Source organism: Arachis ipaensis, chromosome B10, assembly GCF_059453495.1.
Source record: "Arachis ipaensis isolate K30076 ecotype BB chromosome B10, ASM5945349v1, whole genome shotgun sequence".
Lineage (NCBI taxonomy): Eukaryota > Viridiplantae > Streptophyta > Magnoliopsida > Fabales > Fabaceae > Arachis > Arachis ipaensis.
In genome coordinates, this window is record NC_142435.1 from 17,515,736 (window position 1) to 17,587,824 (window position 72,089).

Sequence of the window (72,089 nt, forward strand, 5' to 3'; positions counted from 1 at the left end):
GTCCAACAAATTCTTCATAGGACCCAATACAAAACACTAAATAATTCATGACCCAATTCCAAAAGAAAAAAACAAATTTACCAAAACATATAGTCACACACGTTCATACAAAATAGAAAATGCTAAAGTGAAATTGGCTTACTGCATCTCGACTCCAAACAAAAAAATTTATCTTTAATGTATCAAAAATATCAAAAAATTTATAGTTAACCCTAACCATAAACCAAGTCTCGTTGAATATAAGACTAATAACTTCAAAAATCAACATAGCCTATCATTCTAGCTAACCTTTTTAGGTACCATTTCAAGTTCTCAAAATCTAACCACCTAATAGCTTACTATTTTTAACAGGCACTTATTAAAAAAAATTAATTTTCTAATTCCTAATTAACGACTCTAAACAACTACCACACAAACTATGTTAATATTACTAGAATGACTAATTTATATTCAAAACAAAAATTTTTGTTCACTAAAACGGCACCAGCAATATGCACGACTCCATCTAGCTGATAGAGACAATTCAGATCGTCCTCCATGTGGTCAGATTCGATTTTTCTGGGGTTGCTTTCTAAGATTTCATTTCTGGGTGGTGGGGTTCGTTGTGGGGTTTGTGTGTTTTGTAATTTGAATGAACTGGTTTCGATTTGTTTATATAGGCACATTCACACTAAATCGAACCCGTTTGATTCGATTTAGTATGGAACCTTCTTGCATGTAAATCGAATCTGTGAAGTCAATTTACCAATATCATCAAATCAAAACTATTGGCTTCGATTTACCGTGGGCGTGTTCAGTTCCTTCTAAATCGAATCATATTCATTCAATTTACTATGATGGGTGTAAATCGAGTCTCATTTATTCGATTTAATATTGGAGATATTATGCAAGTAATTCGAATCTTATATATTCGATTTACTATTCAAAAGTCTAATTCGAATTTATTAAATTCGATTTACATAGATTTGTGAATTGAGACATACACGTAAATTTAAGGTGGGTTTGATTTATTAGGGTGTTTTACCCAAAAAATTACATATATATTTATGCAAAATATACATAAATAAAGAATTTTTCAGTTACATGTTTATTGGTGTCTAATTTCTATAAATTGATACAAATAATCTTCATCATATATATGATTCAATAGTTGAATCTATCAGATATACAACCTTTAAGAAGTTATAAATAGTATAATTTCGTTTAAATTGATATTGATATCACTTATTCATAACTTATATATATTGTTGATGATATATATAATGGACATATAGAGTAATAAGTTGGTGAAAAAGGTGAAAATATTTGTATAGATATTTTGAAAAATATGGTGTAAGATTGTGATTGCGGTGAATTCGTTAGAATATAGTTTGTTAGCTAATTTTTTTATTATTCTTTTTGTAGGTGGTAAAATAAATGTGTAAGTGTATATAAAGTAAGCATCAATAATAGATTGAATGAGATTTTATCAGTCTTAAAAATCAACTTTTATTTTTTAATTTTTCTCCTTTTCATGGAGTAAGCTCCATTGTTTCACCACCATTCTTTGCTAGCTGAACAGAAATTTAATATGGTGCGATGAGCGTGGACAGGTGTCAAAAGAGTGACTTTATCAACTCATGAGAGAATCTATTTCTTGAGGATTCGTGAAAACTAATGCTGTCAATTTGACTATCAATGATGTCAAATGACCATGAGGGAGTGGTGAATTCAGATAATTCACAAAGTGAAAATTTTACAGGGGATGATTTACAAAATTTCGCACAAATGATGGCTCTATTTTTTTCATTCCAGTCTCAGACAGTAGGGATTAATTCATTGCAAGACAAGACCAACTGCTATTACATTCATCCAAGTGAGATTCCAAAAATGTCTCTCACCACCTCACCACCTCACCATTGATCACACTATATTAAATTATCATTCTTGATCAAGGTCGGTGTGGATTTATCTGAAATCCAAGCACAAATCAAAGTTTATTGATGGTACTCTTCCTAAACCAGAGTAGAATGATCCAACTTTTAAAGTTTGGGATCGTTGTAACACCTTCGTGTTGTCTTGGCTGCATGGATTGTTAAGCCCAAAGATTCTTCAAAATGTGGTATATATGGTGTGACAATGCTTTTGATTTATGGATGGATCTGAAACATCGTTTTATGAAGGTGATTTGTTCAGGATTGCTGAATTGGAGATAGGTATATTCTCAACCAAGCTAGGTAAGCTTTCTATCACTTCCTATTATACAAAACTGAAAAACATATGGGAAGAACTTGATGAATTTAAACCAATTCCTACATGCTCTTGCGTCAATAATTGTAGTTGTGGTTTAGAAACTATGAGACAATATAGATATCAATGTTGAATAAATTCTCATTTTGGTCGCTGAGATTTAAAATTTTTCATAATGAGATTTACGCAATTATCCATTTTGATTCTCAAAATTTAAAATTTTTCATAATAGTTCCTAGATTCAGGTCTGGGTACCAATTTGGTCTCTCAACCATTTTCGACGATGAGTCAACAAATGGAGTGCTGAGGTGGCAAAATCTTGTCACACCGGACGCTCTAACAATGAGGTGACATGGCAACATTTGATTTTGGACTCCATTTGGTCCCCGAGGAACCCTAACTTTTTCTTCTTCGTCTTCTTCTCTTCTTCTGAAATTTGAATTGTAACAAAATTCATAAAATTCTAAGAAAAAAAAAACTATTGAGAGAAACTAAAATGTAACAGTAATGCAAGTCAAAAGGAGAACCAATTTGTGAGAACCAATGGCAGAACCAATCTACATTAAAGAAATTAAAATAAATAATAAAAACCATCTAGATTCTAGAATAATGATCAAACTGCAAAATCCATGGGGACAAAAATCATGGCAGTCTTGGATCCAATTCTCAGCATAAAAAAAAATCAAAATGGATTTAAAAGCTTGAATTTTGAGAAGAAAAAAGAAGTATGGTGTGAAGAAACTAACCATAGAAAAGCTATTCTTGAAGAGGAGAGGAATGGTCCAACTACTGGTTTCCTACAACAAATTGAGACCAAAGCGAAAAATAACAAAATTGAGAGAAAATTTGAAGTGGGAAAATAGAAAAACTTGAATAAAAAAAATTACCATGTGCTTAGAAAGTGGGCCTGCACAGTGATTGCAGCAAAGGTTTGTAGTGTTGTTGCCGCCATTGGCTTTGTTCTTGTTGCTATTGCTGTTGGGGTGTGCTGCCATGTTTGTGGATACCAAACTAACAAATTATGGTTTTAAGAAGATCTAATTCATGGACCAAATGGTGTCCAAAATCAAATGTTGTCATGTCACCTCACTGTTGAAGCGTCCAGCGTGGCAAGATTTTTCCACCTTAGTATTCCGTTTGCTGACTTATCACCAAAAATGGTCGAGAGACCAAATTGATGCCCAGACTTGAATTCCAAACCTGAATCTAGGGGACTATTATGGAGAATTTTGAATTTCGAAGACCAAAATGGATAATTACGTGAATCTTAGGGACCAAAATGGGGATTTATTCTGTCAATCTTATGTGATTAGATTTCTTCGTGGCTTGAACATTAATATGCTAGTGTTAGATCGCATATCATGTTGCTCAAACCAATTCCAGATTTGAACACAACGTTTTCTTTACTTCTGCAAAAAAGAAAGGCAAATGATGCATAATTCTAAATCGGATCCTAAGGTTTTGATTAATCCTGTAAACACTAACAACTTTGTCTCATATAACAAGAATGCTGGGATAATTCTAAGACCACCAATGCATCATTGCTCAATAGTCGTGGTAGAGGAAAAGAACATGGTGGGAGAGGTCGAGAAAATGGAAGAAATTCACCTTGATTATATTTATTCTATGTTAAGTCAGGACATCTTATTGATACATGCTACCAGAAGCATGGGCATCTACCGCATATGCAACAAAGTCAGTCGAGACAGAATGAAAAATCCATCAACAACCTTATAACTGCGAGTAATGATGAATGCTTTCCATCAGCTGCTCCTTCTTTAAGGATGTGAAAGTTACACTTGATGGCTTGTTCTCTGATAAGCAAAAAGGAGGCATTGATTTCTTTATTCTAGTAGCATAGAGACCTTTCTCATGATGGACCATTGGCAACTCTATTTGCCTCTTCTGCAAGTATACATTAGATTCTTTCTTTTTCAAATCATATTTTCAACTCGAATGATTGGACTTTAGATACAGGAGCCACTGTTCATGTATCCTTTTAACTAACATTTTTTCAATCTATTAAACATATATTAGTCCAGTAAAAGCAAATGGTTTAATAGCTATTACAACTATTTGTGGAACATTTTTTTTTTTCAGCAAGTTTTTACTTTAAGTTATGTACTTGCCTACTTTGAATTGCAATCTAATTTCTATTTCCAAGGCAACTAAAGTTTTATCTTGCTGTTTTATATTTGGCGCACATGGCTGTGAGATACAGGAGCAACCTACCTTGAAAATGATTGGAATTGCTGATCAAAAGGGAGGATTGTACATAGTGAGAAATCAAGCCAAGTTAGCTGCTGCAATCACTATACCAAAAAAAAAAAAAAAGCATTTTGCATACCATAGCTCAAAACCAACACTCACACTTCACAAGGTGCCTTATGGCATCACAGATTAGGACTTATATCCTTTGATAGGTTGCATTAATTGAGAAAAACTCATTCATTCACATCTTTACCAAAGCAATGATATACCATGTGTCTCTTATTACTATGCTAACTAAAAGAGACTTCTTTTTACACACAGTTCTACTGAAATAAAAAATTTATTTAATTTACTCCATGTTGACATCTCGGATCCTATAAGTACTCCTTTTACATCTGGACACAAGTATTTTCTTACTATTATTGTAGATAAGGGCATATTTACATGGTTGTTTTGGGGAAAAATATATCAGAAACCAAAAAACTCTTCCAAACTTTTATTCAAATAATTTTTACACAAAAGGGAGTTCTAATTAAGGAGGTAAGATGAGATAACAGGCCAAAATTCTTGATACATGATTTTTACCAATCAATAGGCATTTTACATTAAACAAATTGTGTAGAAACTCCACAACAAAATGGAGTAATAGAAAGAAAGCATCAAGAAATCCTTAACGTGGCTAGAGCAATCATTTTTACCTCAAATTTACCAAGTTGTTTCTAGCATTATGCAGTAGCACATGCCATTAATATTATAAATAGACTTCCTTACTTAACTCTAGCGAATTGCAGTCCATATCAGATTTTTGAATAATATCATTCCTAATTTAACTCACTTGAAGGTTTTTGGATCTTTGGCTTATGCTTCTATAATACAATCATATAGAACGAAACTTGATCATAGAGCAAGGAAATGCGTTTTTCTTAGCTATAAAACTGGAATAAAAGACTATATTCTTCTAGACATTAAAACTTTTATCCATGAATGTAATTTTCTATGAAAATTATTTTTCATTTCAAAAATGCAAATTTGTCATGCTTGATTCGAATGTAGATAGAAATGCAGGGTCCATCATAGATGTTCACAATTTTTAGATGTTTTTCATCCTCATGACACACGATTTTAATGAGCATTTAATCACACATACTTCTTATTCTAATTTACCAAATCTGCATGAACTCGGGCATCATGATGAGTAGGGGTGTACATTAAAAAACTAAAATATGGTTAACCGGTTAAAAAATTATAACCACCTTTTGGTTAACTAATTTAACAAAATAATTTTAAAACTATATCCATATTTTTTAAAATTGGTTAACCAAAACCAAAATTTAATTTTAACTTTTTAGAGTAAAAATTCAATTTTAAAAAATGGTTTTTTTAAACTGGTTTTTTGGTCCAAAAACCAATTTTTTATCCAAAAACCGGTTTTATTTTTCCAAAAACCAATTATTTTTTTAAAATCATTTTTTATTTTTATAACCGATTAAAATCGATTTTTAAATTTTATAACTAGTTAATAACCAATTTTATCATATAAAAATAAAACTAATTTGATTAATTAACTAAATTTAAATTTTTGGTTAACCAAAAAAGAGATTTGATTTTTGGATTAACCAAACCATGTACATCCCAAACGATGAGAATTAGATTTTTGAATCAAATTCAGTGTCATTCCCTAATTCTCAATCTCATTCTGCTGATAGTCCATTGCATTCACAAGTTGCGCCTCATAATTCTCAGCAACAAAGGGATGTTGCATTGAGAAGGTCTAATAGAGTTAAAAGGCAGCTAGCTCACTTACAAGACTATCATTATTTGCATTTAATCACTTCTGATAAGCAACATCTGTCATCTTCATATATTAAGTATCCTATCTCGAGATATGTGGATTATAGCTCATTATCAGTAAATTATAAAGCCTTCTCAATTGTTATATCCTCCACCATAGAAGCTAAAAGTTATGAGGAGACTTATGTCTGCTGGAGACAAGTAATCCATGATAAATTGAGAGCTCTTGAAGAGAATAGGACATGGAGTGTAGCTACTCTACCTTTTGGGAAGAAGGCTATCAGCTGTAAGTGGGTCTTCAAGACCAAATTCAAGTCAAATGGAGAGGTTTAACTTCATAAAGCAAGGTTGGTTGCTAGAGGGTTCACTCAACAATCCGGTTTTAGTTATTTTGACACTTTTAGCCCAGTGATCAAATTAACTACTCTTCAAATTCTTTTGGCCTTGGTAACAAACTAGTGCATTCATCAATTAGATGTTAATACAGCTTTTCTTCATGGGGATTTACTTGAAAAAGTGTATATATAACCTCCTTTAGGCTTGAAGGTTCCTTTTGGTATAGTTTGCAAGCCACGACGATCTTTGTATGGCTTGAAACAAGTCAGTAGACAATAGCACCAGAAGCTCTGTTGTGTTCTTATTGAGGATGGTATGCTCAATCAAAGGTTGATAGCTGTTTGTTACTAAACATCCTACTTCAAGTTTCACTTGCATCCTTGTATATGTTGATGATCTGGTAATAGCAAGGAGTGACTGGACTGAAATAGTTAGAATAAAAAAGTCCCTTGATCATAAATTCAAGATTAAAGACTTAGAGAGTATTAAAATTTTTTCTTGGTCTTGAGATTGCTCATAGCATCCATGGGATTGTTATGTATCAGCAAAAATACACTTTGGAGTTTCTTGGTGGATTTGGTCTCAGTAATGCTAAACCAACTTCTACTCCCATGGATTACACCATCAAACTCACTAAAGATTTAGGTTCTCCTTTGGATGATAGGTAGTAAAATAAACGTGCATGTAAGTGTATATAAGGCAAGCATCAATAATAGATTGAGTGAGATTTCATCACTCTTAAAAACTAGCTTTCATTTTTATGGAGTAAACTCCATTGTCTAACCACCATATTTGCAAGCTGAACAGAGATTCAACACACACACACTAAAGTGTATACTTATATGTAAAAAATAAAGTGAGTATTAACACTGCCATTTCCTTTGCAGAAGATTGATACATAAAAGGTAAAGTTTTGTACATAAAGACGTATGTGCTCGTGACCCTCAAAGAAGAACTCTGCATGTTAACAAATAGGATTAGTCTAACCAGGTGAGAGTTTTACCCTTTATTGATAGCCTGTAATTATTCGCGAGAGAAATACTTTTTTTCTTTAAATTAGTTATTACAATTTTTTAATTAAAATCAGAAATAATTAAAACATGTATATCTTTTTTTTTTTTTTTTTACCAAAGATAGGAGACTCGAACCCGCAATCTCTTAATTAAGTATGGGGAGACTATGCCATTTGAGCTATTACTCATTGGCTTTTTCAAATTTGGAAAGATAGGAGACTCGAACCCGCAACCTCTTAATTGAGTATGGGGAGTCTATGCCATTTGAGCTATAACTCATTGGCAAAAATTTGGAAAGATAGGAGACTCGAACCCGCAACCTCTTACTTGAGTATGGGGAGTCTATGCCATTTGAGCTATTACTCATTGGCTAAAAATTTGGAAAGATAGGAGATTCGAACCCGCAACCTCTTACTTGAGTATGGGGAGTCTATGCCATTTGAGCTATTACTCATTGGCTTTTTGGCTAAAATTTGGAAAGATAGGAGACTCGAACCCGCAACCTCTTAATTGAGTATGGGGAGTCTATGCCATTTGAGCTATTACTCATTGGCTAAAAAATTTGGAAAGATAGGAGACTCGAACCCACAACCTCTTAATTGAGTATGGGGAGTCTATGCCATTTGTGCTATTACTCATTGACTCCAAATTTTTAAAACATGTATGTTGAGCCTAGTTTGATTTTGGGTTATGTTATGATGACAAACATTATTTTGGGTGAAAAGCCCAATATTGTTTAATGTGTGTTTTATACTTGTTCCCTTTATGCTCCAAGTAAATGCACAAGCCCAAATCCTTTTCGCACCATTCAGCAAGAATGAAAGGCTATGCATTTGGCAAAAGAAAAAGGGCAGCTGTCTACATCACAAGCAAAATATGACAGCTGAAAAAATAAGGAAGCAACAACACAGCAAGAACAGGTGTGGCTCTGCAAAAGCAAGAAAGGACACAAAGGCACAACCACTAACCCAAGGACATCAGCTGGGCAATACTGGGATCGTGGTTATGCAAAACACAAACTTGCATAGAGCAGCAGCAAGGAAATGGAGCAGAATGGAAAAGAGGAACATGCCAAGGAAGAAAGAAACACCAAGGACAGCAGAGGTAGTGGTGGAGCTCCTCGGACAGCAGGAGAGGTGGAGCAGGATGAAGAAAGGACTGCATGCCATCAAGGACCACTCCAACGGGCAGCAAGAAAAAGCAAAGAGGATGAAGCTACAATGAAGCCTAGCTGAAGATATATAACAAGCCTCACTCCAACATTTGAAGTTAAGAAAGAGAGCACACACATTCAGAGCACCATCTCTAACACAGAGCTGGAATCTCTTTCTTCTACTCAAGCTTAATTCTGATTTTTTGTTATGGCTGTCTTGCGTTATTTTCTGTTTTGAAAAAGGCAATTATGTGAGGATCAAAAGTTAAGAGAGAAAAGGCAAGAGTGATGCAAAATAGCCACTGTTTATTTTCTGATGTAATTTGGGTTTATGAACTAGGATTAGTTCCCCTTGCCAAGTTGGGTTAGCACTTGGTGAGAATCGAATCTGTGTAGATTCTCCTTCCAAGTTGGGTTAGCACTTTGGGGTTGCTAAGCTTTGGTGAAAAAAGCTTAGGGGTAGATACTAGTTGAATTAGGGAGTAATTCAGTAAGTATTGGTGTATGTAATCTGAGAATTATAGTGAAAATTCCACCATGATTTGTGGTGGAGACTGGACGTAGGATTCATGGTACTGAGAATCCGAACCAGGATACATGTTGGCCCCTTTCTCTTCTTCTCTGCTCTTTTAGTGTTCTGCGTATGAGATAATTTCAAATAATCTCCTGCAACTTAAGCTTCCACTGCGACAGAGTTTGAAACTCTAAATTTTAAGCTAACTTGATTCAACCCCCCCTTCTCAAGTTCATCTAGAACCATCAATTGGTATCAGAACAAGGTCTCAAGGAGTCAAGCTTCACAGCTTGGAGCAAAGATCCATGGCCAACAACATGAATCTCAACATCGTGGCTTTCACTCTCACTGAAGGGCAGTCCAATAATAGACCTCCCTACTTCAATGGCAGCAACTACTCTTACTGGAAAGAGAGAATGAGAATATTCGTGCAGTCGATCGACTACAACATCTGGAAGATCATTCTCAATGGTCCAGACGTTCCCACCAAACAGAATGCTGATGGAGAAGTTGTGGCAAAGGAGGACAGCGAATGGACAGATGAAGAAAAGAAGAAGGTTGAACTCAATGCCAAGGCAATCAACCTGATGCATTGTGCAATCAGTTTTGAAGAGTTCAGAAAAGTGTCAAGGTGCAAAACGGCTAAAGAAATCTGGGATAAGCTCAAACTCACTCATGAAGGCACTAAGCAAGTGAGGGAGACTAGAATTGACATGCTGATGAAGGAGTATGAAATGTTCAGTATGAAGGAGGATGAGAGCATCGATCAAATGTTCGAAAGGTTCTCAATAATCATCAACAATCTGGACGCCATGGGAAGAAACTACTCTGAAGAAACCTTGGTAAGAAAGATTCTGAGAAGTCTTACTAAGAAATGGGAAGTGAAAAGCACAGCCATCTCTGAAAGGAATGATTTGATCAAAATCACCTATAATGAGCTGAGAGGCAAGCTGCTGGCTTATGAAACCACTCACATGTCTCAAGACAAAGATGACAAAAAGAAAAGTATAGCACTAAAATCAAGAATGACAGCCCAAGGAGAAGAATCTGATGACAGTTTCTCAGATGAAGAAATGGTGCTCTTTGCAAGAAAAATGAGAAGACTACTGAGATACAAAAACAAAGGCAAAGAAAGCTCCTCATCCAAAGATGTCAAGAAAGATCAAGTCAAGTTCACATGCCATCACTGCAAGGAGCCTGGTCACTTCAAGTCAGATTGCCCTCAACTTAAGAAAGGAGAAAAATCCAAGAAAGACAAAAAGAAGGTGATGATGGCAACATGGGAGGACTTGGAGAATGACACCAGCTCAGAGAGCTCAGATCAAGAAGCTCAATTATGTCTGATGGCAGATCATAATGATGAAGATGAGGTAGATCTCTCTGACTTATCTATTGATGAACTGCACTACATTATCAAAGACATTTCTGTGAACTCTAAGAAACTCTTGGATAAGTATGCTAAATGTAAGAAAGAAAATAAGGCTTTGAGGACAGAAAATGATCTTCTTTTGAAAAAGGTTAAGGCAAATGAAACTAGCAATGAAAAGTTTTTAAAAGAAGAAAACATTGCCTTGCGAGCTGAATTAGAAAAATACAAACTCAAGCATGAAGTTACTGCTTCCACTGATTTGATTTCTGAAAACAAAAAGCTGAATGAACAAATAAAAAATTTGAATGAAGACTTAGCAAAGTTTGTTCAAGGTTCTCAAAATCTGAACAAACTACTTGCTAGTCAAAGGTTTGGATCTGAAAAATCTGGACTTAGATTCATAGAGGAAAACAAGGCTGTTTTCAAACAAAACTTTAAAAAATTTGAAGCCTCCTCTTCCAAGCTTTTCAAACCAAAAGGATTCAGCAAACCTCAAAAATCAGTAAGCAAGAATCATTGCTACAAGTGCAATAGAAATGGTCATGATCCTCCTCAATGTTTCATCTTTCTTAAGTCTTTTGGTAATGATAATAAATTATATAAAGTTGTTCATGATTATAATGCTCTTGGGCAACCAAGAAGATTTCACATCAAAGGATCCAAATGGATTTGGATACCTAAGGTTAGTTGAAGAACATGCAGGTTTGCCTTGCATCCAAGAAGAAAATGGACATGTGGTATCTTGATAGTGGATGTTCAAGGCATATGACCGGAAGGGATACTTTCTTCATTAAACTCAACAAGTATAATGGAGGATTTGTCACTTTTGGAGATAATAGTAAAGGTAAAATAATTGCCATTGGTAAGGTTGGCAAAGATTTTTCAACTTGCATTGATAGTGTCTTTTTAGTTGATGGGTTAAAGCATAATCTATTGAGCATAAGTCAATTGTGTGATCTTGGATATGCTGTAACCTTTAGAAAATCTGATTGTAGAGTCATAAATGAGAAAACAGGGGCTGTTTTATTTGTTGCCAAAAGAAGTGACAATGTTTATGGTATCACTCTAGATGATCTAAAAGTTCAAAATGTAACTTGTTTCTCTTCAATGGAATCTGAAAAATGGATGTGGCATAAGAGGTTAGGACATGCTAGCATGTTCCAAATCTCTAAGCTTATAAAGAGAGGCTTAGTTAGAGGTCTTCCTAATATAAAATTTGATAAGGACATTATTTGCGATGCTTGTCAAATGGGTAAACAAATTAAAACCTCTTTCAAACCCAAGGAAGATGTCTCTACTAAGAAACCATTGGAGTTGTTGCATCTTGATCTGTTTGGACCTACTAGAACTCAAAGTCTTGGAGGAAAGAGTTATGGCATGGTAATTGTGGATGACTATACTAGATTTGGCTGGGTGTTCTTTCTTGCTCATAAACATGAGGCCTTTTCAGTTTTTGAAAAATTCAGCAAAAAGATTCAAAATAAAAAAGGTTCAAAAATTATTTCAATAAGAAGTGATCATGGTAAAGAATTTGAAAATCAATACTTTGAATCTTTTTGTGATGAACAAGGCATATCACATAACTTCTTTTGTCCAAGAACACCTCAACAAAATGGTGTTGTTGAGAGAAGAAATAGAAGTTTACAAGAAATGGCTAGAGCTATGTTATGTGAATATGAAATCCCTAAGTTCTTATGGGCTGAAGCTGTGAATACAGCTTGCTATGTTTTAAATAGAATCATCATTAGGAAGTTTTTGAAGAAAACCCCATATGAACTTTGGAAAGGACATCCTCCTAATCTTAGTTATTTTCATGTGTTTGGCTGCAAGTGTTTCATTTTGAACATCAAAGAAAATTTAGGAAAATTTGATCCCAAAACACATGAAGAAATTTTTCTTGGTTATTCCACTAATAGCAAGGCCTATAGAGTTTATAACAAGAACTCCAAAACTGTTGAGGAAACCATGCATGTCACATTCTGTGAATTTAACTCTGCTCCTAGTGTTTGCATTGATGATAGTCCAGGTTTTGAAGTTGAAGTACCAAAGAACAGTGAACCAGTTCCACAAAATCCAAGTTCTCATGAAGCTGCACCTGCTAGCAACGAAAATCCCAATTCTGCAGGAGACAATTTGGAATTATCTCCTGTTTCTGCAGAAAATACTGATGCAGAGACCATTGTTGATCAAGAGGAACCTGAATCCTCAAACCAGTCAAGAAGACCAAGAGAATGGAGGTTTCTGAAAAACTATCCTGAGGAGTTCATAATAGGAAATCCATCCACTGGTAGGACTACTCGTTCATCTTTGAAAAGAGTTGAATCCAACAGCATTGCTCTTTTATCAAAGATTGAACCTCAGAACATTCAAGAAGCTCTTGCTGATCCTTCATGGGTGTTAGTTATGAAGGAAGAATTGCAGCAATTTGAGAAGAATCAGGTCTGGTCATTAGTGCCTTATCCAAATGGAAAGAAAGTCACTGGTGCTAAATGGATTTTCAGAAACAAACTGGGTGAAGATGGATCCATAGTCCGAAACAAAGCTAGATTGGTTGCTCAAGGATATGATCAAGAGGAAGGGATCGACTTCGATGAGTCCTTTGCGCCTGTAGCTAGAATGGAAGCCATCAGATTGCTACTTGCTTATGCTGCTCATTGTGGTTTCAAGCTATTCTAAATGGACGTAAAGTGTGCTTTTCTCAATGGCATAATAGATAGGGAGGTTTATGTGGCTCAACCACCTGGGTTTGAAAACAAATCTTTTCCTAACCATGTTTTTAAACTAGCTAAGGCCTTATATGGTTTGAGACAAGCTCCTAGAGCTTGGTATGAGAGGCTTAGCTCATTTTTATTGAAAAATAATTTTCAAAGAGGAGCCACTGACACCACTCTATTTATTAGGAACTATCTTGATCATTTTATTCTTGTGCAAGTTTATGTTGATGATATTATATTTGGTTCGGCTAATGAGGATTTGTGTGCAGATTTTGCTAAGCTTATGACCAATGAATTTAATATGAGCATGATGGGAGAGCTCAACTTCTTTCTAGGCTTGCAAATCAAGCAAACTGCAGAAGGCATATTCATCCATCAAGAAAAATATGCAAAGGAACTTGTCAAGAAGTTTGGGCTGGACTGTGCTAAGCCAATGGGAACCCCATGCATCCCAATATCAAACTTGACAAGGATGAACATGGTAGAGATGTTGATGAGACACGCTATAGAGAAATGATTGGATCTTTGATGTATCTAACCTCCTCAAGGCCTGATATCATCCAAAGTGTTGGAGTTTGCTCAAGGTTTCAATCAAAGCCTAAGGAGTCCCATCTCTCAGCTGTCAAGAGAATCATCCGATATGTGCTTGGTACCACTAACTATGGTTTATGGTTTCCTAAAACTGATTCATTTCAATTAGTGGGTTTCTGTGATGCAGATTTTGCTGGGGATAGGATTGATAGAAGAAGCACAAGTGGCATGTGCTGCTTTCTTGGGAAATCTCTCATTGTTTGGTCTAGTAAAAAGCAAGCTACATTAGCTCTTTCAACAGCCGAAGCTGAGTATATTGCAGCCTCCTCTTGTTGTTCTCAATTATTATGGCTGAAAACTCAACTAGCTGACTATAAACTGAATGTCTCAAATATTCCATTATTTTATGACAACATGAGTGCTATTAATATTTCCAAAAACTCTGTTTTGCACTCAAGAACAAAGCACATTGAAGTTCGTTTTCATTCTATAAGAGAACATGTGCAAAATGGAAATTTAGATATTCAGTTTGTTAATTCTGAAGGTCAGCTAGCTGATATATTCACCAAACCATTGATAGAGCAGAGGTTCTGCAAGTTGAGAACTGAACTGGGCATTCTTACTTCATCTTTGTTTTCTTAATGATTCTGATCATGAGATTTTTTTTATGTTTTATCTCATAAATCGCGGTGAGATTTTTTTTGGCAGATGATGAGCAGACTTCTTTAAAATCACCATGAAGCCAATGGATTCAAATCTGAACACAATACATGATGGACGTCTAGTGCTGAAGCAGTCTCTGCACTCATGGGCTTTTCTTTATTGAACACTTTGGGGCTTTTTCAATTTTTTACTGAAAGTGGGCTTTCTATTCTTTTGGGCTTAAATTCATTTTCAAATTTTGAAGAAACTGGACTTACTTCAATTTTTTTGGGAAGTCTAAAATTTTTTTGGCATCTGTGCTTAGTGTTAATTGGGCTTTATTTCAATTGCATCCTTTTATCAAATTTCCATCTTTTGGTTGGCTTTTATCCTCATTTTCAAACGTACAAAGGTTACAGCTGTAACTTTCAAAACGCTTTCAAAGTTTGGATTTTTATCTTTTCAAGGTGCAACCTTTACACTTCTCTAAAGCCTATAATAACTTCCCACTGCATGCATCCATTCACACCACACTCTCCACTCTCCACTCTCCACTCTTTCATCTTCTTCGAACCAGTGCTCTATAAAATGGCACGAAAGAAAAGAGCAGTTCGCAGAGGTTCACATAGTGGCCACCACTGTTCTGATCATACACACTCTTCTCCCTCTCAGTCACCTACTCATTCTTCACCTCCATCACCACTAAACCCTTCTCCTGACATGGCCCGCACTAAGACCACTGCTCGCCGCCCTGGCGTTGCGCCTTGCCCTTCTCCTCCTCCTCCTCCTCCAAACACCTCTCAGCCTAGTTCTTCCAAACCCAGTTCTTCCAGAGGAAAGAGGCCTCTTCACGAAGACGAAGAGACTCGCCCTACTCAGAATCGCCATACTCGCGGTACAGTCATTGCCTTTGAACTTCGTCCTGTTGCTGAACCTAGACTCTCCAATCCTATTGCTTACAAGTCTTTTTATGCTGATTTTCCTGATGAGTCGTTTGATCGTCGCCGTTTTCAATCTCTCATGAACTACCTGTTTTTCTGCAAAGATGTTTACAAGCGTACTCTCTGTCTCTCTAAGCTTGTCAATCTAGACAAACTCCGTAGGAAAGGTCTGAACTTTACTCCATTGTTTTCATATCAAGGTTGGACATCCATACTGTCCATCAAAGAGAAAATTTACCCTGATTTGGTAAAACAATTCTATAGCAACATGTCCTACAAAGAAGGGAGAATCGCCTCTTTTGTTAAAGGCAAAGTGATTATTCTTGACAAATATCACCTAGGCAAAGCCCTAGATTACCAGGATCGAGGCCCTGATGTCTACACCTCTGGTAAGTGGGACGAAACGCTAAATGTTTCATACTTTGATGCCCTAAGCACTGTCTGCATCAATATCCCTCTCTTAGAAGGTAACACTCCTACTCATAAGTCTCTTGGTCCAGTCCGTGTCCAGCTGCACAGGATTGTAAACCATGTCATCTTACCTCAGAGCGGCTCTTTTCAACGTGTATCATTTTGTGACACTCTGGTTTTGTATGCACTGCTTTCAAAAATTCCCATCTCTTTTGCTTATTTACTTGTAAGGCATATGTATGCTTGTGTCAGTACCAAAAATGCATTACCATATGGCAGCTTCTTACAAAAATTTTTCAATATTACAATGTTGATTTTGGGGCTGAAATTACAAAAGATTGTAACTCATATATCAAAGGGGGTGGTGCAGTAAAGAAAACAGCTCCTAGGCATCGCCGAACTGATGACATCACTGATGTTCCCTCTGTTGATGAGGATCCTCTGATTCTCCCTTCCACATCTACTACAATCAAGGTCATAACCCGCATTCTGAAGAATGTGCTTGAAGAATTTATCAATCTGACAGACCTTCTTCTCCATCATGGTGCTGAGCGCAAAAGAAACCAAGTTTTGGAGGAAAATGCTCTCAAGAAGACCAAGGGAAGGATTCGCATTCTGCGAGACTTTGTGGAGGATGTTGAGGTTGGCCTCACCACATCTGACAATGAGGGGGAGGACGATAGAACCTCTGATGAATCCAACTCTGATGCCTAGCTCTTTTTATCTCATCTGTGATTATGACTTAGTTTCCTTTTGAACTTGTTAAATATTCTGGATGACTGTAAAGACTTTAACTACTCTGCTACTTAAACTATATGCACCAGCCACTAACAAATTTTGTGCAGGTTATTTTTTCCTTTCCTCCCTTGATGACAAAAGGGGGAGAAAAGAAAAGGATGTTAGTTTTGGCTTAGGGATTAATAGTAATAGTTAAGAACAATGATATGTTTTGTGGTGCTATGATTTGCTGTGAATTGTCCTGTGTTGAGATTAGTGTTAATTGCTCTGTGCTTTCATTACTGTGATATACTGTTTGGAAATATTGGTCTTGGCTGTTTTTAAGTTTTGCCCAGGTTAAGAAGTAAGCCATGATCAAGGGGGAGTAATGCTAACAGTGAGGGGGAGCAACTCACAATCCAAATGTCATCAAAGGGAAGTGTTCTTAACTCTTTCAAATTAGTCTTTAATTTTCCTATTTTATCATGTTTGTCATCAAGGGGGAGATTGTTGAGCCTAGTTTGATTTTGGGTTATGTTATGATGACAAACATTGTTTTGGGTGAAAAACCCAATATTGTTTAATGTGTGTTTTATTGTGGCAGGCCCATTAATTATCTCACAAGCCAAACAATGCTACTTGTTCCCTTTATGCTCCAAGTAAATGCACAAGCCCAAATCCTTTTTGCACCATTCAGCAAGAATGAAAGGCTATGCATTTGGCAAAAGAAAAAGGGCAGCTGTCTACATCACAAGTAAAATAAGACAGCTGGAAAAATAAGGAAGCAACAACACAGCAAGGACAGGTGTGGCTCTGCAAAAGCAAAAAAGGACACAAAGGCACAACCACTAACCCAAGGACATCAGCTGAGCAATACTGGGATCGTGGTTATGCAAAACACAAACTTGCATAGAGCAGCAGCAAGGAAATGGAGCAGAATGGAAAAAAGAAACATGCCAAGGAAGAAAGAAACACCAAAGACAGCAGAGGTAGTGGTGGAGCTCCTCAGACAGCAGGAGAAGTGGAGCAGGATGAAGAAAGGACTGCATGCCATCAAGGACCACTCCAACGGGCAGCAAGAAAAAGCAAAGAGGATGAAGCTACAATGAAGCCTAGCTGAAGATATATAACAAGCCTCACTCCAACATTTGAAGTTAAGAAAGAGAGCACACACATTCAGAGCACCATCTCTAACACAGAGCTGGAATCTCTTTCTTCTACTCAAGCTTAATTCTGATTTTTGTTATGGCTGTCTTGCGTTATTTTCTGTTTTGAAAAAGGCAATTATGTGAGGATCAAAAGCCAAGAGAGAAAAGGCAAGAGTGATGCAAAATAGCCACTGTTTGTTTTCTGATGTAATTTGGGTTTATGAACTAGGATTAGTTCCCCTTGCCAAGTTGGGTTAGCACTTGGTGAGAATCGAATCTGTGTAGATTCTCCTTCCAAGTTGGGTTAGCACTTTGGGGTTGCTAAGCTTTGGTGAAGAAAGTTTAAGGGTAGATACTAGTTGAATTAGGGAGTAATTCAATAAGTATTGGTGTATGTAATCTGAGGATTATAGTGAAAATTTCACCATGGTTTGTGGTGGAGACTGGACGTAGGATTCATGGTACTGAGAATCCGAACCAGAATACATGCTGGCCCCTTTCTCTTCTTCTCTGCTCTTTTAATGTTCTGCGTATGAGATAATTTCAAATAATCTCCTGCAACTTAAGCTTCTACTGCGACAGAATTTGAAACTCTAAATTTTAAGCTAACTTGATTCAACTCCTTCTCAAGTTCATCTAGAACTATCAATGTATATCTAATAGGTGCATAAGAGTGCATTTAAATAAAAAGCAACCAATAAAAAAAAATTGTTATGTGTTCTAGTATATTCACAGTCAAGAAAAGTACTATATAGAATTACATATTTTTTATTGAAAAATAATGAATAAGAATGTGATAATCGTTTTGATATAATGTGATAGAAAGGAAGCATATCATAAACTCAGAATTGGACTGGCAGCAGGGGCGAAGCTAGCATAAAATTTGGAGAAGGGTCAAATCTTAATTTTCAAATATAAAAATATTAAAATAATTTTTTTTAAGGAAGACTAAAACAAAATTTACACACAATTTATGACAATACAAGTGTTCTCATTAACTATTGAAACCGGATTATATACAAGTTAAGAGCAATATAACTAACTCTGCTAATCATGACAACTAAGCAAGTAACAAACAAATAATTAGTAACTAACTATGACAATTAAGCAACTAACATTCGATATATATTTAGCTGAACAGATTGTGATATATACTATGATAGCTTCCCTCAAGTTGGGAGATACAAATTAATGATATAGAATAAAACAGAAGATATATATTCAAATCGAATGGAAGAGAATCATTCTTACTTCTATCTAATATCTTGATAAAATAAGAAAAATGACTCACTCAACTTTAATTTTGCATATTATAATTTAGGATAAATTGAAATGGAATAGAAGGAAATTAGTCAATCTTTTATCCTATTTTTCGATGTAACAACCAGAAACGGATCTAAAAATATTATCATAGGAGTCAATAATATATATAATATTAAAAAAATACATGCAAATAAATTATATAATGTAAGATTATTATAAAAATATACCAATAGATAAAATATTTTAAAATACAAAAAATATGTCTGTATTTTTTATTAACGAAATGGTATACGTCGATTTTTTGTATCATAAAATTCATCATAATAGAATCTGTGTAAAATCTTTTAGTAACCTTTTTTTCATTGTAAATTAAAAGACAATTAATAAGGAATTCATCTTTCATTTTGTTTCTGAGTTATTTCTTCACAATATTCATAGTTAAAAAAGATCTCTTAATTGTAATAGTTGAAATAGAGAGAGTTAATACCAAACGAATCAAGAAGAGTGGCTGCAAGAAGAAAAAGAATCTATTTTAAAGGATTTGAAAAGTTTTATTTAATTAAAAAAATATTAGTAATAATATCTTTTTCAGATTTTTTTAATATTGTTATTTACTTTTTAGATATTAGATATCATTAATATTTAAGTTAATTGGACTTTTATTTACACTTGACTAAATACTAAATATATTTTTTTTACAAATTAAATCATACTTAATAACTTATTACCATTAATTTTTTTTCAAGTTGGGAAGGGGCCCAAGGCCTCCACTCGCCCCCTCCCCCCTCCCCCACGTATCCGTCTCTGGCAATACTAAACTTTATTTTTGCACATCATGGTTTCATCACGAAAGGAAAAAAAGTTTTTTCATTCCTCTGATTTCCCTCCTTCGACTACAATAGTTTAAGAAATATTTATACCTCCATATTAAGTTAAAAATATAAAAAAAATCTAAGTCCACTAATATAAAACTCAATCTGCTAATTAAATAAATTAAAACAAAATATATGAAATTAAATTAAATATTCTAACATTTAAAAACATAAACTAATAACTACTAAATAATACTTGCACTTTTTACGTCACGAACCTTTGAATTATCAATCAGCTAGCTGGTAGTATAATCTTCATATATACCATATTCAGTTTTCCAACCTCAATTTTATCTCTAACTAGTGTATATTTCCGTGTCTTGCACGGTGTAATTCATAAAATTATATAAAAAATTTTTATTAAAAAATTAAATAAAAAATACATATAGTAATTATTATTATAAATATTTTATAATTTAAAAATATTAAAAATAATTAGTATTTGTTTTAATCAATTTGGATTGGTTGAATAGTTATCTCATTTGTCCGCTTAAATATTTGGAGTTTGAATCTCGCCTTGTGTGTATAATAATCCATTAGTTAACGGCAGACCCTTAATAAATAGAGCATCAATATGTGGTGGATTAGTTCTCGACTTGCCGAGTTAGAAAATCCGTAGAGAAAAATTATATTTGTCTTTAAAATAGATTAATTTCTCATTAATAGCAATACTTATAGACTTTTGTCTTTATTAAAATTTACTTGGGACAATTCTATTTGTTGGTATAGTATTCATTTTTTAAATCAAAACAATATGATCAACATTATTACTTGTTAAAACTTCACATTTTATGAAATAATTTTTAAATTTTTAAATTTATAAACTTAATGTCATTACAAAAGTTATTACATCGATTAATATTTTTTGGTAATATGATGTACCGAAACACCATCGTTGAGTATTAATAAGTGTGAAGAGAAACCAATAACAACTTTTGTTATTCAATATATAATTTATTCAATATATAATTTTTATTTTCTTACTCAAATCTAAATTTAAATTTAGAATTGATTAACAACTCATCTTTTTTTAATTTCAATAATAAAAATAAAATTGGTTAGATACAAAATATTCAGCATTTAATAATTTCAATCAATTAAATTTTAGTTACCAAAAATTGGATTAAAAATTAATTATAAACTTAATAATTATTAATATATATTATATTAGTACGTAAATAATAATAGGTTTAATTACTCTGTTGATCCCTATAGTTTCACGAAATTTTCAATTAGGTCTCTAAACTTTTTTTCTTTTTATTTGAGTCCTTGCACCAAATTTTATTTTTAATTAGGTCCTTATACTTTTTTTCCTTTTATTTGGGTCCCTGCAACAATTTTTTTTCTTAATTGGATCCCTATATAATTAAACCAATTACTGTTAAGAGGGACCGAATTGAAAAAAAAAATTGGTGCAGGGACCAATTAAAAGGAAAAAAAGTATAGGGACCTAATTAAAAATTTCGCGAAACTATAAGGACCAACAGAGTAATTAAACCATAATAATATCTAATATATTAATTATTTATTTATTTTTTGACAGGACTAATGTATAATCTATTGAGAATTGATTTATTATCCAAAATTTTTTCATAAACTTTGTAATATGTGAAAATAATGATCTCATTTTTTATTATTATTTAAAAAATTATTCATAATTTTTTAATTATGTAATTAACTTAATACCTTTATTATTGCTTTTATACTAAAAAAGTATCAATTTATACTATTTATATATTTAAATAAGTAGGTATTTGCACTACTATACTTATTATCTTAGATGATGACTTAAGTTACTTATTTTGTATGTTAAATAATATTTTAAATGTTAAATTTATTAAATATTAAGATGAGAAAAATGTTCAATAAATTATATAAACAGTCATTACAGAAAAAAAATATTTATCATATATAATAATTCTTGATATATGTAATGTCATGTATATATTAGGATTATCTATTTTAATTATATGAGTGATTATTGTTATTTTTATTTTTTCGTTATATTAGTAAATAATATTTAAAACTAAAAAAAGATAATTAATTTTTTTAATTTGAATTAAAAATTTTCTTGTAAATATATCCAACTTTTACATATACTAAGTGTTATAATATTAAATAGTATAGTATTTGTTATAATAATGACTCAAAATATTAATTTAAGATATATTTGGATCTAGTGAGACCTCAATGCAAGGAAGATCAACCCTAAAGGCCCATTGTTACGGTCCTAAATCCGACTTAGGTTTATTACCTTAAAGGCCCAATGTAGATGAAATCCATGCGTTCCCTCTCAAATTGGCCAAATTGGATCTCTGTTACTAGTTAGGTATGGTAATAGGTACTCAGAAGAGTGTGAAAAGATCCCTTATGTCCGTGTTCCCATTAAGGGTGGTAAACGGGGAAGCTCGTCCTACCTCGCCAAAAGTCTGTTATCTGGCGGATTGGACTGCCCCACCCTGCCTAATGAGGCGGTCCTGAATTCCTCCCCCGCCCCGCCTAACGCTAGGCTGGCAGGTTGGCTGGCCAGACCCGTCAAATTTCTCTTTCTTTTATAAACCAATATTAAGCAATATATATAATTTCAGAACCATTTCAATAAATTTGTAATTTCTAAAGATATAAAAAAATCATAATTTCTAAATTCACAAACATTAAAGTCTTTATAATTATAAATATGTAATAAACATAATTATAAACCAAATTTTTTAAAACAAAATAATAAAACTAACATCGTCCAAAGCAAAATAAATATTGTCCAAAACATATAATTAAACATCTTTAAATTTATAATCAATCAAACATAAAACATAATCCAAAATATAACTTAGAATATCTTCAATTATTATTTTTATCCTCTTGTAGATCAATAACATCATTGAAATTTATAAAAAATATGGCTCTAACAAAAAAATACTTGGTCCGGCAGGGAAGCCTGCCCCGCCTCGCCCCACCAAAACCCGTCGTCAAAACCCACGAATTAGGCGGTATAGGGTAGGTGGGCTTTTTAAATTTGGCGATATCAAATTTTCAGCCCACCCCGCTTTTTTTGGCGGGTTACGCGGGCTGACCCGACAGGTTTCAGCCCATTTGCCACCCCTAGTCCCCATCCATTTTTGCGTGGCAGGTCGTAAGGATTTCATAAGTCCCTATCTAGCCCTAAAACACGAGTAATTCCTGCAAATATATTTTTCAGCTGTTTTTGTGATCATTCCTATTGTTAGCATTCGTTGGCTCGTGACGTGTAGCTATTCCAGCCACTCAGTAAATTCTCAGATAATCAAAATCTAGGATATATCTTTTTTTATAAAGTCACATATATTCTTGTTATAACAATATTAATAGTAGATAAATGTATAAACAATAATTTTTTTTTGGATATAAGATTAAAAATGAGAGAAAAAAATGAAAAAAAAAAGAAAATGAGAGGAAAGAAAAATATATATTTTTTGTGTTGTTTAGATGAAGAAAAAATAAATAGAAAGAAAATAGAAGATAATTTTTCTTTTGCTTGAATGGAAGAAAAAGTAAGAAGAGAGAAAATTATAATAAAATAAAATTACATTAATATTTTTATATATTATATATAAATTATAATTCAAAAAGTAATTCTGTACTTTTTTCCATATTTGCACTTCTCCATCAGTTTTTTTTTTTACAACTTTGAAGAGAAAAATTTACATGAGCTTCACATACACTTTTTTGTTTTCCATTCAATTTCTTTGTTGATCCAAACAATGGAAAATTAATTTTTCCATTCATTTTCTTTCCAGCATTTTATTTCACTACAAATTCTTCTAATCCAAACAATACGTAAATAAGTCACATTTTTCATATATATAAAAATAACTAATATCATATATTATAACTTGTGAAATTATAATATTTTGAGAACTGATGTATAAACAACTTAAATATTGAAAAATCTGAAAAATTTTAGAAAAAAAATAAAAATATCAAAAAATTGCATGTTGATCCATGAGATTTTCTTTTTAAAAATTTGTCCATAGTCTATGATTAATAACTTTAAAATTATATCTATGTTATTTATCTTATATATTTTTTATTTTATAGAGACTTATAATTTTTTTATCAGCGATGTTAGTGGTTATAGAGAGATTTTTATTTTTAATTAAACTTATAAAAAAATCAAAAACAAAATTGGTTGCAATTTTTCTGACAATTCATTTAGTTTTTAGTTTAAATTAAAATAAATTATATATTTAATTTATATTTATTTGTTTAGATAATACATTTAAGTATATTTTGAAAGAAATTATTAAATTTTATATAATTGAATTTTCATATAATTTTATAGATAATATATTTAAATTTAAATTTTCATAAATTAATTTATTTTTGTTAAAGTGAATTACGCAATGAAAAATTCATAAAAAAATTCATATATTAAAGTAGAAAATAATCTATTTATAAATAAAAAATTAAAAATTATTCTTAAAATTTGAATATGTAAATAAAAAATAAATTATAATTTACAAAAATTATTTCTAGAATTTATTATAATAAATAGTAAAACTGTAAAAATCATGTATCTATATAAATTAAATTATAAGATATCTATATGTTTAATCAACCAAATTAATTAGTTGTAATGGATTTGATTTAATAATTTTAAAAAATTTAATAATCCTTTTCAAAAATATGCCAATCCAAATAATATAGATTGAAAATAAAAAAAATATAACTAAATTATATAATACAGCATAATATTTTTAAAATTTTGTTTTATAGCAGATCTAATGCTAAGATATTTATCATCATCTGTGGTATAATCTAATTTCACAATTATTCAAACGTTGTTTTTATGAAAAAATCTCATTATTTACTTTGAAAAAAAAATATTTACTCGCTATTATAATTTAAATAAAATATATAATAGATATTAAACCAATTTATTTTAATAATTACTTAGTCACAAATATTTATCAAAGATATGAAATTTAATAGCATACAAAGTAAATATAACACCTACAACTTTTACGCTACCACGATAAGATGATTATTATAAATCTTTTTAGCATAAATTAAACAGAACATATAATAATAAAGAAACAATCAAATCCAAAAAAGTTATAAAACACCTATCATACACTACGACTATTAACACTGAGAAAACTTTAACCATTTATTCTTTTATTAGCTATCTTTTTATCTACTCTACACTTTATCTACGAATATGTTAAAGACTAAACCTATGCTTCAGCCTTTTAAAATCTCATATATTCTTGCCAAACACAATATTATTATGCGTCGTTCATATTTACCAAAGAACTGAAAATAACAAAAGCATCCATCTGTTCTTTATAGAAACTATTAAATGGAGAACTGTTGGTAAAAAGATGATGTTCTCTTATAATATGTATGATTTTTTACGATGATAAAATAAAAATAAAAGGCATGAAATAATATTGTGTATATTTAAGTTAATTTTAATTTTTTTAATAATAAGATTTGTCATAACGTAATTGATAAACAATGACAGTTAATACAGATTATATATATTTTAAGTATAATATACATTTTATGATTTTGTACGAAATAATATTAGTTTTAATTTATATATTTATTATTGGATATTAAAAATAAAAAGTATTTGTATTGTTAGCACTTTTTAAACCTTTCTCAACTCCAACCGTGATTAGGTCTAAAAAGTTACCCACCTCATCGGAAATAAATATAATCTAATCAATTTTCATCTGATAGTGCTATACATTGGCATAATCATAGGAGAATTAACTTTAGCGAGATAACAATATGGTATTTAGTTACCACATGAGTATTTTTATATATAGAATTATCAATCAATTATATATGGCTTCTGATGAAAATAATATATTCAACATGGATATTGTTTGTTAGGTAAAAGATAACAAATTGACAAAGAAAATTAATTACAATGGATATATTCATTATAAGAAATATTTTTCTATGTAATACTATAAAAAATATCATGGTCACCCTAAATTACTATAGGTTCAACTTCCATGGCAGCAGTAAAATGCTTAAATTGAGATATTTTCAGACTATAATATTTGTCAAACAAACAATTAATATAACACTCATCCATACCTTCTCATTTTAAGTACATTTATACATAAAAAAAAGAAGAGTTGAAATCGCAAAAGCGATAAAAAGGGTAAAAAACCCAATTAAGCCAATGGGAGCACATTATTACACGAATCAGCCAATCTGAAAATAGTTTCATGAATCAACCAAACAACATTTCTATGTAATTCGAAACAGGTAAATTCGAACTACATTTGTACATAATTCGAATCAGCTCACTTCGAATTATACTCAAATACACGCACACACTAATTCGAATCTACTTGATTCGAATTATAAAAAAGTATAATTCGAACTAGGTTACTTCGAATTACACTTGTGCACTACTCCCCAAGTAGTTTGAATCTAGTTGATTCGAATTACTCACATTTTGCCTCTAATAGTAATTCGAATGGGGTTGATTCGAATTACACTGGATTCGGCTATATAAGGAGTTCGAACCCACCTCATTCGAATCACTTTTCCATTCTCATACCCCACCAAATTCCAGAGAAAACGACCCAGATTCGCTCCGACAAAGACTCGATCAGAATATTCAGCCGATGGGGGACGATCCGGAAAGGCTATATCGTTTGGATGGAGTTGCTCATATAGCCGGGGTCATCAACGACGAGGTTAGTAGATAGAAAAATTTGTGCTAGTGGTTTATCTGAATTAGTGGTTTTGCATGCAATTTTGTTGGCGATTTATGTTAGTGGTTTATGCTAGTGGTATTGCAAGTGGTTTATCTTAGAAGTTTTGCATGCGGTTTTGTTGGCGGTTTATGTTAGTGGTTTTTGTCAGTAGTTGTTGTTAGTGGTATTGCATGCGGTTGATTTTAATGGTTTTGTATGCGGTTTTGTTGATGAACTATTTTAGCGGTTTATGTTAGCGGTTTATGTTGGTGGGGTTGAAAGTGGTTTATTTAGTGGTTTTGCATGCGGTTTATGTTAGTGGTTTTGCATGTGATTTTCGTAAGTAGATTTGCATGTGGTTTATGTTAGCGGTTTATGCATGCGGTTTTGCTAGTGGTTTATTGTATTGGTTTTGTATGTGGTTTTTGTTAGTGGTTTCCATAAGTGGTTTATGTTGTTAGTGGTTTTGTAAGTGGTTCTAATTATGCGGTCCATGTAATGCGCAGCCCCAGCGATGCATCTCGAGCATGCGGCAGAGCAGGGCATGCGACTCGATGAGAGGTACGTTCCGTACTTGCAGATGGCCGGATTATACCATCTTGCGAGACTGAATGATAGATGGTTCCGATTAGATGAGCCCTTTGTCAGTGCCTTCGTCGAGCGGTGGCGTCCGAAAACGCACACCTTCCACATGCCGTTCGGAGAGTGCACGATCACACTTCAGGACGTGGCGTACTAGTTGGGGTTGCTAGTGGACAGACGTTATGTCAGTGGTTGCCTGACAGATTTCCAGATATACATCCAGGGTGGCCGTCTAGCTTGGGTGTGGTTCCAGGAGTTGCTTGGAGTGATTCCTCTTGCGAACCAAGTTCAGAAGTTTGTAGTAAACTACACCTGGTTCCAGGAGACTTTTGGAGAGTGCCCCGCCGGAGCTGATGAGGAGACTGTGTGGCGCTTTGCTCGTGCCTATATCATGATGTTGTTGGGCACTCAGCTGTTTGCCGACAATTCCGGAAACTGTATTCACATCAGATGGCTACCCTACGTGGCTAGGCTTGAGGAGATGGGTGGCTACAGCTGGGGGTCGGCAGCACTAGCATGGTTGTACCGGTGCATGTGCCGAGTGGCCAACAGACATGTGGTGAAGTTAGCTGGCCCGTTACAGTTACTTCAGTCTTGGATCTTTTGGCGTTTTCCTGGGTTTAGGCCTGCTGGGTATGATACGTTCAGCTGGCCGTTGGCCTCGAGGTACCTTTCTCGGACTTTTCTATTTCAAGTTAAATTATTTAATTCCATGTCCGCTTATAATATTATACTATTTTGTCACACTTTTAACATGCTATAAACCGATGTGAGATGCAGGTGGTCAGGTCACAACCCTTCCGGTAGTGAGAAGAGACCTAGAGTGCAGATGTGGAGGCTGAGGATAGACATGTTACAGGCCAGGGATATGAGTATACTAACCGCCAATGTTTGGTTAATTAAGCTTTAGGACTTCGGATCATGATTTGGCCTAACAATGTTGAAATCTTTTTGCAGTTCATCTGGATGCCCTATAGCTCCCCCGACGTCCTTCAGGTTGTGCATCAGGAGGTGTTGGAGCCTCGTCATACGACGTTATGGCGGTCTGTGACGTCACTGATATATTTTGCCGTGATAGAGTGGCATCAGATAGATAGGGTCTTACCGTAGTTCGGCAGAGTCCAGCCCCGTCTCCAGCCCGCACTGAACATCGACTTTCTGATGTCGAAGGATGGGAGAGGAAGTGATCGTTGGTTCCCGTATAGTTTGCAGTTCTGGCATCTTTATTGGGAGAGCCTTGCAGACCACGTTCTCTGGTTCGATGTTGTCGCAGACCCTAGACCCTCACATGACTTCTGGACTGGTGGAGTCAGCATGGAAAGAGGTTCTTGTCACCAGAGATGTACCTGGGAGATTTGAGAGCCGTTCCTATTCCTGTGGAGGCGACGCAGAGGGGTGCTGGGCAAGTTCCTGATATGGATCGTGTTGACGACGTGCCGGATAGGTGGCTGGACCAGGCTATGGACGAGGGTGACGCGGTAGGTGGACGTGGAGGTAGACGACGAGGGCGTGGAGGCAGACGGAGAGCGCGTGCTGTGGATCACGATCACGGTGATCATGGTGACGACGACGACGGCGGCGATCAGCACAGACCTGTCGGGGGAGACGCTGGAGGGCATGCTGGAGTTGGGGGTGTTAGTCCCCGTCATGCGGGCATGGTGGAGAGTGGTACGGGTCCGGTATGGGAGATGGGGCTGACCAGGGTGACGGTGGACTTGGTTCAGGGCCGCTAGGCGATTACTTCGTTGGTGTCCCCGTCCATGACTAGATACTTCAGGAGAGTACGCCATGGGTTAGCCCGGGGATGATGTTTTCAGACTTGCTGGCCAGTGATGGTCTTGATGCGGACTTCGGCGGGTCACACTTCCTAGATGAGATTAGTGCCATCATGCAGGAGGATGATGCGGCACGTCGGCGTGGTCAGACGTCGGTGACACAGGTACCTTTAGATGTCGATCTGAACGAGCCTCCTACCATGCCTGCTCCTGACTATTTTGCATTGGGTGGTACCCCTCCTTCTGCATATACTGCTGGGTCACATTCAATTGCCGGGCCGTCTGGGGCACCCATCCAGCCTAGGCCACCTGCACAGCCTGTCTCGGATGAGGACGAGGATGAGATCGAGGACGAGGACGAGGAGCCGCTTATCCGGAGAGGCCAGAGGACACGGGTACCCCGTCGTTGCTTCACCGGTTCGCACCTATTCAAATGATTTGTGTATGTTGTATGACTTTATTTCATGATTAGTGTTGTATCTTAGCCACCTTTATTTATGTCTTTCATGTATTTGTAGGATCCAAGTTGTATTTTGGTTATTTATGTTTGAGTACTTTGTTGCGTTATTGCCTTATGTATTCACCGGACATTTCATACTTCACGTCGGAAACGAAACATATTCATTAATTAATATCCCATGCAAAGTACATCACATTAAGTTTAACAAATTTTATCACTCATCAACTCCAACTAACAAAACCTATAACAGTGGACTCTAAATGCAAAAGTGAAATCAACAAAGTAATAAAGCTAACAATACACCTACTCATGTCCCCTGTATGGGTTGGTCCTCTGACTTGTGGGCAATGCCAACGTGTTTGTCTGGGTTGCCGACAGAGGCCACATCTCTTCGGCCGGTTCGGATCTGCCTCGTCCATATTGGTTCGTATCCTAGTGGACCTGGGACAACCCTCGCTCGCACGCCTGTTGTTCGGGTCTGGGATCATCGTCGGCCCATTGTATGGTGGCCAGAAACCCTCGGGAATGGGAGGTGTGAACCCCATCCGATACACACTGAACACCGAACTAAGACGATATACCTAGTAGACATACTGCTGCCAAGTTAGCCATGAATAGGCACAGCATGCCAGGGTGTGAGGACACGGGAAATGAAGTGCCTGAAAGTATCCGCAATCACATGTCTGAGATCTAACTGAGACCCTGTAGCTACCCAGTGAGAACGAACCAGTAGGAGTCGTCTCCGCGACGGTGAACTCCGAGTTATCCCTGTCGTACAAAGTCACCGTGAAGCACGTCGCCGTCTTCAAATTGGCCTCGATACACTTCACCAAGTGTTGACTGAATTGTTGTCCGGTACCCAGCTGGGCCTCAGCCTCTCTCCCCTTACGGATAAATAGTTCGGCCAACCTTCCGTAAGTTGCCTTCACCAGCGAGCACACAGGGAGGTTCCTGACCCCCTTGAGGATTGAATTAACACACTCAGAGATATTTGTCGTCATGTGCCCGAATCTCTGACCCTCATCGCGATGCTGTGTCCACAATGAATACTCAATCCGGTTCGCCCACTCACACATGGCAAGGTCTTCAGACCGCAGAATATCAAACCAGTAATCAAACTCTACCTCGGTCTTAGCATACGCTGCATTCACAAGAAGCCTCCTTGCATCTTTGCCCTTGAAGGTTAGGGCAAAATTTCCTGCTACATGTCGAATGCAGAATGCACGGTATGCAGCTGGAGGTAGCCATCCTCCGTCGGGAGCCTCAAGCGCGGCCTTGATGCCGTTATGCCTGTCCGATATAACCAGCAGACCCGGCTGCGGTGTCACATGCTGACTCAGGTGGGAGAGAAAGAAAGACCAGGACTCGGCATTCTCACCCTCAACTAGTGTGAATGCAATAGGCAGAATGTTGGAGTTCCCGTTCTGTACAATCACGACGAGCAACGTTCCCCCATATTGCCATACAGATGGGTGCCGTCAATACTAACTAACGGCTTGCAATGATGGAATACCTCGATACATGGTGGAAACATCTAGAACAGTCGGTGAAAATAAGCTTGAGACTCGTCCAGCTGTCCCCCAACTCGAACAGGGCTTGTCCTAAGGACTACAACAGTACCAGGCATCGTCAACTGAACTCCTAACACCCACCTAGGGAGCTCGTTATACGACTCATCCCAATCACCATAGATGAGGGCAACAGCCTTCTGCTTCGCCAACCAGGCCCTCCTGTACGTCGGCCTAAACCCAAAGTGTGCGATCGTGGCATTTAGGAGCACCTTGATGCTGACGGATGCATCAGCCCTAACCATTGGCATAATGAATGCCGAGATCACATGATAATCCAAACTCTTGTGGTCACTGGAGATGGAGGTTGCGGGACACGTATGCGGTCCATTGCACCGTTTGACCTCCCAAATGCCCTTGCGCTGTCGGAGACTAAGCCGAATCAACCATGTGCACCCATTCCCAAACTCAGAACACCTGCCAACATACCGGTAATAGTCAGACTCCACTACCTTGTATTGTACCCCTCGTCGGATGCTGTAAGTCTTGACACTTAACACGGCCTCATCTTTATCCTGAAACTGCTAACCAACCTGAAACTCTGTCAGACCTGCGGACCCTTTCGCATCTCTAGCACCAAATCCAGCAGGCTCCCCAGGAACCCCCTCCTGCCTCATGGCATCCAAGTCCAAAGATAAAAAATGTGGAGGGTACTGCTGTGTGCCAGAGCTAGAACCACCTCCCGCCCCAGCAGGCTCACTCGCTCCAATATCATCGCCACTGTCATCAGCAATCATATCCGGCTCCACATCATCGTCCTCTGGATCATCCAACAATCCATCTTCAACCCCAGCCGGTGCATCACACTGTAAAGAGGTCGGCACAAAATCCCTATTCCAACTTCGTCGCCTACACTGCCGTTGAGATCAACAGCGAACGAAGGGGAGGCGATAGGCTGGACCGGTCACTCGTACACAGGGACGGACGAAGATGCACCGGCATGTCTGGAGCTAGAACCAGCTACCGTGCCTAAAGTGGGGGTATTCCGGTTCGAACCCCCCGAGCTGGATACCACATCAACCAACTTTGCCAACAGCTCTGGTGTCCTTACTTCGGGAAACTGCCGGTGACAATGAAACCTGACCTGCAAGTCCTTATCACTCTCGATCGTGAAACAATCATACTTCACGGTTTCTTGGAGCACCGTGATTGGAATGCGATAGAAAAACTTCTTAACCTGTTTCACACCTTCCAGACCAAGTTTCAGCAGTACAGAATTAACAAGGTCATCATACCTCGTCGTAGGCCTCATGAAAATACTGAGAGGATCCTTATCAGTGAACTTCACACCGGAATGTGTTTTCCACTTAATCGATCCTCTGTGGTGAACCAAGACTACAAAACTCTCTTCAGTAGCCATTTTCCCCCTCTAATGAGATCAACTCACGTTCACACCATATGTATACACCTCTGGTCATTTATACTTCGAACCAGCCTAATTCGAACTATACTTGGTGTAATTCGAATCAACCCATATCGAATTACATGGAATTGTGTGTTGGGGAGTAATTCGAATCAGGTGACTTCAAATTATGTTGGTGTGTGTGTCAGTGTATAATTCGAATCTACATGATTCGAATTATATGTTAATTGAGTTCGAACTTACCTGCTTCGAACTACATGTAAACGTGGTTTGGTTGATTGATGAACAAGATTTTGCTTTGGCTGATTTGTGTAAAAAATTACTCAGCTTGGCTTATTTAAGTTTTTTGCCCCGATAAAAATGATGATTCTTATAATTTTGTGTGGCTATCTATATATAGAAGACCAGAAGACTGTGATTATCTAACAAAATTAATTTGTGCTTATTGTATTCAATTTGAATAGGTAAAAAATCATCTTATTTTAGTTTAATCCTTAATTCACATGATTTGAATTTAGCTCAATATATATTATTTGATTTGATTTAATTATTAGTAGAAAATATCTGAAGAGTCTATTTTATTCATAGATTTATTATTTTACAATAAATTAATTAATTAGTACACACAATAAATTTGGTTTAATAAATTAAAAAAAATAAATTAAAAAATGCTAACAGAACATTAAAAGAAATAAATTAGGAAATACTACCAAATCAAATTTATATAAATTATAATAAATTATGTGATATTTAAATATCTAATCAAATGAATTAGTTGATATAATTAATTTATCGTAATAACTTGTATTTAATGAGTTAAAAGAAATAAATCGAGAAACACTCTCAAAAGCATGCTACATAAGCTCTATCATTAAATGTAGAAACCCGATTTTTATATAATAGAATAGATGTAATGGCAATTTACATTGACGTGTTTTATTTTTTGTGAAAAAGAAGACTTGAAATTAGATAATTGCATATCGATTTAATACTCAAAATGACCTTTGAAATTACTCCCGACTCAATTCAGCCCTCCAACTTCTAATTGACTCAATTTGTACCTTAAAATTTTAAGGCGTGACTCAAATTGACCCTTCCATCTATTTTCATCACCAAAAACATTACGTAGCAAATTTAGTTGACACCTGGTAGTCTGGCACAAGGAAAACAATGTCGTTTTTTAAAAATCCAATTCCCCGTTCCTTCATCACCGAAAGGGGGTCAAATTTCTTTGGTGCCAAATCCAAACAAACCAACAAGATGCTTCTGCAACATCCTTCCACCACGGCCATATTCGTAGTCGTCGCCACCTCTTCCTTAGTCGTGCAACCTTGGCCATTGGCATCGATGTGGATTGTTTATCGCCCCTTCCTCCTCCTCCTCCTCCTCATACTGTATCTTCCTGTTCCTTCTCTTATTCAGTTTGTCTTGGCTGGAATAATCATCCTCTAAATTTTCCACTTCAATCACATGAAAAGTTTTTTTTATTTTCTATTTGTGAATGCAATGCAAAAAAAATGAAGAAAAGTGGAGCAGCACTCTTGACAGTAGCGGCAGAATCGTATGTGGTGGGGTCCAGGGTGGGGCGGCGATGTGGTCAATGGGAGAGGGGGCATGCAGTGGTTCTGGCGTTGATGATGTTGAGAATATAGAAGAGACTCTTGATGAAGGAAGAGGGTGAATTGAGGTTGTAGTGCTGCACTGAAACCCTAGCCTCCATCCTGTATTTTCTTTTTCAATAATAATAATAATAATAATAATAATAATAATAATAATAATATAATTAAGAATCAATTTAAAGTGAAATGGAGGAAGTGGAAGAGGTTGTGGTTGCTGTTGTGAATGAAGTAGTTGCTCATGCGTGTGCAAGTGAAGATGATGATGATTAGTTGATCACTGAAATGAGTTGGAGAGAAGCCATGGAGAAAATAAGAGAGAGCGAGTGACAAATTTAATAGCTATATGGAAGGAGAATGAAAAAAGAAGAAGATATGAGTCTAAAGTTGAGGTTGAGACCATACCTGAGATTTCTGAAGCTCGAAGCAATACTCAAGCCATGGCTGCTTGAGGAGGAGGAAGAAGAAGATGGGGAGTAAAACAACATCATTTAGGCGCAAATAGCAAATCGACGTCGTATAATTGTGCCACGTCATTTTTCTGGTGACAGAAATGGACAGAGGGGCCAACTTGAGTCACGCTTTAAAGTTTCAGGGTACAATTTGGGTCAATTAAAAATTGAAGGGCTAAATTAAGTTGGAGGTTAAATTTCAGGGGTCATTTTGAGCATTAACTCATTGCATATCTCTTATCACAATTAGTGGTGTCAAACGGGTCGAAGTCCACTGACCCAATGAAAAACGGGTCGAGCTAAAAAATTGAGCCTGTAAACAAACAAAAATTGCCTACCAAACTTGCAACGCTTATCTCAAGTGCTTTAGTGGGGAGGGTCGTCGGGTGCCTGCCTATCTGATTTTTTTTAACCCTCCACACCAATGTTTCCTTCATGGAAAAATAAGAGTAAAGTATGTATTTTATCTCTAATTTTGTGATATTTTTTTAAAAATACCTTTAACATTTAATTTGATTCCGTTTTGTCCTTAACATTTTTGACTCATTCAATTTTATTTCTAACGTTTTCAATTTATGTCAAAATTATCATCGATATTTTCAATTTTGTACCAAACATTTTAGATGAAGTTAACATCCAAGGATAATTTTGATACAAATTGAAAATATTAAGGATAAAATTGAATCAAATTAAATGTTAGGAATATTAAAAAAATCACAAACGTTAAGAATAAAAATCATACCTTACACAAAAGAAATTCTAACCCAGAAAACTCAGTCATCCATCCCAAAAATATAACACTGAATCACACATATACAACACCCCTAACCTGTTCCAGATATTGGTGAAGGTTTAAAAATCTTGAACACCAAATAGTCTTTCCATAGCCTCAGGACTAATTCACCTCTACATCAATTAAGATTCTTCCAGTACAGAAATGATCTTCCTAATATGATGGAGTCATTTGCATCTTCTCCCATATCAAGTACTACAAAATCTGTAGGGAGGAAGAGCTCTCCAACTTTGACTAAGACATTTTTCACTATCCCATGTACCTGCCTCATCCATTTTCAATGGTATCCTTGTAGGTTGTGCTTCTTAAATTCGATCTTAGCTTTTTCATTACAGAAAAGGGCATCAGATTGATACTTGAGCTAAGATCACAAAGGGCTTTGTCAAAAGTGATATTCTCTATAGTACAAGGAATCTGAAAGCTCCCTGGATCTGGCATATTCTTAGCCAGCTTGCTCTAAATGAGGACACTACACTCCTTGGTTAGCACCACTATTTCATCTCTCTTCAAGGCCTTCTTCTCAGAGAGTAGGTCTTTCATAAATGCCATATAGGGAGGCATTTTCTCCAAAACCTTAGCAAGAGGAATATTGATTTGTAGATTTTTAAAGATTTCCAAGAACTGAGAGAACTGCTCATCCTTGGTCTCCTCCTGGAGCTTCTGAGGTTGTGGTGCTTCAGGCTCTTGAATAGGCGCCCTAGGTGGGGCGTGTAACAATGCAGCTTCAGCCTTTTCTGGAGCTTCTTTCTCCTCTGACCCCTTTGCAACTTGCACCTCCTTCTTCAGTATGGATTCGTTATCTATTATGAGGGCCTTACACTCTTCTCTTGGGTTTACCTCTGTGTCACTAAGAAGAGTGTTGGGGATTCTCTCAGGTATTCTCTTGCTCAGCTGACCCACTTGTACCTCCAAGTTCTGAATGGAAGCTCTAGTCTCCTGCATAAAGCTATGAGTGGTCTTAGAAAGTTCTGCAACTAAAGAGGCCAAGTCAGGAGTATTCTAAGGCTAAGTGGATGCCTGCTGTGATTGAGAAGCTTGAAATTGGCAGTTGTTGAAATTATTGAACTTGTTTTGATTGAAACGACCCTGAGAGTTATTGTTGAAGTTCTACCGAGGCTTCTAGGGTTGCTCTCTCCACCTAAAGTTAGGGTGATTCTTCCATCCTTGATTGAATGTATTCGAATAAGGATCATTATTGGGATTTCTGGAGGAATTTTCCATATAATTAACTTACTCAGGAGTTGTTTGATGAGCATAGTTATAGTTCTCCCCTTGGTTGAAGCCTCCACTCATGTCATAAGATGCATCTTGAGTACTGACAGTTGAGACTTGCATCCCACTCAAGTGCTGAAAAATCATACTAATCTGCTGTGACATGATCTTGTTCTGTGCTAGAATGGCATCCAGGATGTCCACCTCCATATCTCTTTTCTTCACAAGATTCACTGGGTTCGTTTTATAAGAGTAAAGATATTGGTTGTTAGCAACCATCTCAATAAGCTCGTTAGCCTCTTCAGGCGTCTTTTTCATGTCTAAAGAACCTCTTGCAGAGTTGTCTAAAGACATTCTTGCTATCTCAGAGAAGCCATCATAGAAAATCTATATTCTGGTCCAGTCTGAAAACATGTCTGGGGGATACTTCCTGATCATCTGCTTGTATCTCTTCCAGGATTCATAGAAAGACTCACCATCTCTCTGCCTGAAAGTCTGAACATCCACTCTTAGCTTAGTCAGCTTCTGAGGTGAGAAGAACTTGGTCAGAAATCCATTGACCACCTTGTCCCAAGAATCTAAGCTCTCCTTTGGCTAAGTATTCAGGCACTGCTTTACTCTGTCCCTCACATCAAATGGGAAGAGCATGAGTTTGTAGACATTCGGATTCACTCCATTAGTCTTCATAGTGTCACAGTTCTACAGAGTGATCAACTGTGGCTTCAGCTCAAAATTATTAGCACCAATAGCAGGTACCAAAATGCTGCACCCATAAAAGTCAGGAATGGGGGTAGTGTAGGAGCTTAGAGTCCTCCTTGCTTGCTCATTACCATTCGGATTCCCGCCATTAGGATCCATGGTGAGCTCTTCAGCTTCCTTCTCAAAAGTGTCCTTGAGATTCTCACCGGCTCTGTAAGCTCTAACTTGTTGCAAACGGCGTCTCAAGGTCCTCTTAGGTTCAGGATCAAATTCAATAAGGGGTTCTTTATCCCTACTCCTTCTCATAAACAAACAGAAAACAAAGCAAAGTGGGAGTCTCTATGTTAGAGTATAGAGAACTCCCAGTGAGGTATCCTATGTAAAAAAAAATAAAATAAAATAAAGCAAGAAATTAAACTAAAGATTTCGAAAAAAAAGAAAGAAAAATAACCTAAAATTTTTGAAACTTAAAAAAAAGAATACTAAAAATTTTGAAAAATTTGGAAAAGAATAAATCGCTAACGAGACACCAAACTTAAAATAAAAAATTAAGGGAAAATAAATAAAACTAAATTCAAAAATTTTAAAGAAAAATAACAAACAAAACTAGAAAAATACCTAATCTAAGCAATCGGACAACTGGTAGTTGTCAATTACCGTCAGTCCCCGGCATCGGCGCCAAAAACTTAGTGTGGAATTTAGGATTATCCACACTGAACCGGCAAGTGCATCAGGTCGTCCAAGTAATACCTCAAGTAAGTGAGGGTCGATCCCACAAGAACTAAGGAACTGAGCAACAATGCTCAACTGATTGGCTTAGTCAAGCGAATAGAAAAGTTGATTGCGTGGGTTTTCAAAAGTATTAAACAATAGAATGAGAGTAAAGAAAGCAAATACTGAGTTTGGTGTGAAAACAGTGAGAGAAAACAGTTAAGGTATCAGAGATGTTTACTTTTCCGGATTAAGGTTTCTTACCAACTATTTTAATCATGCAAGATTCATTCCATGGAAAATTGTAATTGACTAAACCCTAATCCCTTAGTGATTTAGTCTCCTCTAATCTTCATCAACCGCCAATCCCTTGGTCACTTAATTCCGATTAGAAGGTTAAGTTCAAATCTAGTTTATGGCCACAAAAAGCCTAATTACCCAAGACTAAATGGATCATATGTCACGTATCCGTATTAGTTCAAGTAATTAGCAATTTAGGAGGAATTTACTTTCAAGTTGTGTCCAGGTAAGAGACCTCTCCCGAGGGTCACAAGAACGCATCTAGAATAAGGGTCATACTCCCGTTCCACCCAGATTCATAAAATTAAGAACAAAAGTAATCCTTGAAACTGAATCAGTATATTAATTAAAATAGAAAAGTAATAAAATTAATTCATAGAAATAAACAGAGCTCCTAACCTTAACCAAGAAGGTTTAGTGGCTCATGACTTAAGAGAAAAACTAGGGTTCTAAAAAGTGCGGAAGAGAAAAGATCTGAAAGTCTGAAGATCCCCCTGATCAGCCCTCTTAAAGGGTGAATGTTTTCCCTTTTATATCTAACCTAATTTGATTTGGAAATAAAATAAATAATAAATCCTAAAACTAAAAGATATTATTTGTAAAAAAAATACAAAAATAAAAGATAAGATAACTAATAAAGGCTAAATCCAACTAGAGATGCTCCAGAGTGTGGGCTTGGCTTCAGACTACCTTGATGGGCGTTTAGCGCCCATAAGGGGGCAGAGCGTTGTTGTTTTCAAAACTTGCTGGCGCTGGCGTTTAGCGCCCAAGGGGGCAACTTCAGCTCTTTTCCTTTTTTTTCCAAACTTTGCCAAATTGCTCTGAATTTTACTTGAAATCATAAAAATACTAAAACATCTCAAAGTAGCATCCAAAGAGGATTTTTGCACTAAAATATATTAAAACTTAACTAAAAATAACTAGAAAACAAAGGAAAAAAGGAGACAAGATGCTAATGCATCATGCTAAAGCAAGCTTCAAGCCCTGGAAGCTTCACTCCTCTATAAAAGGGGTGAACGGCCAAGGATTGTGGCAAGAGAGAAAGAGCACTTGTTTCGGTTTTCATAGCTACCTGAGCTATTCAAGTTCTTCTCCTTCATGGTTTTCATTTTGTAATTCTTTTTCTCAGTTTAGTCTGTCTGAGTTTCATTGGTAAAAGGCAAACATGGTGATGTTTATAAGAAAAAGTTAATGAGTGGAAAAAAGCAGTGAGCTAGACTTGGAGAAAAAGCCTAAGTTATTTCAGAAATTCTTTGTGTGTATTTTTGTTTTGTGGTCATGATCCTGAGGGCATTTCCTTACAAGTTGGATAAGCATTTTGTAGTTGAAAGCTAGGGTGAGTCCTAGTCAAGTTCAGGTTGGGTTAGAATCTGGACTTGTCCCAGATAGGATTGGGTAGATCCTAGGAAGAATTGGTGTTTGTAATCTGTTGAAAAGATAGTGAAATTCCATCATTATTGTGATGGAGACTGGATGTAGGCTACATTGTACTGGGTAGCCTAACCAGGATACATCTGTATGTCATCTTCTACTCTCTTCTCTGTTTCTGGTTCTGCAGTATATGAGACAAAAATAAAGTATCTCGTGTCTTCTCTACCAAGCTTCACTTTATCACAACTATTCTTGCAAGTAACTCTATTCTGGCTCTTACCGCGTCAGAAGACAAAACTAAAGTCTCTCCCGTCTTCTACTATCAGAATCAATACAGAACGCAAGGTTGGAAGCTAAATTAAAAGGGAGGCCAAGATTCAACCCCCATTCTCTTAGCCACTAATAACCATCAGCTGCATATCTCTTTTGGTCTCACGGCCTGCTTCAGAAATGAAGATTTTGGTGACTCACATGTTTTCTCTTCAAGCCAATTGCAATCATGTGAGAGGAGAGACAGCGGCCTCGCCGGGAGCATCGTCAAAATTGAAGAAGGGATTTTGCCGAGAAAACAAATTACGGTGGTGGAATCGTGTGATACACCTTTTGCATCAACTTCAAGAGTTTCGGAGAACGTGACGAGGTTCTCAGAAGGGGACGGCGGCTGCAAAAGCATGAGCTGCGTTGGTGAGGCAGGGCCTTCGACGACGGTGTTCAATTTGACAATGATGTCATCTCTGGGAGGTTTGTATAGCAGTGGGAAGCCGTTTTGAAGGGCAACAATAGAGGATTGGAAGCCAAAGGAGTGGGCAACGGAGGATTGGAAGTGTCAAATGCAGAAGAGGATAGAGTTCCAGAGGTGGTAGGAATATTTGGGTGGTGACTGTTATGAAAGTTTGGAATTTGAGAAAGAAGTGATGGTGAGATTGAAGTTGAAAATAAAGGGTGGGGTAATTTGAAAATTTTATTAAAAAGTCAACAAAAAATTAGAATTTGGATACTTTTGTCATACATAACTCATCTTTGATGAGTACAACGTTAGTTTTTTTTTAATGGGTACTTTTGTCAATGTTCATAAAGTTTATGGGTACAAATAATTTTTTTTCCCTTAAAAAATACAAAGAAATTTACTTGGTAAACTTATAACTGGTCCAAAATTTTTCTGCCAAAAAAAATTAATAAAATTTTGGTATCTATTAAAATAATATATTTTATCAACTAAATGTTTTATTTTTAAATTTTGTTTATTTTTATAGCGAGAAAATTTTTGGATTTATTTAATCCATAAAAAAAATAAAAAAAATAAAATTAAATAAACAGATTTAAATTATATCTACTATATAACGGAGATTAAAGATCTTAGTATACACACTTTTGTTCTAAAATGTCCTTTATTATAAATATCCATAAAAAATTACAATTCTTATAATTTAAACCCATGACCTTGTAATTATATTATGAAATATTTACTATAGTAACTAATCACACATTTGTCATTATTATTTACCTTTAGTCGATCAAAAGGATATACTTAATTTTAGCACCACATAAAAACAAATAAACCTATTTGTCATTTCTTTTCAAAAAAAAATTTTAAAACAGAAAGTTTCTCAGGCTCTAGTGCTTTACCGCTGCTAATTTTTTTATGTTTTTCACTATTATGGATTGTTGTCATAATTTTAACAGATATAGAGACATATTTTTTTTTAAATAACAATTCACAAATCAAAGACTCAAAATTGTGGAAGAAAAAAAATTTAGGGTCCGATTTGGGAGTTAGTGAATTTAAATTCAGTTGATAAATAAATTAAATCTTTGATATTATGTGACCAATTTTTTTTTTTAAGTTTGGAATAAATCGGTGGGTTAATTTTGTGGTTAAAAATCTTAAATCGAACCTTTCGATTTGTTGATAGCCGTCTTCTACACTCTTGAATAACACACAAAATTCCAATAACAGTGAATAATACCACTATTTCCTCAATATGAAAATTAAAACGCGGTCTACCGTTCTATCATTTGCGAGATGAGTTTTTAGAATTTCAAAATTTTTTTTATAAAACTTTCTCGCTATATGCGAGATGATGTTTTATTTAATAAATAATTTTAAATAGAGGTTATTTTCTACTGCGAGAAGGCTCAATCCCAATAACCCATTGTATCCATACATAACACTACTAGATCGAGTAAATACCCATAATCGTCCCTGAGATTTGCGTAAATACTCAATCTAATCCTCAAGATCCTGATTTTTCCATTGTAGTCCTCCAGATAGAGCTTCGAGCACTCAAAGAGGTCCCTGGGCATATTTTTGGTGATGAGTCATCACCGGAGCGCTGACGTGGACTTGGTTTGCCACGCTGGATGGGTCCAACGGCTAGCTGAGCTAGCTAATTTCCAATTTATACCCACGTTGGTCCCTCCTATTATATGTAACCCTAAATCCCCAAATTTTCATACACTTCTTCTCTTCTTCTTCGTCATCTCTTCTTCTTTTTCATACACTTTTTTCTGTTCATACACTTCCGTCTGGGGCTGCTACTCATGTCGATGATGGGTGTTGGTAGCACTGCAGGTGGAAGCTTTGTCCGTTCCCCCATCAAGCTGGAACCGGACAAGAACGCAAATGAAGAGTAGAAGATCGGTCTCGCCAGAATGGTGCGGGTGTGGCTGCCGGCCGGTTCTCAGATAGTCTGGCACAGATACGAATCCGAACAAACCGTTTTATGGCTGCCCCAATTATAATGTGGGTTAGAATAATTACTTGTGTTGTTATGATTGTCCTTCCCTCACTGTTCTTCTGTTGTTCCTCTCTGAACTTTGATTGTTTGTTGGTTACAGACAAGTGGGAAGAGATAGTGCGGACTTTTGTGTGGGCAGATTCTGTGAATGAGGAACAAGTTGATAAGTCAGAATCTTGTGGTGATGATTATGAAGTGAAGATGAACTTTGATTGGAGACTTTGGAAGTTGGAGGAGGATGTCCATATGCAAAAAGTGATTACCCAGTTGTTAATGTTAGCTGTGTTTGTACTGATAGTATTGTTGGTGATCCTGTATTATAAATGATGAATGAGTTGGTGGTTTAGGGTTCCCTGTTAGCAACAGATGTAAAAAAACCGCTTGTTGATGGAATGAAAATGCTGTTAAATATGAAACTATTGTTATTTATGTTTGTGCATGAAATGAACAGTAATCAGTAAAGGCCGAATAAGGCAAGAAAAGTCATTGGTAAACCACAAAGCATAGTGTATTAAGATAAATTTCATTGTTTATAAAAAAATAACAAAAGACAAAGATAAAAGGCAGCCAAGGAACATGAATGCTGCTATCTATAGTTTCATCAAAAGCAAGGCATCTCAAAAAGGCCTTTGGATCACAATTCACCATATAGTCATTGTATGATGGAAAAGACTAATTACACAAAACAGAAACTCCTAAGTAGATTTATCTAAAGTCTTCAATTCTTCTTTCTTGGTGGCTTAAATCCGGGCGTTGGGATGAACTTCATCGAGTTGGAAAACTTTGTAGCTGTTGCTGAAGATGTACCCTGTAAGGGGTTCACTGTTGGTGAGGTTGGCGGCAGAGAAGATCTTCTTCTTGGTGACAGCTTCGAAGGTCTTTTCAGTCCAGGATCCTATATGAGAAAAAGTTGGCATTAAGTATAATTGATTGATGGAAATAATAAAAGCCTGAAGATATAAAATTTTAGTTACATTTTGAGAATCCTCTTTCTCAGAAGCAATAGGCTGAGTTATCTCGATCTCCACGGGATTGCTTTGCACATCTGCTTGGCCATAATCGTCTTGGGGCTGCTCAGGCGCAGGATCCTTTTTCTTCTTCTTAGCCGCCTCGCCAGCAGTGACAGCTGCAGCAGCAGCAGCGGCAACATCAGCATCCCTCTTCTTTTTGCAGCCTCTCTTCATATGTCCCTTTTCACCATAGAAACTGCATGTAAAGGCCCCTAGCTGTCTTTTCAGGTGTACACCATCTCCAGTATTGCCCAACAGTTTTGGGTCAACTTTAGGTTTCTTAGTTCCAAAACCACTCTTCTCATCCACATCCATCCTCCTCTTCATCTTTAATTTTCCAGGTTTTGTCTTGATTTTAGGGGCATGTGGCCTGTTACAGTCCTCTGCTTCTCCCATAGTGGTTGCCCCGCAATTGGATTAATATGGTGGTTATAAGTTTTCCTGTATGATTCCATGGTCAGCCATCTGTGACAGAAGTCCTCTGGCTGCTTATTCACACGAGAGAGGGCAGCACAAGCGTGCACACACGGAATACCTGTAGGTGCCAAATAGTGACATGAACCATGTTATACACAAGCAACTTGAAGTAACTACTATGCATAAAGACAATTGTTATACACAAGCAGCTTACCCGTTAGCATCCAAAATTGGCAGGTGCACAATCTTTTTTCTATGTCCACAACATGGTTAGTTAGATGTCTGTGCACCTCAAATTTTTCGTATCCGTTATCCCCAGTCTAGATGGGCTTCCAATGCTTGGATTCTTTCCTAACATTTTCTAGCCTGCTCACCGGTGTGAGCTTTCCAGTGTGATTCTTCATTTTTACCTTATTCTTCACTATGGTGCACCTGACAAACATTCTTACTTCCTTCAGCAATGTTATGATGGGTTTGGCTCTTGAATCTTTGATCTTAGTATTGAACACCTCATATGCGTTGTTACATATGCTATCCAACTTTGGCTTATGGCTGAAAAAGCTTCTGGTCCAAGCATCCATCGGCCACTTCTCTAAATATGCCCAAGCATCCTCGTTTAATCTTTTGATCTTGTCCATTCCATCCCTAAACTCTTGGTAAGTTGTTGCCCTTGCACATTCCCACAAAAGCCCCCGTAGCTGTAAGTCCTTCCAATTCTTGTTGAAATTTTTTCATAAATGCTGGATGCAGAAATGGTGATGCACGTCAGGCATCACCTCTTTCACTCCTGATATCAGTCCCTGCCAGTTTCATCAAATATTATACATACATGACTACAAAAATAATGTGCACATATACGTCCCTGACATTATAATCGTGACATATAAAAGTCCCTGAAAATTGATAAATATCCCCATAATGGTCCCTAAAAATCATAGTCGTGACTCATACAAGTCCCTAACCTTTATCCAGCGTGCACATAATGATTCAGGAAGTATATAACATGCTTACAGGACACCCTGATTAATCAGACAACCAATAATTACAAGTTCTCCATATAAGCATACAAGCGTAATGATTCAGGAGATTAACCTATTTGTCTCATCTAGCAACTATCTTTGTATAACAGCATAATTACAAGTTATCCATATAAGCATATAAGCATATAATAGCACAATTCTTAATGGAACATCTAATCATCAATATCCAATAAAATCAAAGCAGGACAATAAGTATATGTGCTCCATACCTTTTGCATATCTAATATGAAGCACCAGTCGTGATTTTTATAGTAACACAAGTCCTGATGAAGTAGCTCAAGAAACCATCTCCATGTCTTTGTATTCTCCACTCTGACAATAGCCCAGGCTATTACATAGATATGGTGATTTGCATCTAACCCCACAGCTGACAAAATCTGGCCACCAAACCTTGTCTTCAGGAAAGCACCATCCAGACCTATCAAAGGACGGCAGCCAGCCTTGAACCCGTTTTTACAGCCGCTTAAGCATACATATATCCTATCAAAGGTAACTTTACCATCTGGTTGAAGGGTGGTGTATATTTGCACAGTGGAACCGGGATTAGTCTTCAACAACGTCATACCATAATCCCTAACCATCCTATATTGCTCTTTCTCATCCCCATACACTACACTTCAAGCATCCATACTTTCCTAGATATTGAATTCTTATTCAGTGTCAAGTCAAACCGTGTCTTGAAGTAAGTTGTAGCCTCGCAGTGTCTAAAATTTGGATACTTTCTCACTTTCTTTACAAGCTTGCTCCATACCCAATTCCTGTTGGCAGCCCTATTCTTGTTCTCTCTTGGACAAGTATGGTCATTGTTGAAGGTCTTAATTTGCCAACACGCTTCTTCATGGTCTCTTGATGCATAAGCCACCCATGGACACTCTTTGACCTTACATACCGCCATGCACCTTATGTTATTATTTTTCACTAGCTTTATGCTTCTACCCTCTTGGATTGTGTATTCCCTCACAGCTTCTCTAAATTTCCATTTCGTTTCTGAACTTCATGCCAACCTCAAGATACAGCTCTCCAAACCTTGCACCCTCCCTAAACAGCCGACATGCCTCTTCAGAATCATTTCCTTCCTCCAACTCATCTTCTGAGTTTGGAGGCGTCTTCATCTCCTCTGAGTGCCAAGAATTGGTTCCATCTGAGTCAACACCTAGGTCTAGTCCATCCTCTGCACCTTCATCACCACAACCCACGAACCCAAGGTCAACTTCAGCGTTGCTCACCTTCTGCACCAAACCGTCGTCTTCATGCAATATCTTCTCCTTCCCTTTACCTAGTGGATTAATATTTCTGGATTACACCTCTGCATGTACCATGTTTCTCCTAATCCTACTCCCAGTTTTAGGATCATTTTCTGTAGTCTCAGAATCAGAAGAACTTCCTTCATCCGGACCTGGCTTAAACAGGCTATCCTCTTCACTGTCAGAGGAGTCAGAAGATACATCAAAGGGAACTTCATTGTTAAGCACTTTGTTCTTAAATCCTCTAGCAGCAGACCGCGTGCAGAGTCTCCTGGAAATACTTGATCCCTTGGATAGTTTCTGCTTGTTGCTCTTATCTGATTTAGTGCTCTGACTGGGCTTTGAGGGCTGGATGGTTTTGATGGCCTTGGTAGGCTTGGTTGGCTGGATGAATCTACTGGGCTTCGTTGCCTTTGGGGGGTTGGTCTTCTTGGGAGGGTTGGTTATCTTGGGAGGATTAGTGTTTTTTGTAGGCATCTTGATTTTGGAGTGTGAGGGTTGTGATTGCCGTGGAGATGTTTTATTTTTTTTTTGGGACTGGATTTGTAAGAACTATTGGGTACAACCTTCGGGATAGGAGCAACTATGAATGCATGAGTCTCATTGAGTTGGGGACTCACATCAGCATCTGTACTTGCATTACACCCCTTTCCACCATCGTCATCCAAGTACACAACTGTGTTATCTCCCTCTAACACCTCCGACACTGACAGTGCTCGAAATATACATCAATCAATCCCTCATTTTTTCTAGCACAATTCACCATCTCTCTTATCTCTTTGTCACTGTTTACATTTCTCAACCCATTATCCAAGCCTTTTCCAGGAACATGCCACCAGCATTATTTTATGTCATTGTACCCAAGCTCCTTATGGTAGTTTCGTATGTAGAAGACATCTAGAGTATCAGTGTCTAGATCACCTAAACAGGCTTTGTTGTCCGGAAAATATACCATAATCCCTTCTGCATTTTTTTTGAAGTCACTCCCATAATGAAACATGATGTCCAACTTCTCTTCCATCTGCAAGAAATTTTAAATTTTCACTTAATACAGGCAGAATTTGAAAGCCTACTAATGCATTAAAAAAATCACCACAAGAACACATTTATTTCCAATCTTGCATACATCTCCCTGTTTCATCCCTATTTCAATCGGGTTAAATAGAGCAACCCCACAAACCCCAGCCAATCTTCAAACCCTAGACACTACAATGACACCAAAACTCCAGAACCTCAACTACACTAACAACTTGCATATCATCAACCAACACTGTATTGAAAATGCTAAGTAAAAAAAAAGGAAGCTTACCTTGAGTCCGATCACAAAGTCAGAACCTCGTGCTTCTCGTGAAGGAGGGGAAGAACGAAAACAACTTTTGGTCGGATTACTTCTTCTCTCAACTTTTTCAATCCAGCGAATAGAATCCTACGGCTACGCCATTGATGAGGAGATGAAGATGAAGTCCGAGGGTGGAAGAAGAAGAGACGAATGAAGTAAAGTGTTTGTGTTGGAGAGAAAACTATTTTTCATACTAAATAACATCTAAACGGCGTCGTTTTTGGCTATCAAGGACGCCAAACCAAAACGACGACATTTTGGATCCCTCTCACATGGCAAACTGAGGCCATGTCAGTGCTCCGGTGATGACTCATCACCAGAAATATGGCCAGGGACCATTTTGAGTGCTCGGAGCTCTATTTGGAGGACTACAATAAAAAAATTGGGATCTTGAGGATTAGATTGAGTATTTGCGCGAATCTTAGGGACGATTATGGGTATTTACTCCTATTAGACCCTATCTTAGGCCATATTTCAAAAGTAATTTTGTATCAAAAGTTTTCCATCATTATCTGCACTATCAAATTAGTTTCATCTCTTAAAATAATATCAATTTTTTAATACTAAATTCGTTCAGAACCATTTTGGATAAATGATATTTTGCATATCTAACAAAAACAATTTGTGCAATATAAATTGAGCCAAATCTTTCTTTGGTTGTTGTTTAAATTGGGTTAAATCATTTGCCTAAGTATGTTTAAAAGTTAAACAATAATTAGAAGTTAAAAAATAAATCAATAAAGATGGGTTGATCACTTGATCTTATTTCTTGGTTGTTGGTGCACGAAATTGTGATCCTTAACAACGGCGCCAAAAACTTGGTGCTCGGAATGTAATTCACACACTTTGTCACAACTTCACACAATTAACCAGCAAGTGCACTGGGTCGTCCAAGTAATAAAACTTACATGAGTAAGGGTCGATCCTACAGAGATTGTCAGCTTGAAGCAAGCTATGGTCACCTTGTAAATCTCAGTCAGGCGGATTCAAATGGTTATAGAGTTTTAATAATTAAAATAGAAGTAGGATAGAGATACTTATGTAATTCATTGGTGAGAATTTCAGATAAGTGTATAGAGATGCTTTTGTTCCTCCTGAACCTCTACTTTCCTGCTATCTTCATCCAATCATTCCTACTCCTTTCCTTGGCAAGCTGTATGTAGGGCATCACCGTTGTCAATGGCTACTTTCCATCCTCTCAGTGAAAATGGTCCAAGATGCGCTGTCACCGTACAGCTAATCATCTGTCAGTTCTCGATCATACTGAAATAGGATTCAGTAATCCTTTTGCGTCTGTCACTACGCCCAGCACTCGCGAGTTTGAAGCTCGTCACAGCCATCCCTTCCCGGATCCTACTCGGAATACCACAGACAAGGTTTAGACTTTCCGGACCTCAAGAATGGCCGCCAATAGTTCTAGCCTATACCACGAAGATTCTGATCTCACAATCAGAAGGCTAAGAGATATACATTCAAGCTTGTTTGCATGTAGAACAGAAGTGTTTGTCAGGCACGCGTTCATAAATGAGAATGATGATGAGCGTCACATAATCATCACATGCATCATGTTCTTGTGTGCAAATGGATATCTTAGAGAAGAAATAGGCTTGAATTGAATAGAAAAACAATAGTACTTTGCATTAATTCATGAAGAACAGCAGAGTTCCACACCTTAATCTATGGTGTGTAGAAACTCTACCGTTGAAAATACACAAGAACAAGGTCCAGGCATGGCCGAATGGCCAGCCCCCTAACGTGATCAAAGGATCAAAAGATAATCCAAATGATGTCAATACAATAGTAAAAAGTCCTATATATACTAAACTAGTTACTAGGGTTTACAGAAATGAGTAAATGATGCAGAAATCCACTTTCGAGCCCACTTGGTGTGTGCTTGGGTTGAGCATTGAAGCTTTCACGTGTAGAGGTCTTCTTTGGAGTTGAACGCCAGTTTGTACCATGTTTCTGGCGTTTAACTCTGCTTTGCAACCTGTTTCTGGCGTTTAACTCCAGAATAGGACAGAGAGCTGGCGTTGAACGCCAGTTTGCGTCATCTAAACTCGGGCAAAGTATGAACTATTATATATTTTTGGAATGCCCTGGATGTCTACTTTCCAACGCAATTAAGAGCGCGCCATTTGGACTCCTGTAACTCCAGAAAATCCACTTTGAGTGCAGGGAGGTCAGAATCCAACAGCATTTGCAGTCCTTCTTCAGCCTCTGAATCTGATTTTTGCTCAAGCCCCTCAATTTCAGCCAGAAAATAACTGAAATCACAGAAAAACACACAAACTCATAGTAAAGTCCAGAAATGTGATTTTTATTTAAAAACTAATAAAAATATACTAAAAACTAACTAAATCATACTAAAAACTATGTAAAAACAATGCCAAAAAGTGTATAAATTATCCGCTCATCACAACACCAAACTTAAATTGTTGCTTGTTTCCAAGCAACTAAAAATCAAATAGGATAAAAAGAAGAGAATATACTATAAATTCTAAAATATCAATGAAACTTAGCTCCAACTAGATGAGCGGGACTAGTAGCTTTTTGCCTCTTGAATAGTTTTGGCATCTCACTTTATCCATTGAAGTTCAGAATGATTGACATCTATAGGAACTCAGAATTCAGATAGTGTTATTGATTCTCTTAGTTTAGTATGTTGATTCTTAAACACAGCTACTTTATGAGTCTTGGCCGTGGCCCTAAGCACTTTGTTTTCCAGTATTACCACCGGATACATAAATGCCACAGACACATAACTGGGTGAACCTTTTCAGATTGTGACTTAGCTTTGCTAAAGTCCCCAAATAGAGGTGTCCAGGGTTCTTAAGCACACTCTTTTTTTGCTTTGGACCTCGACTTTAACCGCTCAGTCTCAAGCTTTTGGCTTGACACCTTCAAGCCACAAGCACATGGTTAGGAATAGCTTGGTTTAGCCGCTTAGGCCGGATTTTATTCCTTTAGGCCCTCCTATCCACTGATGCTCAAAGCCTTGGATCCTTTTTATTACCCTTGCCTTTTGGTTTTAAGGGCTATTGGATTTTTTTTTCTCTTGCCTTTTGGTTTAAAGAGCTTTTGGCTCTTTCTGCTTGCTTTTTCTTTTTCTTTTTTTTCGCCATTTTTCTTTTTTTCTTTTCGCAAACTTTTGTATTCACTGCTTTTTCTTGCTTCAAGAATCAATTTTATGATTTTTCAGATTATCAATAACATTTCTCCTTTTCATCATTCTTTCAAGAGCCAACATATTTAACATTCATAAACAACAATACCAAAAGACATATGCACTGTTCAAGCATTCATTTAGAAAACAAAAAGTATTGTCACCACATCAAAATAATTAAACTAATTTCAAGGATGAATTTAAAATTCATGTACTTCGTGTTCTTTTATAATTAAAGCATTTTTCATTTAAGAAAGGTGATGGATTCATAGGACATTCATAGCTTTCAGACATAGACACTTAAATACTAATGATCATGTAATAAGACACAAACATAAACATAAAGCATAGTAAACAAAAAACAGAAAAATAAGAACAAGGAAATTAAGGAACGGGTCCACCTTAGTGAGGGTGGCGTCTTCCTCTTCTTGAAGAATCAATGGTGCTCTTGAGCTCCTCTATGTCTCTTCCTTGCCTTTGTTGCTTCATCCCTATAGTTGTGTGGAGGAAAATGTATCCCTTGAGGCATCTCAGGGATTTCTTGGTGAGGGAATTCCTCATGCTCTTGTTGAGGTCCATGAGTGGGCTCTCTTGTTGTGCAGTCAAATGCTCTACTACTGAGCTATGGACCCTTGAGATGAATCTCTCCATCTCCCATGACTCGGATGTGGAAGCTTTTGTCTTCCCTTTCCTCTTTCTAGAGGTTTCTCCGGCCTTAGGTGCCATAAATGGTTATGGAAAAATAAAAAGTAATGCTTTTACCACACCAAACTTAAAAGGTTTGCTCGTCCTCGAGCAAAAGAAGAAAGAAGTGAGTAGAAGAAGAAGAAAATGGAGGAGATGGAGGTGTGTGAATGGTTTGAATTTGAGTAGGTGGGTGTAGGTAGGTTGTATGATGGTTTTGGAGGAGTAATGCTGGTGATTGGTGGAGGTTATTTTGGGGAAGAGTGTTATGGAAAGGTTTGAAGAGGAGAGAAGAAGAGGTAGGGTAGGTGGGGATCCTGTGGGGTCCACAGATCCAGAGGGGTCAAGGACTTAGCATCCCTGCTCCATTTAGGCGTGCAAAACGCCCTTAGTATGCATGTCTGACGTTAAACGCCAGCTTGCTGCTTGTTTCTGGCATTTAACGCCAATTCCATGCTCTGTTCTGGCGTTAAATGCCAGTCTGGTGCTTGTTTCTGGCGTTTAACGCCAGCTTGATGCTTCTTTCTGGCGTTAAACACCAGTTTGATGCTTCTTACTGGCGTTTAAATGCCAGTAAGCTCTTCCTCCAGGGTGAGCTATTTTTACTGCTACTTTTCATTCTGTTTTTGATTTTTCAATAGTTTTTATGACTCCACATGATCATCAACCTAAAAAAAACATAAAATAACAATAAAAATAAAATAGATATAATTGAATAACATTGGGTTGCCTCCCAACAAGCGCTTCTTTAATGTCAATAGCTTGACAGTGAGCTCTCATGGAGCCTCACAGATAATCAGAGCAAGGTTGGAACCTCCCAACACCAAACTTAGAGTTTGAATGTGAGGGTTCAACACCAAACTTAGAGTTTGGTTGTGGCCCCCCAACACCAAACTTAGAGTTTGACTGTGGGGGCTTTGGTTGACTCTGCAGTGGGAGAAGCTTTTCATGCTTCCTCTCCATGGTTACAGAAGGAGATCCTTGAGTTTTAAATACAAGGTTGTCCTCATTTAGTTACAGGACCAACTCTCCTCTGTCCACATCAATCACAGCTTTTGCTGTGGCTAGGAAGGGTCTTTCAAGGATGATGGAGTCATCCTCATCCTTCCCAGTGTCTAGGACTATGAAATCAGCAGGGATGTAAAGGCCTTCAACCTTTACTAGCATGTCCTCTACTTGTCCATAAGCCTATTTTCTTGAGTTGTCTGCCATCTCTAATGAGATTCTGGCAGCTTGCACCTCAAAGATCCCAAGTTTCTCTATTACAGAGAGTGGCATTAAGTTTATTCCTGACCTCAGGTCACACAGAGCCTTCTCAAAGGTCATGGTGCCTATGTTACAGGGAATTAGGAATTTACCAGGATCCTGTTTCTTTTGAGGTAACTTATGCCTATCCAATGCATTCAGTTCATTGGTGAGCAAGGGAGGTTCATCTTCCCAAGTTTCATTACCAAATAATTTGGCATTCAGCTTCATGATTGCACCAAGGTATTTAGCAACTTGCTCTTCAGTAATGTCTTCATCCTCTTCGGAGGATGAATACTCATCAGAGCTCATGAAGGACAAAAGGAGGTTCAATGGGATCTCTATGGTCTCTAGATGAGCCTCAGATTCCTTTGGTTCCTCAAAGGGAAACTCCTTATTGGTCACTGAGTGTTCCAGGAGGTCTTCCTCACTAGGATTCACGTCCTCCTCCTCCTCTCTGGGTTCAGCCACATCAAGTAAGGTAATGGCCTTGCACTCTCTTTTTGGATTCTCTTCTGCATTGCTTGGGAGAGTACTAGGAGGAGTTTCAGTGACTCTTTTACTCAGCTGGCCCACTTGTACCTCCAAATTTCTAATGGAGGACCTTATTTCATTCATGAAACTTAGAGTGGCCTTAGATAGATCAGAGATTATATTTGCTAAGCTAGATGGATTCTGCTCAGAATTCTCTGTCTATTGCTGAGTGGATGATGGAAAAAGCTTACTATTGCTAAACCTGTTTCTTCCACCATTATTAAAGCCTTGTTGAGGCTTTTGTTGATCCTTCCATGAGAAATTTGGATGATTTCTCCATGAGGAATTATAGGTGTTTCCATAGGGTTCACCCATGTAATTCACCTCTGCTATTGCAGGGTTCTCAGGATCATAAGCTTCTTCTTCAGAAGATACCTCTTTAGTACTATTGGATGCAGCTTGCAATCCATTCAGACTCTGAGAAATCATATTGACTTGCTGAGTCAATATTTTGTTCTGAGCCAATATAGCATTCAGAGCATTAATTTTAAGAACTCCCTTCCTCTGAGGCGTCCCATTACTCACAGGATTCCTTTCAGAAGTATACATGAACTGGTTATTTGCAACCATGTCAATGAGTTTCTGAGCTTCTGCAGGCGTTTTCTTTAGGTGAATGGATCCACCTGTAGAATGGTCCAATGACATCTTTGATAATTCAGACAGACCATCATAGAATATATCCAGAATGGTCCATTCTGAAAGCATGTCAGAAGGACACTTTTTGGTCAGTTGCTTGTACCTCTCCCAAGCTTCATAGAGGGATTCACCTTCCTTCTGTCTGAAGGTTTGAACATCCACTCTAAGCTTACTAAGCTTTTGAGGAGGAAAGAACTTGGCTAAGAAAGCCATGACCAGCTTATCCCAAGAGTTCAGGCTATCCTTAGGTTGAGAGTCCAACCATATTCTAGCTCTGTCTCTTACAGCAAATGGAAAAAGCATAAGCCTGTAGACCTCAGAGTCAACCCCATTGGTCTTAACAGTATCACAGATTTACAAGAATTCAGTTAAGAACTGAAAAGGATCTTCTGATGGAAGTCTATGAAACTTGCAGTTCTGTTGCATCAGAGAAACTAATTGAGGCTTTAGCTCAAAATTATTTGCTCTAATTGCAGGGATTGAGATGCTTCTTCCATGTAAGTTGGAATTTGGTGCAGTAAAGTCACCAAGCATCTTCCTTGCACATCCACCATTGTTATTGGTTTCGGCCATCTCAACTTCTTTTTCGAAAATTTCAGTAAAGTCCTCTTCAGAGTGTTGTGTTTTAGCTTCTCTTAGCTTCCTCTTCAGAGTCCTTTCAGGTTCTGGATCAGCTTCAACAAGAATGTTCTTATCCTTGTTCCTGCTCATATGAAAAAGAAGAAAATAGAAAAGAAAATATGGAATCCTCTATGTCACAGTATAGAGATTCCTTATGTAAGTATAAGAAGAGAAGAATAAAGGAAGGAAAAGATAAGAATCCAAACACAGAGGGGAAGAGTGGGTTTGAATTCTTGGGTGGAAGAGAAGTGTTAGTAGATAAATAAATAATTAGAAGGAGATGAGAAGGAAGAATTCGAAAATTAATAAAAAAAATTATTTTTTGTTTTTAATTTAAAATGCAGTTAGAGTTCAAAAATAAAAAAAGAAAAATAAAATTAAATCAAATTAAAATTTAAAACAATTAGTTAATTAAAAAGAAATTTTGAAAAAGAGGAAGGTGATTTTCGAAAATTAGAGAGAAAATTAGTTAGGTAGTTTTGAAAAAAAAAGATAAGAATCAAACAAAAAGTCAATTAGTTAATTGAAAAAGATTTGAAAATCAAATTTGAAAAGATAGGAAGTTAGAAAAGAAGTTAGAAGAGATTTTGAAATTGATTTTTGAAAAAGATGTGATTGAAATTTATTTTGAAAAAAAAGATTTGAAAAAGAAATTTAAAAAGATTTGATTTTGATAATTAAAGTTGATTACTTGACTAACAAGAAACAAAAAGATATGATTTTAAAATTTAAAGATTGAACCTTTCTTACTAGGCAAGTAACAAACTTAAAATTTTTGAACCAATCACATTAATTGTTAGCATTAATTTTGAAAATATGAAATAGAAATAAGAAAAAGATTTTGAAATTAAATTTTGAAAATTTCGAAATTATGAAAGAAAAAGTGAAAAAGATTTGAATTTTTTTTTGAAAAAAATTTGAAAAAGATAGAATTTTTAAATTGAAAATTTGATTTGACTCATGAGAAACAACTAAATTTTAAAAAGTTTTGAAAAAGTTAACTCAAATTTTCAAAAATTTATGAGAGAAAAAGGGAAAGATATTTTTTTGATTTTTGAATTTTTAATGATGAGAGATAAAAACAACTAAATGATGCAAAACATAAAAATTTAAAATCAAAACTAATAATGCATGCAAGAACACTTTGAATGTCAAGATGAACACCAAGAACACTTTGAAGATCAAGATGAACATCAAGAACATGTTTTTAAAAATTTTTAAGAAAAGAAAAACATGCAAGACACCAAACTTAGAAATTTTCAATAATTAGACACTAACAAATTGAAAATGCATATGAAAAACAAGAAAAGATGCAAAACATGAAAATGCAAAGATCAAACAAGGAAATTCATCAAGAACAACTTGAAGATTATGAAGAACAAATGATGAATTTTCGAAAATAAGAAGAATGCAATTGACACCAAACTTAAAATTTGACACTAGACTCAAACAAGAAACACAAAATATTTTTGGTTTTATGATTTTGTTAAATTTTTTTGGATTTTTCGAAAATTATTTGGAAAAAGAAAATAAGAAACTCAAAATTTTTAATAAAGATTCCAGAAATCATGCAATGTTAGTCTAAAGCTTCAGTCTAAAGAGATTAGACAGGGCAAAACAAGCTTCAGCAGGACATTACATACAACAGCCAAATTGATGGGAATCAACTGACTCCTGTGATGATAAAAGCATCATCTGAAACTCTAGAATTCATTCTTAAAAATTCTGAAGAACATAGGATAATTTATTTATTTATTTATTTTTTGAAAATTTCTCGAAAATAAAAAGAACAAAAACAAAGGCTTAAAATTAAAATAAAATTACCTAATCTGAGCAACAAGATGAACTATCAGTTGTCCAAACTCGAACAATCCCCGGCAACGGCGCCAAAAACTTGGTGTACGAAATTGTGATCCTTAACAACGGCACCAAAAACTTGGTGCTCGGAACGTAATTCACACACTTTGTCACAACTTCGCACAACTAACCAGCAAGTGCACTGGGTCGTCCAAGTAATAAACCTTATATGAGTAAGGGTCGATCCCACGGAGATTGTCGGCTTGAAGCAAGCTATGGTCACCTTGTAAATCTCGGTCAGGCGGATTCAAACGGTTATAGAGTTTTAATAATTAAAATATAATTAAAATAGAAGTAGGATAGAGATACTTATGTAATTCATTGGTGAGAATTTCAGATAAGCGTATAGAGATGCTTTTGTTCCTCCTGAACCTCTGCTTTCCTGCTATCTTCATCCAATCATTCCTACTCCTTTCCATGGCAAGATGTATCTAGGGCATCACCGTTGTCAATGGCTACTTCCCGTCCTCTTAGTGAAAATGGTCCAAGATGCGCTGTCACCGCACGGCTAATCATCTTTCGGTTCTCGATCATACTGGAATAGGATTCAGTAATCCTTTTGCGTCTGTCACTACGCCCAGCACTCGTGAGTTTGAAGCTCATCACAGCCATCCCTTCCCAGATCCTACTCGGAATACCCAGACAAGGTTTAGACTTTTCGGACCTCAAGAATGGCCGCCAATAGTTCTAGCCTATACCACGAAGACTCTGATCTCACGATCAGAAGGCTAAGAGATACACATTCAAGCTTGTTTGCATGTAGAACGGAAGTGTTTGTCAGGCACGCGTTCATAAGTGAGAATGATGATGAGCGTCACATAATCATCACATTCATCATGTTCTTGTGTGCGAATGGATATCTTAGAGAAGAAATAGGCTTGAATTGAATAGAAAAATAATAGCACTTTGCATTAATTCATGAGGAACAGTAGAGCTCCACACCTTAATCTATGGTGTGTAGAAACTCTACCGTTGAAAATACATAAGAACAAGGTCCAGACATGGCCGAATGGCCAGTCCCCTAACATGATCAAAGGATCAAAAGATAATCCAAAAGATGTCAATACAATAGTAAAAGGTCCTATATATACTAAACTAGTTACTAGGGTTTACAGAAATGAGTAAATGATACAGAAATTCACTTCTGGGCCCACTTGGTGTGTGCTTGGGCTGAGCATTGAAGCTTTCACGTGTAGAGGTCTTCTTTGGAGTTGAACGCCAGTTTGTAACCTGTTTCTGGCGTTTAACTCTGCTTTGAAACCTGTTTCTGGCGTTTAACTCCAGAATAGGGCAGAGAGCTGGCGTTGAATGCCAGTTTGCGTCGTCTAAACCCGGACAAAGTATAAACTATTATATATTGATGGAAAGCCCTGGATGTCTACTTTCCAACGCAACTAAGAGCGTGCCATTTGGACTCCTATAGCTCCAGAAAATCCACTTTAAGTGCAGGGAGGTCAGAATCCAACAACATCTGCGGTCCTTCTTCAGCCTCTGAATCTGATTTTTGCTCAAGTCCCTCAATTTCAGCCTGAAATTACCTGAAATCACAGAAAAACACACAAACTCATAGTAAAGTCCAGAAATGTGATTTTTATTTAAAAACTAATAAAAATATACTAAAAACTAACTAAATCATACTAAAAACTATGTAAAAACAATGCCAAAAAGCGTATAAATTATCCGCTCATCAGTTGTTAAATTTGTAGGCCCAAAAAGAAAAAAACAAACAAAAAGTGGGTCATAAAATTATAAGACTGATTTTTTAAAGAAGATACAAATTAAAAGATAGAAACTAAAAGATAGAAATTGAGATACAAAAATTTAATTGAGTTTCTGTATTTTATTTAATTTAAGGTGTATAAGATTGAATTGTATTTTTGAATTCTATTTGACTTAAGATAAATATAAAAGCTGAAACAAGAATAATTACTAAATTACCCTTATTAATCAAAGAAAATAACAACATTAAATTACACTAATTATAACTATTTATTTATAACACAAAAAAAAAAAATAACTTTTCATGAGTATGAAACTTTACTAAAGCTTATAACACTTTACTGATCGAAAGAATATAACAAAAACAATAGAAATAGAAAAAAAAATCTATTTTTTTTTTATATTATTGACTGAGAAATCTCATACAAGTAAAAAATTACACTAATTATAATCATTTTAAGATCCAAAACATAGCAAACAGTAAAAATAATGACGATGATCTTCTTCTGACGGCTCCGGTGAATTTTATTACCAAAATTTTCATATATATCAATCCCTCCTGATTAAAATCCAAATTTTGCGAAGCTACATTGTATAGTATGAAGATTTTCTAGAAGAATCAAATATATTACCAATGGGGAACTCAACAAATATATACCTACATGGAGTTTAATTATCTCTTTTAAGTTCGATACTTACTGAAAAATGAGAATAAAATTTATTTGGAAAAATTATCTATTTTATGCCTCTATAATATTTGAAAGATTAGTCATTAAGCTTTCAACTTGATGGATAGACTGGTACAAACTAAATAATACGTACATACATCAAAATTAAAAAAGATAAATACAAAATTCTAATAACATAATCAATGATTTCACAAAATCTTAAATCTAAACACGAGATTCATCTCCAATATAATCAACATGGCAACTTGGTAACTAAGATCATAAAAAATTAAAAAAAAATAAAATAAAATATAAGAGAGAAAGAGAAAGAAGAGGATGAAGAAGAATTATTAGATAGGTTACTAAGTGTTTCAGAGAAGAAAGCGTTAAAAAATGAGGAGGCGAAATGATTGGGACTGAGTGAGGAGGCCCGACAGGAGAGGAGATAATTTTAGCGAATCGCGCTTGGAGTTGAGGTGAGCCATCAAGCACCAGCCAACAAAGAAGAGGAGGAGGCGAGGCTGCGACAACAAGGAGGAAGCGGAAAGAAGTGAGGTCAGCGAGATCTGAATTTCCTGAAGAAAAGGCAGTCGCCGGCTGGAATGAGAAGAAGAAGAAGAAAGTGAGAAAATGGATCTTTTTTATGTGAGCAAGAAGAAGACTCTATGGAGGCAAAGATAGAATCAAAATTTAAAAAATTGAATGAGGGTAATTTTAAAAAAAAATATTATTAGAATGTGTTTAGAAGAGAGACTGAAGCTAGCTAATAGAGACAGAAAGACAAATACTAAAATATATTTTTATTGTGTTTGGTGTAAACTATACAAATTGTGTTATATTTTTATATTCTATTTGATAAAAGATAAATACAAAAACTAAAACAAACAAAATAACTAAAATACCTTTATTAAATAAAAAATTTAAAAATAAAATAAACCTTCCCTCCTCTTTCAGTACCCTTCCACTTCCTTATGCCTCTTCCATCTCCCTTCCCACAATTCCTTCTCGTTAACATAGTTATTTTCAGTTAGGTATTCATCTTTTTTCTAAATCGTAATCATTTCCCCTTACTTCACAATTTAAAAAATAACACTAAACATATTCATTGACCTAACCCGCCACTTACCTTTAACTCCTGTAGCAAGAACCATTATCCATAATTTGCTTTATATCAATTTTAAACTAGTAAACAAATATGAACCTACAATAATCATCTAGTTATGAAATGCCTAATCCATCTTATATTGGAAGTAAAAATTTAATAAATCATTAGAGTATTACGATTTTAAAACCAAACATTGAGTCGTCTTCACCCCTCCATCATCGTTCATTCTTTGTGCCGTCGAGCTTGCTATGTAGTTGGTTTCCCTCCTTCGTTGAACTCCTGCATCATCGTTCTCTGTGCCATCGGTCCTTGTCCCTATGCTTTTGACCTTTTTTTTGTTAGAGATATGTTCTGCGGTGGTAAAAAGAGTAGAATAGAAATTTAAAAAGTTGAATAAAAATATTTTTGAAAAAAATTATTAGTTAAATTTCAGTTTATTTTTAAAAATTTTAGTTTTATATGTTTTTATTTTCTAGAGGTATTGAAGTCTGAAGGGACTAAAATTTTAAGAATAAAGACTGAAATTTTAGTTCTATTATCTGACGAGTACTGCTACACACACAAGTCTTTTTGGCATATAAGTCATACAAGTCACTTATTACATAACGCGTGCGTGAAATCACGTTGCTCCTCTTTGTATCCCGTGTAACACCCTACTACACAGAGCTTTACGCTTAAGTCGTAAAACAGAGGTGATGTGGTATTACGACCTCTAAAATAAAAAGTGTACATATAATAGCAGAAAGAATATAATAAACTGGGAGCCTTGAAGAACAGAAGAAATAAAAATCGCGAAATAAAAATGCAACGCTCAGAAAATGAGTTAACTTGCGTACTAAGGAAACTATAGCTACCAGTTATAAGATAACAAAAGCAAGAATACAGGGCCAAAGATACAAAATAGCAAGCTTCTAACTCAGCCCGCGAAGTCAAGGCTGGCCGGAGAATATATACACATATATATACATATCCAAAACCCAAATTTACATAAACAAAAATTCTGTCTCTCCATAAGCCTTTAAAAGGGTGAAAAGGATCAAGTCATGCGGAGAGGAAACTAAGTACATATATATATATATAACTGTACAACAAAATAACCCGATAACCACTTCGCTTCAAAAGTCCAAACGCCTAACAAGGTGCCTCTCGACCTACATCTGAAAAACAACAACGTATGGGGTGAGAACCAGATGTTCTCAGCATGGTAAAGGTGCCACACATATAAGATATAAGGTCCTGGGAATGCCAGAGGCAATCCTAGAATACCGACACTCAGATTACAAAGCTTAAAGTATTAAATAGAAGCCATAAAAGGTGATTTTCTAAGAGTATCTAAGCCTAACTTAATCTTAAATCTAGTCTTACCGCCTTTCCACCATACCTCCATCTCCGACAACATATCACAGACAAATAGCAGATAAAGGCAAAGACAAGAAGGTTACAAGTACTGCAGGTAGCAAATATACATTTAACATAGCAAATACACTTAAGCACACCCAGTTAATGCACAAACAAGTAATTCAAATGATATGCACATGATGCATGCCTGTCCTATAGCTGAAGAGTCTCAACTGTCGGTTATCAAGCCAACCCGACAAGTCCGGTTTGCTAGACCTTTGGACTGTTCCTCGACGTGCATCCCCAAGAGTCTATGCATAGCTTTTTCTCAAATAATCAATATTTCTCAATGGGAGTAACATTCCCAGGAATTTATAAGTGCCCGGTCACCCTTATGTTGTAGAGTCAATAGAGTATCGAGTTTTCAACCTGGTACACGTGGTGGCAAGCCACGGTACCTTACCCAGGGAATCTTGTATCTCAAATCATTTGATTATTCAAGCCAAATATCATATATAGTCTTTCATACAATTTCATAGTCAATTCATCATCTTTTCAGCTTTACTTCACCTCTAAGTTATCCCCATTTTCTAACTTCACTTGATTATCAAACTTAATACTATTATTTATGACTAGAAGAATGAAAATAGAGGTTTAGAAGTTTGAAATAGGGTTTAAAACTCAGAAAAATCATGTTTGCTGAAATAGAGACTACGCGTACGCGTGGGAGTGTAAAAAGGCAGCTCGCGCGCGCATCCTCTTGTCATGCGTACGCGTAGGTTGGTACACCATGTCACGCGTATGCGTGGGCCATGCGTACGCGTGGACATGCATGCTGGTCCATTACGCGTACGCATACGGCTACTCGCGTACGCACAGTTAAAAATTCCATGCCACGCGTAAGCGTGGATGTAAGACCTAGAACTTTTGAAATGTCTTATTATAAACAAATTTCAAATAATATATTTATTTACAGATTTAATTTCAGAAATTATTTTATTAAAAATAATTAAAAACAGTTTCGATTAATTGAATTTGAAATAAATTAAGATCCTTATCCAATTTTACAATTATTGAGTTTTTCTATATTTAAATTATAAAGTTTAGTAATTGCAAAATAATATGAATTTTATATGAACTGATTTAACTAATTAAGATTTTGGAATCTAATACTTTAGTTTTTATGAATAAATAAAATTAATCGTATTACCTCTAAATCTTGGATTTGAGCATTTAATTGAAAGTAATTTGTAAAATTAATGAGCAAATAGTATTTTCTATATATAATTAGTGTTGGATTTAATTTGGGTTTCAATTACTATATTATTCCCATTTTTATTTGAAATTACTAAACTAACCATAACCCTAATTTTCTAAAAATGAAATCTTAACCCTATCCCCACACCACACTCAGCCGCACCCTACCCCCCTTTCATCCTCTTCAATGTAAAACTTCAGAAACAAAAAATTATAGAGAATAGAGCTTGATAAAGGGGATCGGGAAGAGAGGGAGGAGCCACGCTGTGACCGCTGCCCAGCCATTGCCGCCATCCCACAGAACAGTCGCCGCACCTACCCACTCACCCCCGCCGTACGAGGAGCTTCCATGGCCACTACTGTCAAGCTCGCAGGTGAGAGAAATAAAGATGACGCGAGGAAGAAGGGGAGCCATCGCGCTCTGCCGCTGCCAGCTCCGTCACATCCTGCGCCGCCGAGGGTCTCGTTCTTGTCAGATCCATCACGGTCCAACCGTTGCTACGAGCTCGCTGCCGTTGAGAAGAGAGTGAAGCCGTCGAGTTCGCGGGAAAGAGGGAAGACGTCGTCGCTGCGTGAAGCCATCGCCACCAATGTTGCACTCTGCTACTGCCGCGTCTCACCAAGCCGCCGCTGGAAGAGGAGGGCTCGCCAGTTCTGCCTCTGCTTCTAATTTCTGGAATCTGAGAAGACGCTGCCGCCGCTGCTAGAACTGCTGTTGTTGTTGCTCTAACCTTGCTCTAGATCCATTTTGAGCCGTAACCATCACCGTTAGGCTGACACTGAGGCCTTCCACTGCCACCAGAGCTTCCCAGAACCACCATTGTGGCTTTCGTTGGGATTGTGAACGGAGGAAAAAGAAGCTGATTCTGTTATAGCCATTCCCAGAGGAGAAATCAGCCGCGCCACCGTGCCTTTGGCGTTGGGAAATGCCACTACCACAGCCGATTTTCACTGCCGGTAAGAGTTTTGAGTTTGGTTACTGTTCTTTTGATTCCGGGAAGATTATTGACACTGCGTGGTTGTATAGCTGCTATTATCAGAGATTCGGGTTGCCGCCATCACTCGAGGTATTTGTCGGAGCTGCTGTCGCTCTGTTGTCTCATTCCTCTCTAGCCGCAGTGAGTCATTCGAGCCTTGAAACCCTTATCGCTAGTATTCAGCTATAATTATTGAGAATTTCGCGATGTTCATATCCTAGGGCGAGTTTCGGAAATTGTATAATTAAAATAAAAGCCAATGCGGTGTCATTTTGCTTCGTTTCTCGCAGTGAGACTATTTGGTTCCATCCCTTTTTATCGCAATACTTTATTGACAATTATGTTGTAATTTAGTTTAATATCCATTTCACGTTAATTCCAATTTTACGTCAGATGAATTGTCGTTGCTGTGAACCTTGATTATTTCTACTGATACTGCCTGGGAATCAATGAGGTTGCTGCCGCGAGTTAAGAATAGAAAGAGGACTCTTGACGTGTTAACTTGTAAGGGGTTCGACTTTGAGGTAGGGTTTGCTTTAATAAGAAAATGTTTTGGGGCTTTGAATACCTGATAAGTTTAGTAGATTAATGCAAATGGATTAATGCCTATGATGTGAATGATTTTCTGTTGAGATTGCTATGTGATGAGCGGATAATTTATACGCTTTTTGGCATTGTTTTTACATAGTTTTTAGTATGATTTAGTTAGTTTTTAGTATGATTTAGTTAGTTTTTAGTATATTTTTATTAGTTTTTAATTAAAATTCACATTTCTGGACTTTACTATGAGTTTGTGTATTTTTCTGTGATTTCAGGTATTTTTGGCTGAAATTGAGGGACCTAAGCAAAAATCAGATTCAGAGGTTGAAGAAGGACTGCAGATGCTGTTGGATTCTGACCTCCCTGCACTCAAAGTAGATTTTCTGGAGCTACAGAACTCCAAATGGCGCGTTCTCAATTGTGTTGGAAAGTAGATATCCAGGGATTTCCAGCAATATATAATAGTCTATACTTTGCTCGAGTTTAGATGACGCAAATTGGCATTGAACGCCAGTTCCATGCTGCATTCTGGAGTTAAATGTAACAATCTTGATTTTCGAGTACATGAGATCTTTTCTGAAAGTACGGATTTCTCCAGAAGATCAGTAAAGGGAACATCTCTGCTGTATCATCAAGCATCTCAATCCTCATTGTCATTATGTCATCCTTAAGCTAGAACCTTTTCTGAGGCAAGCTCGATAATGCAGTCCCGAAGAACCTAGTTTTTGAACTGTATCGATTAGGAGTTTTGATTCTAGTTTTCGTAAATAGTCTCAATTTGATGAACCAAACTCGATTCATGATAGAAGAGAGATAATAGTATAATATTAGTATTATATTAGTATTAGAAAATGCTTGAATGACATTATAAGGTTACCTGGTCTGTTTTTGTTAAAAACAGAAAATCGGTTTAACCGGGTTTACGGTTTACTGGTGCAGCTTAGCACCAGCACTCTTTGATGAATTTAGCAATGCTAAGGCCTCATTATACATGTTCTATTCTCATAATAAATATGTTACTAGTGTCATTTATGCTAGTAGCTCAGAAAATAATTTTTAGAGATGTTTTTACTAGTGTTCCGATACACCTAGTTTTAGTAGTTGTACACCAGAGATATTTTAATATTATTTAATCCACCTCCAAGCCAACCAATCACAACTCACCTTACACCCCCAAGACCTCCAAGGCTGTCTCATTTCATCATTTTGGCCGAAAATAACAAGAGAGAAAAGAGAGAAACTTTCATGAACACTTAATCTTTAAAGCTTGATTTCTTCTGAACTAAAACTCAAATCAAAACTCCGATTTCATCAAAATGATCCTCTCTTCTTCCTCTACATAACCATGTAACTTATCAAGGATGGAAATAAGGTGAGATGGCTGTTCCTTTCCCATTTCAATTCGGTTTTCAAGGAAAACCATGCAAAACATGTGTTTTCTTGATGTTCTTCCTTAGGAATCATGCTTAACTTGACTTGAGGGCCAAGAAACGTGAATTTCCAGCAGGTATAAGGTGAGATATATCTTCCTAACATACTGAGCGAGATTTGGTCAGTTGAGAGTTTTTGGATTTAAAGTTGTTCTTGATGTGATTTAGGAGGAAAAAGTGCTTAAGGACCACCTGAAAGTCTAACTGAATTAGGAGCAGCAAAACCAGGTAGGGTGTCACAAAATTAATCTTGATTATTTGTGTTTGAGTTGTGTGAATGTTGTATGATTTGGCTGTGCTAAAAATTGGTTGCATATATGATTGATTCTTGGTGAAAATTTGGTGAAATTTTGATGAAATTTGATGAAATTCAAGCTTTAAAGTTCATGTTCTTGGGCAGCTGGAAAAACGAAACCCTAAGCTTAAATTGAGGTTCAATTTGTGTTGAAATCATGTAGAAAAGATGGAATTTTAGTGGCTGCTAATTTATTATGAATTTTGGTAAAAATCGGTTGCTGAAAAGACTGAAAAACGGGTAAAAACAGAGAAAGAATCTGAAGAATTTATGAAGAACATGAAGAACACTTTGAGTGTGATGAAGAACAATGAAGAACAGGCCTTAGATCTTAGAAAGGGCAAGGAAGTAAAATTTTTGGTGTTTAAGGGGTTATTTGGTAATTTCTTAAAGTTAGGGTGGTAAAAGTAGAAATATTAAAAGTTACGGGTGGTAAAAAGTGAATTTTAAAGGTTAAAAGTAAAAGTAAGTTAATTTTCGAAAATTTAATGATAAAATAATAAATAATAATAAAATATTAAATAATAATATTTAATTAAAAATAATATTTTAATAAAAATAATAAAATAATGCGGAAAAGGTAGTTTTTTGTAAAAGCTTTAGAAAGACAACTTTAAGCGCAGAATCTCATAATTACCTTCATAAAACACTTAGGGAGTGGTAAAAACATATTAGTGAGGCAAAGATAAATAAAAGATAAAAAGTTGAAGAAAAGATAAAAATCGAAGAAAAAGTCTGTAAAGTTTTAATGACAGAAAAACAAACAGAGACTAGTGAACGAACTAGGGCAACTTAGTTAGTATTTAAGTTGCGACTAGGGTTAGGTGTTATATGAAAAGTTAAACTGTTTCAGTATAGACTTAATGAACCTATACCTGGGACAGGCTAACTATTCATACCAAAATTTACATAAGCTTTAAATACACATGTTAAACAGAGAAATCAGAGCAGAATAAAGTAACACAGAGCACAGAGTAACCAGAGTAAAGTAAAGAGATACAAAGAGAAAAGAATAATATGATAAAGAGAAATAGTTTGAGCCAGGATATTGTAAAAGTGAAAGATGTAAAGTTTGTACAATATGATTGAACAGAGAAAGAAAGAGGTACTGCATAAGAATGTGAAAATGATGATGAATAATGAGAATGATGATGAATGATGATAATGAGAATGATTATGTAAGAATCTGCCGCAGAGAGGCAGTCAGATAGATGGTGGTACGACCACTGAGAACGCTTTCCTGGGATACCTTGCTATAATGCTTTGCTGTAAGACAGAGGTTGCTTACAGAGGTATCGAGATTAGTGTGCTCCTGTAAGACAAAGATTGCTTGCAGTGAGTGTGTTGTTGCTCCTGTAAGACAAAGGTTGCTTACAGTGAGTGTGTTGTGCTTCTGTAAGACAGAGGTTGCTTACAGTGAGTGTGTTGGGCGTATATCGGCTAATAAGTGCCGCCTTGCAAGACAAAGGTTGCTTGCAGTGGTTACCCTGCAAGACAAAGGTTGCTTGCAGTGGATATTGCCAACAGGAAAGCCTTATCCAGACAGAGGTTGCTGGATAACGTCAGGAGCGGGTTAGTAACCGACAGATGAGCTCATTACCTGCACTAGGGCTAGACATGCATCATACTTGGTTGCGCATTTCCTTTGTTATGATTGTGGTATGAATGTATGCTTTCCTTGTTTGTATTCCATTCTCTGCGCTTGTGTTATTTTCTTGTATTCTTCTGTTTGTGTTCTGCTATCTGTTTTCTCTATCTTCTCTACTTATCTGTGTTTTCTAATTACTGCTTCTTTGTATTCTGCTAATAGTCTGCTAAACAACATAGAATTAATGAACGTAACTAATAACCCCGGCCCTACTAAGAACTCCCCAGTTCTTACCCCTTCTCTCTCCCTTCCCCCTTCAGATGGAAGTAAGAGTACCTTACCATAGTTCGCTGATGACCGTTCGCAAGAAGAGGATTCTGCTCTAGATAGTCTTCTGAGTCTAGGGTGAATATCGTTCTCTGATTATATGTATATACTGTGAGACCAGCCAACGTCTGCACCCCGTTCGTATGCGCACTTTAACCTAAATCCTGTGTACGAGATTCCTATTGTGTGGCTACTTCATGAGGTACCAGAGAGACGTCCTGTGGAAAAGTCTGATCGTGCAGAGGAGTAGCAGATGATGTTCTATCTTTTGATGACGTTCCACCTGACTTGAGTTTTGAAGACCTAGAACGTACTTTCCCTCGCTTTAGTAGTTTAGAGGGACTAGGTGAGTATAGAGTCTAGGCTAGCCTAGGTGCCAGCTTAGGGACCTCTTGAATAGGTCAGGACCTGGGATGTTGTGTGTATATACATGTATATAGATATTATTTAGCTATATCTAGGGGCGTTCTAACTAACAGTCTATATTCTAATAAAGGCTAAATCACCGAATGTTGTCAACTACTTGTGATATATTTATGTGTGGTTGTTTATAACTGTTTTATCTGTTATTATTTGTGAATTGATTATAAATGATTCTGTCTATTAATCCAAACGTTTTCAAAAAAAAATATACCTCGCAAATTAACTACGTTTTTAACAATGAATCAGGCTCATATGATAAACAATAGATAATAATTAGGAAGACAAATTGGTAGCGCTCAGTTTCCGGTATGATCTAGACATATTGAAAATTGGGTCGTTACATTAAACGCCAGAAATAGGTTGCAAAGTGGAGTTAAACGCCAGAAACAGGTTACAAACTGGCGTTCAACTCCAAGAGAAGCCTCTACACATGTAAAACTCAATGCTCAGCCCAAGCACACACCAAGTGGGCCCCGGAAGTGGATTTCTGCATCATTTACTCATTTCTGTAAACCCTAGTAACTAGTTTAGCATAAATAGGACTTTTTACTATTGTATTTACAGCTTTGGATTATCTTTTGATCCTTTGATCACGTTTTGGAGGCTGGCCATTTGGCCATGCCTGGACCTTATCACTTATGTATTTTCAATGGTAGAGTTTCTACACTTCATAGATTAAGGTATGGAGCTCTGCTGTTCCTCATGAATTAATACAAAGTACTACTGTTTTTCTATTCAATTCAAGATTATTCCTTCTCTAAGATATCCATTCGCACCCAAGAACATGATGAATGTGATGATTATGTGACGCTCATCATCATTCTCACCTATGAACGCGTGCCTGACAAACACTTCCGTTCTACATGCAAACAAGCTAGAATGAGTATCTCTTAGATATCTAATACAGAGGACCGAGTCCGAGATATTAGAATCTTCGTGGTATAAGTTAGAACCCATGGACGGCCATTCTTGAGATTCGGAAAGTCTAAACCTTGTCTGTGGTATTCTGAGTAGGATCTGGGAAGGGATGGCTGTGACGAGCTTCAAACTCGCGAGTGTTGGGCGTAGTGACAGACGCAAAAGGATAGTAAATCCTATTCCAGTATGATCGAGAACTGACAGATGATTAGCCATGCAGTGACAGCGCATTGGACCATTTTCACAGAGAGGATGGGATGTAGCCATTGACAACGGTGATGCCCTACATAAAGCTTGCCATGGAAAGGAGTAGGAATGATTGGATGAAGACAGCAGGAAAGCAGAGGTTCAGAGGAACGAAAGGCATCTCTATACGCTTATCTAAAATTCTCACCAATGAATTACATAAGTATCTCTATCCTAGTTTATGTTTTATTTATCTTTTAATTATCAAATCTCCATAACTATCTGAATCCGCCTGACTGAGATTTACAAGGTGACCATAGCTTGCTTCAAGCCAACAATCTCCGTGGGATCGACCCTTACTCACGTAAGGTTTTTTACTTGGACGACCCAGTGCACTTGCTGGTTAGTTGTATCGAAATTGTGAAAAAGAAATAAAATTATGAACGTGCGTATTAAGTTTTTAGCGCCGTTACCAAGGAATGAACGATCACGATTTTGTAGACCAAGTTTTTGGCGCCGTTGCCGGGGATTGTTCGAGTTTGGACAACTGACGGTTCATCTTGTTGCTCAGATTAGGTAATTTTATTTTAATTTTGAGCTTTTTATTTCTTATTTTCAAAAAATACAAAAAAAATTCTTCTTTTTCGTTTTCCCAAAATAATTTTCGAAAAATCCAAAAAAAAATTTATAAAATCATAAAATCAAAAATATTTTTGTGTTTCTTGTTTGAGTCTAGAGTCAAGTTTTAAGTTTGGTGTCAATTGCATCTTTTTAATTTTCAAAAAAAAAATTTATTTTCGAAAATTTCATGCATTGCATTCTTCATGATCTTCAAGTTGTTCTTGGCCAGTCTTCTTGTTTGATCTTCATATTTTCTTGTTTTGTGTATTTTCTTGTTTTTCATATGCATTCTTGAAACATTAATATCTAAAGAATAAAAATTTTTAAGTTTGGTGTCTTGCATGTTTTCTTTTCTTGAAAATTTTTCAAAAATAAGTTCTTGGTGTTCATATTGACATTCAAAGTGTTCTTGGTGTTCATCTTGACATTCATAGTGTTCTTGCATGCATCACATATTTTGATCCAGAATTTTCATGCATTGAGTCTTTTTGATGTTTTTCTCTTTTATCATTAAAAATTCAAAAAATCAAAAAAATATCTTTCCCTTATTCTATCATAAAATTTCGAAAATTTGGGTTGACTTTTTCAAAAAATTTTCAAAATTAGTTGTTTCTTATGAGTCAAATCAAATTTTCATTTTAAAAAAACTCTATCTTTTTCAAATCTTTTTCAAAAAATCAAATCTTTTTCATTTTTCTTTCATGATTTTTGAAAATTTCAAATTGATTTTCAAAAATCTTTTTCTTATTTCTATTTCATATTTTCGAATTTAATACTAACAATTAATGTGATTGATTCAAAAATATTAAGTTGTTACTTGCCTATTAAGAAAGGTTCAATCTTTAAATTTTAAAATCATATCTTTTAGTTTCTTGTTAGTCAAGTAATCAACTTTAATTTTCAAAATTAAATCTTTTTAAATTTCTTTTTCAAATCTTTTTCAAAATAAATTTCAATCACATCTTTTTCAAAATCAATTTCAAAATCTTTTCTAACTTCTTATCTTTTCAAATTTGATTTTCAAATCTTTTTCAATTAACCACTTAACTTTTTGATTGATTCTTATCTTTTTCAAAACTACCTAACTAATTCTCTCTCTCTCTCATTTTCGAAAATCCCTTCCCTCTTTTTCAAAATTCCCTTTTTTTAACTAATTGTTTTAATTTTTAATTTAATTTTATTTCAATTTTAATCTTCGAATTTTAACTTTAATTTTAAAATATTTTAATTTTATTTTATTCAATTTTTCGAATTCTTCTCTTCCTCACCTCCTTCTATTTATTTATTCATCTACTAACACTTCTCCTCCACCCAAAAATTCGAACCCCATCCCCCTCTCTGTGTTCGAATTTTTCCTCTTCTCCTTCTTACATTCTTCTCTTCTTATACTTGCATAAGGAATCTCTATACTGTGACATAGAGGATTCCATATTTTCTTTTGTGTTCTCTTCTTTTTCATATGAGCAGGAACAAGGATAAGAACATTCTTGTTGAAGCTGATCCTGAACCTGAAAGGACTCTGAAGAGGAAGCTAAGGGAAGCTAAAGCACAACTCTCTAGAGAAAATCTGACAGAAATTTTCGAAAAAGAAGGAGACATGGCCAAAAATAATAACAATGCAAGGAAGATGCTTGGTGACTTTACTGCACCAAATTCCAATTTACATGGAAGAAGCATCTCAATTCCTGCCATTGGAGCAAACAACTTTGAGCTTAAACCTCAATTAGTTTCTCTAATGCAACAGAACTGCAAGTTTCATGGACTTCCATCTAAAGATCCTTTTCAGTTCTTAACTGAATTCTTACAGATCTGCGATACTGTTAAGACCAATGGGGTTGAGGTCTACAGGCTTATGCTTTTCCCATTTGCTGTAAGAGACAGAGCTAGAATATGGTTGGACTCTCAACCTAAAGATAGCCTGAACTCTTGGGATAAGCTGGTCACAGCTTTCTTAGCCAAGTTCTTTCCTCCTCAAAAGCTTAGTAAGCTTAGAGTGGATGTTCAAACCTTCAAACAGAAAGATGGTGAATCCCTCTATGAAGCTTGGGAGAGATACAAGGAACTGACCAAAAAGTGTCCTTCTGACATGCTTTCAGAATGGACCATCCTGGATATATTCTATGATGGTCTGTCTGAGCTATCAAAGATGTCACTGGACCATTCTGCAGATGAATTCATTCACCTAAAGAAAACGCCTGCAGAAGCTCAAGAACTCATTGACATGGTTGCAAATAACCAGTTTATGTACACTTCTGAAAGGAATCCTGTGAATAATGGGACGCCTATGAGGAAGGGAGTTCTTGAAATTGATACTCTGAACGCCATATTGGCTCAGAATAAAATATTGACTCAGCAAGTCAATATGATCTCTCAGAGTCTGAATGGATTGAAGGAATCATCCAACAGTACTAAAGAGGCATCTTCTGAAGAAGAAGCTTATGATCCTGAGAACCCTACAATAGCAGAGGTGAATTATATGGGTGAACCCTATGGAAACACCTATAATCCCTCATGGAGAAATTATCCAAATTTCTCATGGAAGGATCAACAGAAGCCTCAACAAGACTTTAAAGTAATGGTGAAAGAAACAGGTTTAGCAAGAGCAAGCCTTTTCCATCATCCACTCAGCAACAGACAGAGAATTCTGAGCAGAATCCATCTAGCTTAGCAAATATAGTCTCCGATCTATCTAAGGCCACTTTAAGTTT

At 36.2% G+C, this 72,089-nt stretch overlaps 1 protein-coding gene, 2 non-coding genes and 3 pseudogenes across 3 annotated transcripts; 4 read left to right on the plus strand and 2 right to left on the minus strand.

The window, feature by feature from the left end:
* The first annotated feature begins 9,552 nt into the window (after positions 1–9,552).
* On the plus strand, positions 9,553–11,307 carry LOC110268363 (uncharacterized). The gene has a single exon (XM_021114469.2). The coding sequence runs from the start codon at positions 9,553–9,555 to the stop codon at positions 11,305–11,307; it is 1,755 nt and encodes a 584-aa protein (XP_020970128.2).
* A 2,467-nt stretch (positions 11,308–13,774) lies between these two features.
* Positions 13,775–14,503, plus strand: LOC148579279 (secreted RxLR effector protein 161 pseudogene; annotated as a pseudogene).
* Positions 14,504–28,598: 14,095 nt separating this feature from the next.
* On the plus strand, positions 28,599–29,350 carry LOC148579280 (uncharacterized; annotated as a pseudogene).
* A 15,808-nt stretch (positions 29,351–45,158) lies between these two features.
* On the minus strand, positions 45,159–46,928 carry LOC148579281 (uncharacterized; annotated as a pseudogene).
* A 6,646-nt stretch (positions 46,929–53,574) lies between these two features.
* On the plus strand, positions 53,575–53,682 carry LOC148579282 (small nucleolar RNA R71). Its single transcript, XR_015895721.1, has one exon. It is a non-coding gene; the product is annotated as a small nucleolar RNA R71 (small nucleolar RNA).
* A 17,683-nt stretch (positions 53,683–71,365) lies between these two features.
* On the minus strand, positions 71,366–71,473 carry LOC148579283 (small nucleolar RNA R71). The gene has a single exon (XR_015899594.1). It is a non-coding gene; the product is annotated as a small nucleolar RNA R71 (small nucleolar RNA).
* Positions 71,474–72,089: the final 616 nt, after the last annotated feature.

What these genes read in the sequence shown, in the direction of transcription:
- LOC110268363 (XM_021114469.2), top strand. Translation starts at nt 9,553, where the DNA reads ATGGCCAACAACATGAATCTCAACATCGTGGCTTTCACTCTCACTGAA.